At 38.1% G+C, this 72,089-nt stretch overlaps 5 protein-coding genes across 5 annotated transcripts in view; 3 read left to right on the top strand and 2 right to left on the bottom strand.

Annotated features, from left to right (window-relative positions):
* LOC140238641 (monocarboxylate transporter 7-like) overlaps window positions 1-655 on the top strand; it is a 9,319-nt gene extending 8,664 nt beyond the window's left edge. Inside the window, exon 5 of the mRNA XM_072318541.1 lies at window positions 226-655. Coding sequence (XP_072174642.1) covers window positions 226-655 — 430 coding nt within the window. The remainder of the gene's footprint in view (window positions 1-225) is intronic.
* Window positions 656-14,944: 14,289 nt separating this feature from the next.
* On the bottom strand, window positions 14,945-27,637 carry LOC140239005 (allantoinase, mitochondrial-like). The gene is made up of 10 exons (XM_072318902.1): window positions 27,615-27,637; window positions 25,362-25,524; window positions 24,282-24,433; window positions 23,860-23,974; window positions 22,740-22,886; window positions 21,768-21,922; window positions 18,364-18,550; window positions 17,737-17,875; window positions 16,294-16,466; window positions 14,945-15,468 (listed from the first exon to the last, which is right to left on the bottom strand). The coding sequence occupies exons 2-10, from the start codon at window positions 25,500-25,502 to the stop codon at window positions 15,268-15,270; spliced, it is 1,410 nt and encodes a 469-aa protein (XP_072175003.1). The 5' UTR covers window positions 25,503-25,524; window positions 27,615-27,637; the 3' UTR covers window positions 14,945-15,267.
* A 253-nt stretch (window positions 27,638-27,890) lies between these two features.
* On the top strand, window positions 27,891-32,146 carry LOC140239073 (uncharacterized). Its single transcript, XM_072318970.1, has 3 exons — window positions 27,891-27,976; window positions 29,326-29,483; window positions 31,363-32,146. Exons 2-3 carry the CDS (start codon window positions 29,330-29,332, stop codon window positions 31,509-31,511), a joined length of 303 nt encoding a protein of 100 aa, XP_072175071.1. The 5' UTR covers window positions 27,891-27,976; window positions 29,326-29,329; the 3' UTR covers window positions 31,512-32,146.
* Window positions 32,147-45,433: 13,287 nt separating this feature from the next.
* Window positions 45,434-54,896, top strand: LOC140238887 (transcription initiation factor TFIID subunit 10-like). The gene is made up of 5 exons (XM_072318784.1): window positions 45,434-45,460; window positions 47,194-47,354; window positions 51,489-51,553; window positions 52,344-52,455; window positions 53,576-54,896. Exons 1-5 carry the CDS (start codon window positions 45,445-45,447, stop codon window positions 53,663-53,665), a joined length of 444 nt encoding a protein of 147 aa, XP_072174885.1. The 5' UTR covers window positions 45,434-45,444; the 3' UTR covers window positions 53,666-54,896.
* Window positions 54,897-62,056: 7,160 nt separating this feature from the next.
* On the bottom strand, window positions 62,057-70,223 carry LOC140238464 (gamma-aminobutyric acid receptor-associated protein). Its single transcript, XM_072318366.1, has 4 exons — window positions 69,848-70,223; window positions 66,470-66,548; window positions 63,998-64,116; window positions 62,057-63,017 (listed from the first exon to the last, which is right to left on the bottom strand). Exons 1-4 carry the CDS (start codon window positions 69,935-69,937, stop codon window positions 62,952-62,954), a joined length of 354 nt encoding a protein of 117 aa, XP_072174467.1. The 5' UTR covers window positions 69,938-70,223; the 3' UTR covers window positions 62,057-62,951.
* Between the last annotated feature and the right edge of the window lie 1,866 nt (window positions 70,224-72,089).

A 72,089-nucleotide genomic window follows, 5' to 3' on the forward strand; every position in this document is an offset into this window, starting at 1 on the left:
TGAACAAAATGCAGCCATTGGACAAGACATTTTCAAACAACACATCAGCAGACACATGGATGGTTGCCAACCAGGGAAAGCGTATCAGTTTTTATGACATTGCTGAGATATTCGCCTCCGCATATAACAGATCAGCAACCGTCGAGAAGTAAGTGAATGGGTTCAGAGTGTGTGGACTCTGGACATTCAACGACAAAGTCTTCACTGGTGAGGACTTCATCCCAGCTGCACTGACCGCCAACCCCAACCGAACCAAGGGGACAATCTTCAGAGACCACATGGGACCGCAGCGGCCGAGACAGAAGTGCCTCCTAACCGAGAAAACGCGCAACAGCCCTCCACCCCTACTGATGAGCTGAAAACGGACGGTGATGGAGAGCAACCGCCTCCCAATGAAAACCCAATCGGAGTGAACAATCAGCAAGTGGGTGATAGGGCGCCTTCCGGACCATCTTCTCCCCAGACTGTAACAGCAGCGCCAATAATCCATGCTCCCTCGGAAAATCGTGACATCCCATCAACCTCATCCGCTGGCAGTCTGAACCTATCAGGACATGGCAAACCATCCCAAATCGTGCTCTCTCAGTTGTGCAAACCAGTTAACTCACAGGCAAAACGGAAGGGCACACGCAAAACTGAGAGGGCTGAGTTTTAACGTCTACGCCTTACAATAAGACTCTGGAAGACAAGAGCAAGAACACCAAGGTGAAGCGGTAAAGAAAGACCATGGTGCATGGAAAATCAACCAAACAACAAGAATAACGTCTCAATCAGAAAGAGGAAAGCTCCGACGAAGACAAATAATGGCCATGTCTTGTTTGTGGTGAGTCCTTCAACAACAAAGCAGGAGAAAAGTGGATACAATGGACTGCATGTCTGCTGTGGGCCCACGAGGAATGCACTCCCGGCGAAAGGGGATACATCTGTCAAAACCGTGATTCACACGACAGTAAAGACTAGTTGCAGCACCCACCAGTAACACGCACACTCAAAAGACTAAGGTCAATTCAGTGCCAAAGTTTGGACCCAATTCTGTTATCTATACCTCTGTCCGCCACAGTTGCAATGAACTTTCATTCTACGTATGTCGTATTCATTTGCCAGTTTTAGTGTATGTTGTGTTCTTGTTATCAGCTAACAAGTCTTCAAAGAAATGCAGTTAAATTTGGTCATGAAGGAAGCAAACGTGTGTTACGCAAGGGAATATATTCTACAAATTGTCTGATTTACACAGAATTTTATCACAAAGAAGCAATTTAGAAACGTTCTACGATTGAGGTCTTAACGGCCTTTTATTCACGAATTATTCCAATTTTACCTTACATCTTCATTACAATGTATTTGTTTTTTTCTAAATCTATCTACTTTGTGAGAATTTTACTGATTCTTTTATGGTTGTCCCATTTCACCCATCTTTCTCATTCACCCGGGGTGTCCCATGTCTCCCCAAAATTGAGGGTTTCAAATTAAGTACCGTAAAACGGGGTGAACAGGGACGGCGGGGTGAATAGGGACAAAACCGAGAAAAGTTTTTTGAATGTGCATGTTTTATATTTGCTTGAACTTTTTTCTTATTTTTATCACAGGATGGAAGGACCATCCAACAGTGTCCAGAAAGTGGTCCACCTGACGTGAAAAAAATTTTTTAAAGGGTACAGGAAGTCCAAATAACAAGTTTTCAAAAAATCACCAAAAAATCAGGGCGGTCAGAACTTTTCTGCTCCTGTAGCTATTGATTAATGACATTCGCTGAAAATGTGCATGAACTTAGCCTATAAGGTCCTACAACACGCCTTTGAATTTGAAATAATAAGTCCAACAGGAATTGATGACAGCACGTTTTTGTTTTTTGTTTTTCTTCTCTTGGGCAAAAAATCAGTTAGACTGAGGTGAATAGGGACCCCATGGTGTCATTTGATTGGCCCTTTAAACTTTCTGTACGATTAACTATTATAATGTCATAAGTTGCCCTGAAATGTTTATTTCCAGATATTTCCAAAAGTGTGAATTTTTATTCTAAATCCCTTGACAAGAGAGCAATAAGATCTTGGGATATGTGGCTTCACTTTTGTATGCATAGATGAGAGTGAACTTTGCTGTCTTAACCCTAACTAGAGCAGGAATGATCTGGGAACCCCGCCCCCAACCATCCTCTTGGAAATGTTTTTCACTGCCTAAGACAGGCTAGGACTTTTCCACTTGTATTTCAAGACCCTTTTCTCTGTCTTCTGCATGTTTTAATGCCATTAACACACCTGTTTGGGTCAAGCCCATACTTCAGGTGCCAGCTTAAAATTACTGTAAGAACTCCCAAAATATCCCGACTTCATCAGAGTCAAGTTACACTGAATCTAGAGTGTATGAATAACATTGTACATCATGATTTGTCACTTGAAGAAGAAGTGGGTTGATATTTGAGTGCAATTCAATGGATTAGTAAAGTTTTGACTTACTTTTCAATCTTAACCTTTGACCTGATGGGTCACCTTTTTTGTATATCAGCTCATTTTGTTGGGCTGTGGCAATTTTGTTAAAGATTGGTTTAACGATGGAATAGATTGCTCTGAAATGTTTGTTTATCATTTTTAAACTCTCTAGGTGTTTCCTTAATCCAATCTATTGGATGGATTGGAAAAAAATGCCCCCAAGCAGCTTTTTTTAAATCAAAATTTAGAATATCCACTGATGTAACAATACGTTCCACTTGCTGTGTTTATGGTAATTAGTATGTAGTGAAGCTGGGGGGGGGGGGGCTCTTACCCCAGTCTACCCTACGAATGCTGGTACTCACGTTGAACCGACATGACTGAGGAGCAGTGGACGTGTGTAAAAGACGACTTCAGTCAGTACGTAGAGGGGAAATCGTCCATGAAATTTCAAAGAAAGTTAGATTTGAAGAAGTTTTTGGAGACACATGAACTCCAAACTATTGCGACCAAGGTAATGAATGAAACAAGAGAAAAACAGGTAACGCAATCCAACAACATGAAGTCACTTCAAGTCACTGGGTAAAGAAACTGTCTTGTCTATTGGAATTGGAATGAAAGGGAATGATGATCCATATGAGTTTTATGACGTACAGGTACATGAAGAGAGTGACGGAAGCGTAGAAACTGAAGACAATGACAAAGTGACAGGAGCAGGGAGGACTCACATGGATGTTTGACATCAGAGTTGAACAAAGTCAGGTCTGCGATCTGCACCCATCTTGTAAATGTACCGGGTATGTTTGATTTAAAAGAATGACAGGGTTGGGAATGGGGTAGGGATGTTTACATTGACAGTTCCATATTAAGATTTTAATTTCGGCAGGCAAGATCACAGAACAGTATACAAGTATAACTTCAAAATTCAATCTCATTATACATATGCAATATAACAGTTTGTATTTCGGCTTCTATCATTTAGATTGCAATTTACATTTCTTTGATTTCGTGTTTGTGCACTTTTTATTCTATTTTTTTTTTAATCATTCTTGTGTTCATTTTTTATGAATATCAAATACAATGGAAAAGTGATTGCACGCCTTCATCTGCTTAATTATAATTATGTAGACTTTGGCAATCTGCCATGTATTTTGATTCACATAGTTTATCATTGCAAGGGAAGTAGACTATTTTGTAAGCCTAATCTGAATTTAAGTAATGGCCAGGCACTTGGGGGTAAGAATTCCCACCCCTGACATTATCATTATCATTATTTTAACTCAGTGGCATTTTTTTACTGAAAAATTCTGCGAAACTGAGCAAAATGTTTCTCAAATGGAAGCATCAGCCTAGCTGAAAAGGTTACCAATTGTAAGATCTACAGCAATACAGTAGGGGACAACGGGGTGAGTTGAGTATAAGGTCAAGATGAGCCACCGCCCCCCCCCCCCTCCCAGCTCACATATGAAAGAGTAAGACACTATAAAGGAGTGTCATCTGTTGATGACCGATGGCATAGCCCTAACCCCACCATTTTGTTTTTTCAGCTAACCAGAGAAACCCTTGCTGCAGAGGAGAAAATCTGACTTTCAGCCTCAAAAGTGAAAAGCTGTCAAATACGTAGGTGCAGTGGTTTTTACTGCGCATCCCAGCTATTACATGGATATTAAATGATGATTGATAAGTCCAGGTGTTGGTCTTTATCATATCATTAGCTTCAAAAACAAGTGGATGCACAAAATTTGTGTTTTTGTGTTGACTTCTCGTAATGTTAAGACTGGGATGTGTTGAGCAAGACCCTAAGGGGCAAGTTAGGCCGTGGCTAAACTTGCCTTATCAGATCTGGCCTATACGACCTAAACTTGCCCTATTAGGTCTGGCACATCTTCTCAAATACATCATGAAGCAATTTACATCATGTTTTTTTTTTTTTTTAGATAAGAAACTAACAAACAACATTTACAATATGTTGGAAGTAGAAAGAAAAATTAAAAAAAAAATCATGATTTTTTTTTTCTACAGAACTTTGACCCATTGTAGATATATGGGAAATAAGTCACATTTTGATAAATAAAAGTGATTAGGATATTTGTACCATGAGTTTGCACATATGGCAGGGTTTAATGTTACATTTCATTGACCAGCCTTTTTTATTCCTTTTTCTTGTTTTTTTTTATGGGAAACATTCACTTGGACCAAAGTACTCAAGCCAATGACCTAATCTCAGTAATTACATTGAAGCTATTATAATTTTCGTAGGTGGATTATCATTACAAAGCATATAATTATATATATATATATATATATATATATATATATATGTATATACACATATATATATTATAGATTTAGTTTTTCTTGGTTGAAAAAAAAAATCACAAATGCAAAAAAAAAAAAAAAAAAAATAACAAGCGAAATACCATCCCAGGACAAACTCCTCGCGATGTGATGGAAAGAGTGGCTGAAGCTATTGCAGGTGGACAAAGTATGCTGAGTGCAGCTGAGATTGTGCCGTCAATCGAATGACAATTATACAAAATACATTGAAAAGATCTGTAGTTGTTTCCAGTTGTTGAATATATCAAAGGTAGACTTAGAGCCTAGTCTGTAGTAACAGATGGAAAAGAACTTATGTATCTGGACTTGAAGACCATCTGGACTGGAGGAAACAGTAGATGATGTATACACAGGTTTTCAGCTTAAGTGCAGAAGAAGGCATCAAATACTGTGACCAGCATATAAATTTGATAGCTGATTTCAAGGCTCACTGGCAACTGTGAAATTTTTAAAACATTGATTCATAGTTCTTTGAAACAGTCTTAGTCACGCTGTTAACATAGCAAACACCAGTGACTCCTTTCTAGCTTTGGGAAACACATAGAGGAAAAACATTTTGATTCCAATTACATCACTTGAGATTGTAATCAGGAGTAGCTTGTTGAGCTCAATGAAAAAAACATCGAATTACGCCTGTATGGACTGATTCTGACAAAGCTGCTGAGAGGGACAGCGTTCGCTGTGAGAACGTTTGTAATGAAGCTAGAGAGTTGTGCGGAGGTATTTGGATGACAGAAAGTGATGCCACAAAAGGATTGGCAAAATGCAGTCCTAAAACCAAACTAGAAAAGTTAAAAGTTTACCTGAAGGCACAAAAGTTTGTGTTTGGTGAAAAGAATGATAATGGAGTTCTCAACTACTCTGAGAAGGGGAGGGCAAATCATGGGAAGAACTCGAAGATCTCAAAGAACAAGTATTGTCACTAACTGCAGGAAGTAGGGAGCGCGCAAGGTTAGTCGAAAATGAGGATAGGGAAATAGTAGAAGCTATGTGTGCGCCTGAGGAAAAGGTTGAGCCGTACAAAGAAACGAAGAGAAAGAGAGAAAGCGGGATCAGATAGGGCTCGAAAGCCTGCAAAGATAGGTACAGCAGTGCCCTACGCTGATCTTAAACACTGATCCATATGGCTCTTTGAAATAACCTGAATCGTCACACTGTCAACATACCGAACACCAGTGATTCCTTTCTAGCTGTGGGAAACACATAGAGGAGAAACATTTTGATCCCAAATACATCATTTGAGCTCAATTATAAATCTCACCTTGATTGTTTCATGAAATGTGGTGAAAAGCATGAAGTGTGCACATCGAATTACGCCTGTATGGACTGATTCTGACAAAGCTGCAGAGAGGGACAGCGTTCGCTGTGAGAACGTTTATAATGAAGCTAGACAGTTGTGCGGAGGTATTTGGATGACAGAAAGTGATGCCACAAAAGGATTTGCAAAATGCAGTCCTAAAACCACACTAGAAAAGTTAAAAGTTTAGCTGAAGGCACAAAAGTTTGTGTTTGGTGAAAAGAATGATAAGGAGTTCTTAACTACTCAGCGAAGGGGAGGGCAAAAACGTGAGAAGAATTCGAAGAACTCAAAGAACAATGTCACTAATTGCAAAAGGTAGGGGGTGTGCAAGCTTAGCCAAAAATGAGGATAGGGAAATAGTAGAAGCTATGTGTGCGCCTGAGGAAAAGGTTGAGCCGTACAAAGAAACGAAGAGAAAGAGAGAAAGCGGGATCAGATAGGGCTCGAAAGCCTGCAAAGATAGGTACAGCAGTGCCCTACGCTGATCTTAAACACTGATCCATATGGCTCTATGAAATAATCTGAATAGTCACACTGTCAACATACCGAACACCAATGATTCCTTTCTAGCTCTGGGAAACACATAGAGGAGAAACATTTTGATCCCAAATACATCATTTGAGCTCAATTATAAAGCTCATCTTGATTGTTTCATGAAATGTGGTGAAAAGCATGAAGTGTGCACATCGAATTACGCCTGTATGGACTGATTCTGACAAAGCTGCTGAGAGGGACAGCGTTCGCTGTGAGAACGTTTGTAATGAAGCTAGAGACTTGTGCGGTGGTATTTGGATGACAGAAAGTGATGCCACAAAAGGATTTGCAAAATGCAGTCCTAAAACCAAACTAGAAAAGTTAAAAGTTTACTTGAAGGCACAAAAGTTTGTGTTTGGTGAAAAGAATGATAATGGAGTTCTCAACTACTCTGAGAAGGGGAGGGCAAATCATGGGAAGAACTCAAAGATCTCAAAGAACAAGTAATGTCACTATTTGCAAGAAGTAGGGAGTGCGCAAGGTTAGTAAAAAATGAGTATAGGGAAACAGTAGAAGCTATGTGTGCACCTGAGGAAAAGGTTGAGGAATACAAAAACACAATGGACGGAAAAGCGAAGCTAAAACAAATAGGGCTCGTAAGCGTGCAAAGATAGGTAGAGTAGTGCCCTACGCTGATCTTGTAGGTAAAATGATCAAATATTTGATTCAGGAAGGTGGAGAGTAGAATTGGTACACTGCATTGTACGGTCTAAAAAGAAGTCAAGGATGAATGTCGACTGGAGTTAAGACTACTAGGACTGCAATACACATACACATGTTTTGCTCCAAATACATAAGTAGTAAGATCTTTGATGTTAGCTGAAACAGAAACACATGAGGACAATATTCAAAGGTTACTAATTTCCTCAAATCCATTACACTATAAAGTTATCAAATCCATTACACTATGAAGTTTTAATAGTGTTTTTGTCAAGAGATCTCAAAATTTTTTGATATAGCTCAGGTCTCCGCTCCATGCGATTAATAGCTGGTACTTACTCGACCTCCATGTATTTGAAAAGATGATGTACACCACAACCCAGTGAACGTTTGCTTCACTAGTTATGTGCCTGAAGTGATTACAAATTCCACTGATGGAAAAGGGTACAGATGCAGAGGTAATGTGTGATCTCCACCATTACAGCATTGTGAAGGAGCAAATACCTGAAACTACAACAGCAACAAGAGATAATGCGGTCAACCAAATACTCTTGGTCAAAACGGACATGTCAGCTATTAAATGGGAATGATTTTCTCCAAAAATGAAATGGCCTCCTCTCTTGTTTCTGGAAAAAGAAAAAGAAAAGAATTGTCTATTTTTGGACCAAAAAAAAATCCAGTTTTATGTGGAAGGCAATCTAATGAACAAGAGAATACTCATGATTACCGGAGCTCAAATATTGACTATCATGGAGAGCTGCTGCAGGGAACACTTCACATTTTGAAAAGCTGTGGATGTGTCCATGCATTTGAGGGTCACAGGAGCACAGGGTCTTAGTGTGCCTTTTGTGGGCTGCAGCCAACAGACAAACACAATCCAAGGTATGACTTTCCACAACACAGGCTTTCTGATTGTGAGGGTTCCACATGGGACACTTCTTGCTGTAAAGAAGTAGAGGAGTGCCAGGAATGATTGGATCTACCATTCTGTGACATGAAAAAGGTCATCCAACAGCATTAGCATGTTAACTCAACTCAGAAAGCATGGCAGGACACACGGGTATAGTAAATGTTTAATTACATAGGAGTGCGTTCATGTACACATACATGCCTGCACCTATTCTCAGACGTAACGGACCAATAGGTACGAGGTGACAAGGTGCAGAGCTGGAGGGCAAGACGAATGAGAAGTGCTCCAACCCCGGAAGCAAGCAGACCTTAAAATCGATCTGATGCACTAGCCGAACGGCCAGGATTCTTGGAAAATTGAAGTCAGGAAAGTTCTGCCATTAGATTACACTATTGGCTCTGCAAGCAAGAAAAAAAAAAAAACGAAAAAAAAAACATTATTATTATTTAGTAAGAACTTATTTTGCCACTTATTCAGGATTTTTCTTTCATTTAGCATGCATTGCATGTGGACATGCATAGACTCAGACACTAGACAGAAAGCAGTGGCAAAGAGCTGTGGTTCAATGTCTTCCTGAGGATGGAACAACCTACAAAGAATAAAGGTCTCAGGTAAAAAGCATGTCACTGCAGGAGGCAAAAAGGAAGATATCAATGCCTACACAGCCCAAACTATGACAGAAAATGGAAACACCACTTTCCAGACAGAATGGCTGTCGGACTATATGAAAAGGAAAGGCAATGCCTTGTAAAGTGCTGCAGCTGCTGAAGATGATTCTACCTAAATCGGGTTGCCCGAGAGAAGAAATGGGTACATATGAAAGGAAAAATGAGCTACGGTGGGCCTTTCACAGGTCAAATTTTCAGAGGTTATGAAAAGCAAGCCCTCCAAATTGAAGATTGGTTAAGGGACATGAGGTTCCTCCCATGGGTGAAGGGACTGGGTCCTCCTGCAGCGTTATACCAGGAGGTGGTGCTGCACACTGGCAGCAAAGCAAGGGACCTTGTCTGTAGAGGTATTCAAAGAACTCATGGAGGAGTGTGGTGAGCTGGATCTCACCATCTCCCCAATGGAAGCAGTCTATGCTCGGCTGCAAATGCCAAATGAAACCATAACTGACTGTGCCATCACCTTGGAGGCCTGCTTATGAGGCAGCATGCAACGAAACATAGCATGATTCTGTGCAAACGTTTCATGCACAGACTCTGCGACAAGTAAAGAGGGTATTTGGAGGAAATGGGAAAAACTTCAATCTATGGAGAACATATATTCTTCAAACCACTGCCAATATATTTGTCTTTAAATGTATAGACTGGTTGTTTCGCCAAGCTGACTGAACACTGTGTCTTGACACCCAGTATTCATTGCCCACTTGGTCATGGTCAGTCGGCAGTAAGTCATGACGCTCTGCATTCAGGCTACCATGTACTCAACGATGAAAACAACGGGTAGTACATAGCGATCACTTACAGCCATATCATTCAGGTTCAGGAACAACAACAGACCTGGAAAAGACTTGCCAATCCTATCGGCAAAGAGGAAAACCTGGCGGAAGACAATGGTTGAAGGAATGCAGATGCTCCAAGGAATAATGGAAGTGAGCATAATGAAAATGACAGAGTCAGCAAACGAGACAAAATTGAAAACAAACTAGAAATGTCGCTTTGGCGACTGGTATGCCTCCGCCATAATGCATGATTTTCCCAATAGGTCTAGATAGTACATGTGGACAATGTGTGATTACATTTTCACAAAATTGGCAAAATATTGAAATGACAAGTTTGTCACAAATGTGTTGAATGTTCACCTTCCTTGACCTAGGTTTAATTTGATGAATAGGCGAGCATGTATCTAGGGATTTAAGGACTTTAACTCGACTTTGACCCATTCATACATTTAGGCATTGAGTAATTTTCAAGGTACAGGTGTGGAGAAAAAGTGCAATTTCTGAATTGAATAGTAAATTGTTACCATTTTCATCTGGCCCTTGACCCTAAAATTCATAAGATAATTACTTTCAGGTAGAACATGCATAATATGTACTAAGTTTCAAGGTAACTTGAGCCACTTCCGAGATATGGAGGAAAAAGCTAGTTCAGCACTTTCACTTGATTTTTGACCTTTTGACCTTTGAGGCAAAAAAAAAGAAGGAAAAAAAAAACTTTCCAGAGAATTTCGATTAGGTTACACATGTATGCACACACCAAGTGTAAAAAATAACCCTGCTGGCATTGCATGATAGGAGGGAAATAGTAAAATTTTGAAGTGTTGCACTTGACCTTTGACCCCTGACCTTTGACCCCATGAACCCTACATTCTCTAGATAATCACTTCCAGTCAGTATATGTATATACTATGTTCCATGAAGATACCTTGAACAATTTTCCAAGGTATGGAGAAAAAAAAGAAGTTTTAATATTTTTACTTGACCTTTTGACCTTTGACCTTTGACCTCATGACCCAAACTTTCACCAGAGAATCTTAATTGGGTAATACATGTATACACTAAGTTTCAAGAAAATATCTTCAGGCATTCAATAGATATGGTGGAAATGGTAAAATTTTATGTATTTGACCCTGACCTTTTGACCTTTGACCTTTGACATCATGACCCAAAATTTCACCAGAGAAATTTAATTGGGTAATACATGTATACACTAAGTTTCAAGAAAATATCTTCAGGCATTCAATAGATATGGTGGAAATAGTGAAATTTTATGTATTTGACCTTTGACCTTGAGCATGTGCACCCAAAAGTTGATAGGCACAACTTCACCCCCTAATACACATACATGCCAAGTTTCATTAGGATACCTCAACAGGTTTTGATAGTTACCTTGTCCACAAAATTCATTACGGACGGACGGAAGGACGGACGGACGGACGGACGGAAGGACGGACGGACGGACAACCCGAAAACATAATGCCTCCGGCACCACTTCGTGGCGGAGGCATAAAAAGGAGAAACAGAAACATGCAAGATGGAGTCAGACATGTCGAACTAGCTCAGTTTCCCTCCTCTTTTAATAGGTAAGAGGCCATCTAAGCCTGGTATAAGCCCAGCATCAAGTGATGACAGATAAATTTACATTCAATTTCCCATACAATACCATCTCCTAAAATACATAGAACAAAATATTATGCATTGTATATAATCATGTATAATAAAAGATTACTTTCACAGCTTAACTTTGTATGTGACCATTCCATTAATAGAGAAATAACAATGAAAACATACACACACACACACACACACACACACACACACACGATCATCCAATGTACTGGACATTGTGTGAGCTCTTTGCTTGTTTGCTACAATAAACGGAAGAGCCCGCAGGACGAGTGACCAACAAGGATGCTCACTTTGTTCGATATACTAGGGGTAAAGTCATTTTAGGGTAATAGTTATCTGAAATGAAAACATATTTCTAACTTCTTGACATCTCCAAACATGCCATAAGAAAATTCTGACAAATGGCAGAAAAATTGACAATTGATCGATTATCACTGATCACCAATTTTGATAATTTGATTTCAAACAAGATTTTTATTCATTTATTTATTTTTCCTTTTAAGCTTAGCTGTTTTCTACTCCAGGCTCCTTCCTTTTGTAGTGGCAGATCACCTATCCACCATCAAATATCTTAATATAATGTGTGTACCTTATTGATTTCTCATAACATCTCTGACAGGAGTTTTTTATCATCCCGATATCTACTCCAAATTAGTTCAGACTGACACTAAACCATACTTATCAACGCAAAATAAAACACGATGGAGTATAGTTATAATATGTATTGTACATGTATACAATAATTACTGGCTTGTAACAGCATACTTTTTTCTTTTTTTTTTTTCAAAAATTGAATATCTCACCAATATTATCCAATCTCTAGATGATACTTGATATACTGAAGTAGAACATACACTCTGAAAGGTCTTCCAACACTTCACCATCAATATGCTTGTAAGCCCAAATATACCCTGCACATAAATATGATATGTAATATACACATACCTGGTACACCATTAAGTATACCCATTACATTCATAGGAAGTGTGCATTGTAGTGCATTGAAGTTGACTGAAAGATTTAGGCATTTTAAATCACACAGCTCAAGCAAATCTGACATACACACAAAAATTAGGTATTCACTGCACAGCAATGGATGCCTATCATAACAATGTTCCGATAAAACCTTCATTGCTGCACAATTTGTAGCTAATGGGGAACATAATATATAGCATGCACGGCAGAATGGATCAATCATTTTGCCAATGCTTTTTGTGTGTGTGTGATTTATATGCTCTGGTGACATTTCCCTAAAGAAATTCTCTAAACTTTAGTTTATCATTATCATGCCACAAGGCACACGAGTACTGTGAAATGCTCAAACTTTTGGTTCATATTGTCCCACATGGCACAACACGAGTGCCAGAACCTGGATCCCAGCCACAGGGGTAGCATCCACCAGCTTGCAATGACACAGATTGGCATCTTGACTTTGGGTCATGCATCTTTATGCTTCTTTTTGTGAGGATAGATGCGGCAAAAATACTACTGCTCTTCCACTCATAACAACTGTAAAACCAGAACATTTGGTGATCGGAACTGCCAAGCTCTGGAATTCATAAACTGCATTCTTTAAACTAAAAAGTTGTATTTTACTGACAAAAATTGTATTTTCTTCTTTTTTTTTATGTGAACTGATATGAGGACCAATACTTTTTATACTCATGCCATGCAAACAAAAAGGAACATATATTGTGCATCTGGTAGCATCTCACCCAGCCATATGGTTATACAAATCTGATCTGAATACCATTTGGGAAAGAATCACGATACTTAATTTGCAAATTTCTCAAGGAGCCAAGATTCGCCAAAATAAAATGCACATGAAAGTTTTTGTCTACACAGTGCCATGAACGACAAGTGCTGGTTCGCAAATGTTTCACGCCACAAACAGGCTGTGGGCTCAAATTTGCAAGTTTCATGATACAAATATTTCTGGTCCTTAAAGTATTACTTTGCCAGAGGATACGAAATAGACAATAAGTTTTCTGCAGAGTCAGTCTATTATGACAATGCAATATTCTCATGTGTAGTTCACTTTCCTTGGTTTACTTGCATTGTAATGCATATCAAACAGCTGTAAATACTCAAGAACTTGACAATAGATAATGGCACAAAATTAAATGTATATGAGGTATATCGACACATACATGTATGCAAATTCATATTCACATGTCACGTCACAAGTGAACATGTATGTACACAGTAGGTCGGCCTTTGGTAGAAGTGCAACGGCAATATCCCAGTGTCGTCTGACAGAACCAGAGGATCTGCACATGATCATGACTAGGACTATGATTTGTGTCTGTGGTAAAATTTTTGTCACGGTATTTGAGTATGGTTACTGACCTAAAATAGTCTTCATAAAATTATGTTGAAATTTCAATTGCACATTAAATTCCATAATCAAGAATTCTTTGATAATTAATGTATTCTAAATGGCAAAACGTAAATACTGAAACAATTGTCCTATAGTGATCTCTGTCTGCCCCTACCCTGGTGCATTTCTTGCACACCCACATAATAAGCATAAATCCGACACACACACACACACACATGCAAACACATACCGTACATGCAGAATACAGGGCATTCTTGTTACAATGTACACCAATTACAGCTGTAAACCAGAAGTTTTTGTGTGCATTTTAATTTTGCAAATTTCGTGACACCCAAGACTTGCAAAATTAAATTGCATGCAAAAGTTCCTGTCTAAATTAAAATGCATTTGATGCCAGTAGCAATTCGCAAACATTTCATGCTGCGAAAAAGGCTGTCGGATCCAATTCGCGAAAATTCCACACCACCAAAATTTCTTGCTTTACTGTACGGCATATTTTCAATATAATGAGGTAGTATTGAAATGATGAATCCAAAAAATTTAGAGAGTAATTCACAAAACTTACAAGCTATGCTTCTCTTGTGAATTCCTCTTTTCCATATACTGTCAGAAATAAAATTGTATTTATTTACTTGTTTATTTATCGAAATGCAAATTTGGTATTACTATAATTGTTTACAATGATTAGTTACGCCTTGTGGGATTCCTTAAAAATTCCTTAAAATATTCTGTACTCATGAAAGTATTATGTACAATACGTTGTATTACTTCATATGGCAATAAAATTATTTGAATTAAATTGAATGACCAATAGTGAAAAATTCTTTTATAACCATCCCAGTTATTCTTATGCTCCCATTATATCAAAGGTATCTACACAAGCCTCATCAATAAATAAAAGACTATAATTCTAGTCCACCACCGCGAAATGAAGAATACAAAATTTCATTATACAATCAACTTTTTGCATGGTTCATTCCTGCTTGTTAGCAAGTTGGCATGAATCACAAGGGTTGGATCATGTGGCTCACATTTTTACAATAACCCATACAACACACCCAGAAACAACTGGAAGTTGGCACTTTACAAAATACTATCTCATAACTCACTGCCTAGGTGCATATTGTGAGCCCCAAGCAATTCATCAGAACAGGTTTTTTCCCTTCCGTGCCCTTCACACTGTACATTTCGCATAATATCATCACATCATAAATGATGCAGTATTTCGATGACTTAGAGAGTATTTATTTTTTATATTATTCATTTTTTATATTAGCAGCTTAGCTATCTCGTTTAACAGACCTTTTATGCAACTTTAGAATGCACATTTAGTTTACTCTGTGTTTTCTATTTCCTGTACTCTCCGAACTGCTAACGTTAATGCCCCTTTTAAGCTTTATTTTGCCTAACAATGCCTGCGACTCTTAAGTCAGAACTGTATCATATTCATTAAGTCCTCTTTCGAAAAATTCCATTATGCTCATCAGTGTCACCACCATCTTCATCATCACCTTCATTATGATAACCACCTTTGTGTATCATCGTCATGACCATAGCCATCATGCTTTTCTCTATTAGGCTAAAATTACCATTGTGTCTGCACAGCATCAAAGCTTTGCTGACATGATGATTGCGGTGGGTGTAAACGTAAGTTGAATGGGCTGGACTGTCAATGGGCAGGGCTCAGAGGTGGGAGTCGGCCCTGGGCGGGCCCCTCCTTTGGTCTGCGTCACAGAGGAGCAGTGAACCCTTGGGCTGCTCACTGAAGGACCCTGCCTGATACACCACCTGTCCTCGTACGATGGTCGTGTGGACTGCTCCCTGTAGGGTGAACCCACTGTATGGAGTCACCTTGTGGCGGTGGTGAACATTCTCAGGCTGAATCTACAGAGACGACAAAAAAAAAAAAAAAATCACACAAATGACAAAACCAGATTTAGTAACAGAAGGTATTAAAAAAAATACAGTATACAACACTTGATAGGTGGCTGACTGCATAGTCTGTGGTCAAGACATCTTTGATTACTATGAATTTTGCAAACACCTGCAGTAGCTCAGTATCAGGCTCCCTTTGTATGAAGGATCTACAAAAATCTTTTAGCATTGAAATTCATACCTGTGAATGGTTAATATTTAGGGTGGCAGAGGCAAAAGTTTGGAAGCAAAACTATAATACATATTGTACAGTGATATCAAAGTTTGCAAGTATGTAAACACAGGGTATCAAAATTACCAAAATGGATGCTAAAACTTTCTCTAGATGGGAAGAGCCTTTGATATATTCAATAAAATATCAATTTTGGTGGAGGAGTATACCTGTACACTTCTTGTGAAAATGTCTTGTGATTTCAGTCAGTACATTTCATTTTGAACACAATCTTTAAGTGAACAATCTTAGATTACTACATTGATCTTGGACATATATCAACATGTGCTATTTCCAAGAATATGAATAAAAAGAGTGTACAATTTAGCATTACTTTCAGTGGGTTAGCATTTGACTCATCAAGCATATGATCAATTTTCCATACCATTCTGGTAATAAGACCAAAATCATTGTAAAATCTAGCAAGAAGTTTTGACTTTATAGCCACGAGCAGAGCAACTCCATGGTGTAATGATATACACAACAAAACTAACTAAACCATTTGCCCACACCCTCCACACCATTTCACAGTGTAATGAAAGGTGACAATGAGCTAGGCTTACTGTGATCGTAGACTCTGGATCCCAGATAACGATGTCACCGTCCATGCCAACTTTGAGGGCGCCCTTCCGGTGTGACAATCCAGCCAGCAAAGCAGTACGCTCACACATCAAGCTGACCATGTCTTGTAGCCCCATGCCGTTCTTTTTGGCACCCGTCCAGAAGAGAGACAGACCTAGTCAAGATACATGTATAAAAATCTTAATAATGCTCCATTCACTGCAAAGTGCTTTTACAGTGTATCTTGTTGCAAAAAATGATCCTCAGACAATGCGATGCACTTAGGAAATGTAAATGCAGGATATTTGCTTCAAACTTTTTAACCTTTTGACACAAAAAATGTGATTCAACTCAGTCTTATAAAGTAAGGACCTTACTTTATAAGATTGAGTTGAATTGCACCTTAGGTGCAATAACACTTCTATCATGGAGATACAAAGCATCAAATATAAACCCTATGTGAGTTTTGAGAGCCAACTGACTCACACACACAAAAATAAAACAAAACAAAACAAAAAAAAAAATCTCCACAGCGTTGTACACACTGTCAGAAGTCCCTCACACAGAACGGGTTACATATACAGTTAGGTCATGGAAGCAATGCAGCACTAGCGGGAGATCTTACAGGCAGGCAGGTCTGCCAACATTCCCACATACAAATCAGGGAGATTCCATGCAACAATCAGGGAGATACAATGTATCTGTGTGTTACATTCATTTCAGTGGGTGAAAATAATTCCAAAATCAGGGGGATTTTAATATTCTGGTATCAAGTCATGAACAGATTTTGACATTTTCAGGGAGACTCCTGCAGAATCCGGGAGACTATCTGGGCAGGCACCCTCAAAACATAATAATGCCTAAAGACTCCACATCAGCAACGTGCTGGAGGTACAATACAAACAGCTGACATTTTGTATCTTTAAGTCCATAGGGAACAGTTATTGCTGAAAACAATGACACAAGCTGTTTCTCCACCACACATTGATGGCTATGTCGTAGCCCTTATTGCACTCTTTGTACCAATTTGCACATCCTCCTGGTTTGCTTCTTTCATTTATCTGCTCCAACATCCAGACATTATTGGGTAACTGTCAGTGAGCAAGGATAACTTAATCCTATTAATCTGAGATCTCATTAATCCCTATTCTATCACAAAGGCTTTTCTGAGGCATCATTATACTGTGAGAGGGTAAGGCTATCTCATCTGATTTCAAGAGTTTAATTTTGTTTGTGATTTTATTTGGTTTGTTTGTAATGGTGTGTATTTACTCATCTCTGTTATTTTTTTTTTTTCTTTTTCTTTTTTCTGGTGGGGAGATTAACTGCATGCAACCAAGACAGCTTGGCAAGTTAGAACTGGGAGCATGAGTATGTGGAGGGAAAAATTGATGGCAAAAATCTCTGAGTGAAAAAGAGGGCCACTAGACAGACACAAGCCTCACCGAACTGCAAGGACGATATGCCACCCCAGGCCTTCATAAAGTCCCCTTCCTCGAGCACCTTGAGTTCCGGGGTGCATGGCGAGTGGTCCGATACCACCATGTCGATATCTCCGTCTTTCAGCGCCTGCCACAGCACTTCCTGGAGGTGGGGGAAAAAACATGTTGGAAAAGGGAAACAACTTCCAGGGTAACTGAATCATGTGTTGTTAGAGGTGACAGCCATCTCTTCCCACACAGCTGGAAGTGGAATTGAACAAATCTGTTTGTTGAAGGCTGCAATCATAGTTCATACATGAGCCATGGTTATGTAAAACATTCATACGGAACTACAAAAATCTGGTTTTATCTCAGAAATAACATAGCTCCAGCATTGCATAACAATTAATGCCAGGAAATTCATGGAATATTTGAATTTCTCACAATAAAATAGATATACTTTAAAACCACACTTTGCTCATGCATGACCACCTAAAAAACAACAACAACAAAACAAACAAATCAAGCACAATAGCTAGGGCTATATTTCTATTTTGGGGTGAATTAGTATCATTTTTGTTTTTGTTGTTGAGGTAGCAACATAGCTGGACATCATTATCCCTTTCCCATACTGTGGGACTTGTCAGTTACCTGGTTGTTCTTCTGCCTAATCGGCGGGCAACATTTGAAGTGGGTTGCTCCCTGGGGTACATCATCCGAGTTGAGGGAGAGGTAATGGTGACAGGTCTCCACCGTCAGGGGTGCGCCACGGCGACGGGCGTCACGGATGATGGGGAGCGCATCAGCGGAAGACAAGTGGACGATGTGGCAGGGTACTCTGGGTGAATTACATCAAGTGCCACATTTGATTGATGAGTGAATGTACAAGATGATTATGGAGCAAGAGGACCTCATGTGATAAAGATAACATAGATTTGTACATGCATGTACCGGCATGCAGTACACAGTACATGAACAAGGTACACGTACGTGATGATACTGTGCTCCATAGTCATGACTTTTACCACACATGAAATTGTCAAGAAGTCCCAATAAGATTTGCTGAATATGTGGCTATACATTGTAAAGCATGTGGGCATTCCTGTTTTTATGAAATTGTGAAACTTTAAAATTCTGTCTTGACTTTACGAATGCATTTACTTTGCCCTCTCAATTAAAGGCCCCAATTTTTACCATGGTGCATCATCGATTGCACTTTGACAGGCAAGCATTCTTTTCATAATGCTTGCCAAACACTGCTTTTCAGTTGCCCTGGGAAAGGGTGCAAGTGGGTTTTACATTGAAGATGAAATCAAATGCCCCTAAGGGCAATTCCACGGTAACTAGGACACAGGTGCCAAAAATTCAAAATGATATTATTTGTTTCAAACACCATACATTTTCAGACAGTACTTGAGTTGAAGTTTTAAGAATCATTATGTTTTTCAATAAAAGTGGCCATTTTGATTTTCAAAATGGCTGCCAAAATATGCCTATAACTCAATGGTGAAAAGAGTGGATTGTGGCATAACTTACTCTCTGTATATCCACTTTATTAGTACTCTAAACAACAATCTTTTATATGTATGCAGTTACCAGAGAAGTCTTTTACCACACAATAGAGAAAAAAGCTGGTTGCTTTAAAGAATTTGATAAAAACTTTTAATTACTTTGACAATGATGGATGTAACGTCAGTTACCAAAAACAAGGAATTTTTAACTTTATTCATCAAAGAAAGTGAGCTTTATGATGTAACTTGGGATTTCTAATGTATGCCCATATGCCTTCATTTCAATACCAGAAATAAGGATACTTGGCATACTGGAGAGTCAAAATGATCACTACAAAATGTGTAACGTCAGTTACCGAAACGTCATACATGAGTATGTAACGTCAGTTACCATGACAGTAATTATAACTGAGGCAAAATTTTTGACTCTTGGCCATTTCAATACATCTGGGAAGTCAACTTACAACAAAGAGCAGCAATCCCTTTCATAGGGAATGATGTCATTACCATGGTATGTCCATGAATATATTTTTTCCATTTTATTTTATTTCTAAATTTATTTATTCATTCATTTACCATGATTATCTTTTCTTTTTTCTTTTTTTTTTTTTTGGGGGGGGGGGGAAGGGGGCTTGAGCTTTCGATTTTTGATTCAGCACAAGTTTAAGGCTAAATCATCTGGAAGTTTAGTTTGCCACATGCAGTATATGCACTCAAATTAGTACATTCCCAGTCCTATGGGATGATAAAGCTACCAAAGTTTGTAGGCCTAATCAGTGACATGATTGTTTTTTAGAGAAAAGGTGGTTAACGTGCAAACTTGTGCACAGCTTTATACCAACAGCTAAAATCTTCACCAATGTTTGCTTTTGCCAGCATTTTTCTTTTTTTTTTCTGGAAACTTAGTGAAGTTTCTACCTCAAGGCAAATGCACAAACAGATATTTCTTCTCTTGCACTTAAATGTGTGGTGTAGTTAACATGGCGCATCTTGTATTATGGTACGTAAGGCATGTACTCATTACTGTTTGAAACTTAACACTGATGTTGCTCAAAGTGAGAGGGGATTCTAGGGTTTCAAAAAAAATTGTTCATACAGTGTGTATTTGTTGATTACTTTATTCTGTTCATGCAGGGACATTTTGTAATACAATACATGATAATTATGAACAGGAAGATTTTTTTTTAATATTGATCTTAGAATTCTTTCGTTGCAAAGTCTGATTTCTTGGTATCTGGAATGTATTTGCAAGCCGTGATATATCAGTGTAAAGGAAAAGAAAAACAGTTAAATTACTTCAAGCAAGGAATTAACCAATAATGCTCTTTTGACCAAAAAAGCATTTATTTTTCTTCTTCACAGAGAAATATTAAAAGTGCTACACTTTTCATTTAGATTGATGATGGAGACCTTTTTTTTTATAATGGCCAGGGGCTAACAATACCTGAAGGAGAAGGAGTAAAATAAAGAAAAGGAGAAGAAATATATCACAATAGATTTCATACATATTTATGCATATTTATGAGTTGATAAGTGTGTTTTCCCCACGACCTGAAATATATTTTGATTTTTTGATTTTTTTTTTCAAGCAAAAAAATATCCATGTTTTGTGTAAAGGTACTATGGGTGGAGCACTCTAGTTATAGAAAATTTCCTGTTCATTAAATAAAACAAACAAACCAAAAAAAAAACCCTTAGTCATGTCAATTATGCATGTATTTATACTTGGAACTGCTTAATCTATTAATGGCTCTGTGTAATGTGTTGAATTAGAATTCAATCTTAAGACAAATGTCAAGAAATATCCTCTTGTGCATTTACTTTATTTTTGCCCAACTGTGTTATGGCATGGGGGGGGGGGGGGGGTTGCCCCCTAAGGACCCAACCCATTTGTGTCTTTAGATTTTGTTTTAATTTGTTGCTAAGTAGTTGCTTGGGATTGATACTGGTATATTGCAGCAGTATAATAACCTGTTAAAGAAATTAGTTCTCTGTAAACCCCATGGCAAAGTATGTGTAACGTCAGTTACTGACATGTTTACCTTTAAGTTTTCATAGAACGCAAAGAAAATGGACTAATGTTTCATCTCATTTGTGTATTTATGACTGATGAACCAAGGTATGACTCCATATCAAACAAATCATTCTGAATGGTCAGAATTATGAAAAATCACAAAGCTATTCCCAATCATGATTTTGCATATGCAAACCCTATGGCAAATGTAAGCGTAACGTCAGTTACGTAACGTCAGTTACCGTCATGCCTTCACTGAAACTTGCATGGTGCTAAAAGGAGACAACTAAAGTGCACATTATTTTGCACACCTGTTCCTAAGAACCTAAGTGTATTGCCATATTAAACACACAAAGGTTAAAAGTCAGGGACATGAGATATTTCCATTTAAATCTACACCATAAATTCCCATGTCCTTTGCAATTGCAAGCCCCAGGTGCTTTCATTCACACAACTACAAGGTAAACAATTTCATGAAAATCCTTACGCATAACGTCAGTTACCGTGGAATTGCCCCTAAGGGTTCTCACTTATACTGAAGGCACATCTTGGCTACAAGTTCAATGGCATTGTTCTCCATCTCTTTCGGTCTTGACGCTAAGAAATCCTGATAATCAGACGAGGCATCCACCTGCTCAGGTCCACCACTCTGAGACTCACTGGGCAACTCCATTTCAGCATGGAACTTGGGTTACCACAAAGGAGAAAGTAAATAAACAACAACAAAAAAAACCCCATGAATTGACAGCTTTCTGAGAGTTTCCAATGATGTATACAATACATTATGCAAAATACATTACATTGCAACAAGAATATTGAATCTCTTGCATTTGAGGCTGTTCAGCTGGAAAAGAGGAATTAATGCTCTTGCAGACCAGAAATTATCAAAATAGATTCTTTTAACCTACGATACTAGTATTTGGCAAAACATGGCTTTAGCACAGTATTGGAGTGTCGGACAATACAAAATGCAATACATACACAGCAAAGGAACACTGTTGTTTAATAATACAAATCCACTAAGACTATAGCAGGTTTGATGATATATGACACAAGAACTGTATCAAAGTCTATAACATACCTCTTCCTCCCTCTCTCTATCAATGCCAGTCTTTCTATATTCATCAATTTAACTCCTGATCTACCCATCTATCCATCCATTTCTATTCACTACACTTCTATCCATAATCTCTTCATTCATCTTTTTAAAATCTGTCTCTCCATCTACAGTTATCTATCTCTCCATCCATCTATCCATATATTTACTATATCTACTTATCTACATAGTATCTACTGTGAAATGTTCACGTCCATGAAATCTTTGCGAAACTAAAATGCCATAAAAGTTCTTATCTACACCATTTATGCAATGAGTGTCCGAGGTAATCTGTGAAAATTCCATGCTGCAGAAAAGGCCGTTGACTCCGATTTGCGAAAATTTCATGCCGACAATATTTCTGGTTATAACACATTTACATGTCACTTTCTCTTGCATTACTCACCAGGAGAACACTGTTTGTGCCTTGAAGCTGCTCCAAGGCCTGGTGAAGATCCTGCTCAGTGACATGGGGGAACTCGTCCACACCGCTGTGAATCAGGAAGCACTTGAATCCGGCGATACCTGCCCGAATCATGGGGCGCAACTCCAACTGTGGGATGGGGGAGGGAAGAGTGGACATGAGGACACTGATGTGATACAGTCGTTCACATTGCACATCAAAAATCTTGACATAAGCTATTTTTTCTTGACATAAGCTGTATAAGATGTTATTTTCGCATGGGTTTAATTTTCATGAATTTCGTGAATTACAGTTGGGTCCCAAATATAACAACACGCCAAAATAAGGGTCACCATGCGCTAATGTACAAGTGCATTTTCAACAGCGTCGGTGTCAATTCGCTAAAACAACATCTCTCGAAAATGTCTGTGATCTCCTCATTCATGAAAATATCTGTACGCGAAAATAACAGCTTGTACACAGTTGCTTGGGAACTGTGTCACAAGCCACATGAGAATATTGCCAGAAAAATAATGACACTAGAGTGTGATTTTCATTACTTCACAGTAAGTTTGCTATGCCATTTTGCCATGAAAGCACTAGACTCAGGAAAACCACAAATCTTTGCTCAACTACCACTGGATGTCTCATTCCGATCCATCTAAAACAATCAATTTGATCATGGAGTTGAATTTCATTTTTCTTTTCCTAAGGACCATCATCTCAAAACAAAACAAAACAAAACAAAAAAAAAAAAACACAAAGAAAGCCACATCAATGTTGTGTGCAAAACAGAAAGCCACTAACAAGGGCAGAGCGAAAAGGAAATAGCAGTATCAGCATCACTGGTAGTACAGTGGAACCTCGTAACAATGAGGTTGGATAAAACTAATTCCTCTCTTGAATAACAAGGTGCTTTTGCAGGTTCCAACTTTTTTCTATTTCTTTGTCTTTGAACCCTGATAAAGTGAGACACCCGATACATCAAGGTGATTGTCAACTTTTTAGGTCCTCATCATAACAAGGTTCCCTTGTAGCAGATGCAGTGACACCAGCAGCAGCAGTTACGTAGTTGAAATAGCAGTAATCAATACCATTATAATCATCATAATATGGTGTTTACCTGATTCTTTGGCACGACTCCACCCCAGAAAGCTACATCCACGTGGCAGGATGTCTTGGCGTGCGACATCTTCAGATGAAACGCTTCCAGTGTTGTGGTCGGAGGAATGCAGTTCCTGGGTGGAAAAAAAGATATGTTGAATTTTCAATGGATTGCATAGTGATCTCACATAATATAGATCAGCAGGACTGACATGCACATTCACATGCACATTCTTGCCATAGCAATAAAGCAGACTATTTCCATGTTTCCCCATTACATACAGTATTCCTAGACACATGAACTTCAGAGTTCTTCTTAGTTAACAGATTCATCGCCATTAAGTTTCATTGTTGTGTGGGACAGCTAATATTCATCATGCATTTATTGTGTGCATTGTCCTTCTGTTATTTCGACTTGATCACGCACTGACAGATACTCACAGAGGCATGTCCACGATAGTTGTGACCCCGCCCGCTGCTGCTGCCCTGGTGGCTGTCTGGTAGCCCTCCCACTGGGTGCGGCCAGGCTCGTTGACATGGACATGGCTGTCCACCACTCCCGGCATGACCAGTTTCTCGCCAGCATCAAGGTCCTTTCAGATTAGCACCATTTTCATGACAGATGAGGAGAACAGATGATGTTAGAAATTAAACTGACCCAAGGAGGCCTATGCAATCTGATCTTTTCCATTGCTTTTTTTTTCAATCAACAAAGCAGCTCTCTAATATAAACTATAATAATAACATTTGATCCTATTAGGACAACTATCCCATGAACAATTACCCTCCGGACAATTAACCCTGGACAACAAACCCCACACCAATGTCCCTCCAGGACCACTGCCCCTCAAGACAACTACCCCAACAACTAGCAGGGGGGGGGGGGGGGGGGGTCTGGTTCCAGTAGTATAAATGGGTGTGCATCATACATGCTTAGCGGGGAAAAAAATTAAATAAATACTAGTTTTCTAGAATTGAATTTAAATGCTTTTTTACCCTTCTACTAATATAACATAAGTGAATACCTTAAATACAACTATAGCCTACCCATTTGATTCACCAATATTTTCAATATTGGATATTTCAACATTTACGGTATCTGGTGTAATTCCAGGCACTTGAGTAATTATTGCTTTGCAGTTTTAGACACTTGCTACAAAAAAAAAAAAAAAAACAATTTAAAAACCCACACTTGTGCAACACAAGTACAGAGCAGCAGTCCAAACTCACATTTACATTACACACTGTATTTTGTCAATGGTGTTACTCACATGGCATTTCTGTATGATTAATGAAGATTGGGTTTATCTTGTTCAAAATGTAGAATTACTATGACAGTGACAAGAACTGACTGAGGAAACTCCACTTTCCCTACAAATACATTTCAGTTGAGTGTCTAGGCCATAATAAACCTCCCTCAAAAGAAAACTGTTTCTTCCTTCTTTTTACTGCTAATATGGATTCTCTGTGGGAACAATGTCACTTTCACACTGTATACCGGTACTGCATTTTCAGACTCACCGTAAGTGGATCCCATGACACCTGGTCTAAATTTTGCCGATGGATAGCCGCTATTACTCCATTCTTGATCTCCACTACTGCTGGACATTCCTTCCCTCCTGGAAGCAGAACCCTTCGACTCCTGACACGAATACTGGCCATCGTAGTCTAGCGTGATTGCACACTATTGACATGGAAGAAAGTTAAAGGTAGATATCCGAACTGAACTCCAGAAATAGCTCTTAATACCTTGATACTACTAGATACAGGTACCTTAATGCTACTAAAGGTGCAGTTGTAATGAATATCAGACTTTTGTTTGTGTGTGTGTGTTTTCTTTCTTTCTTTCATTTTTAATCTGACCAAAATGTGAAACCTGTGACAGACTTATAGGATGTTTTAAGTGGTCATGGCTGTCTGATTGGGAAATGTAATGACATATTACATACTTGTCTGTTTTGAAATGTGACCTCTTTGCAATTCATAGCAAGATCACATGTGTGTAGTGTTTTAACATGCATTGCTGTTACCTTTTTTCTTTTCTATTTTTTTTTTTTTTTGTGGTTGACTGCTTCTTCTTCTTTGTTGTCAAGGCAAAGACAGAACATAAAGAGTGTACAATGAGACAGTCTGAAATGTCATTGTCATGTCTGTGATATATTCATGTGTATTCAAACAAAACTCAAATGTAGGCTACTGTACATGTACGGTGAGTGAAAGCAGCAATTTATTACTATTTTATTATTGGTAGAACTCATCAGTGAAAGTTTGAGGAAAATTGAACAATAAAAGTACAGGTACGGTACTCTAAGAATATTTAACATTTAACTTGGTGCTGTCATCACTGGATAAGATTAAGATTTAAGAAGACAAAGTACATGTAACAGTTTATGATGCCATGCATGGACAACAACAAAGGAAATATGACAATTCCACAAAATGTAATTTTTCATGAAGATTTCACATTCAGTCAAGTACATTTGTACAAGATTGTATTATTGCATTTTCCCTGCTTTCTAGCAGAGGCAAGTAAAGTGCTCGTACGCTATGGAAAAGTGAAAATATGTGAAGTTCTCTTCGGGTCTCCCCCTCCCTCTTTCTTTCCCTCTATCTTTGCAATGAGGAAAATTGACCATGAGGGAAATTTCATTTATATCATTCATATTTTGTAGTCCTCTGATTTGTTTGTTTGATTGTGTGTGTGTGTGTGTGTGGTGTTGTCGTTTTTTTAAATTTTGATAATGTAGGCTAGTAAAATTTCCCCAAGAATAAACCAATATCGGTACTTAATCATTCGACAATTGTGCACTTTACGGCCATACATTATCGATGCGACATTCATTCCATCATAGGGGCCAACAATATCATCTTCTACCCTACTAAAACCAAAGAATATAGAAGTAGATAGGGCCTACTGTAGTACTGCACTGGTACAGTCTTCACAAAGCAGAGAGGCACAGGCAGTAAAACATCTTTTTATTTGGGGGGGGGGGGGACTAGCTGTCATCCAAATAATAAGATCTGGTGGAGTGTGCAGATTGTCCACGAAAAAACATATGAATATGCAAATACAGGACAAGGTGAAAATGAAATATGTTAAAGGGGGAGAAATTCACTCGGTTCACTCCACATGCAGTAAGAACGTGTTTCTAGTAGTCGCCACCATGCTAAATATAATTATGTAGGCCCTAGGCCTACATCCATAATCCAGATCGATGATTACGGTACCTGCTATGCTACATTGTAACCAATGGTAACAATGTTAGACCTACAGTTTTGTATAGAAATAGAACTCCAATACTTTTTGTAGGGTCTATATCCAGCGGTATGTTGCATTTAGCACTGTACTTCTCTTCCAACCTCCCGGGACCCTGCTTACACTGCATATCACGTGTATAATCGGTCGAGTGATTCTTCGAAACACACTCTCCAGTCCACTCTACTGCTTGCGCCTATTCACCTTCGGTTTTGTTGACACGACTGCTGCTGCTGCTGCTGCTGCTGCTGCTGCAAGCATTGCTAACACCGCGCCGCCGGGGCGCTGTAGGCCCGCGCGACACGACAGAACGTACGTGTTGTGGGATCATTCAGCGAACCTTGAAATAAAAACAATCGCGTCGCTATGATGAATGCACACAATGTTCACTGCAGGCCGTTAAAATGACTTCCTAAAGCCACCATGAGGTGATGTGAAAGTACACTAGTTCGGCTTTTCATTAATGAGTGAGGCGATGTCCTTGTTCAGCGAATGCTAAAATATAATCGACAACTCACCAGAAATACAAGCGTTCAGGCTGAGCTGATCTGTGCTTTGTAAGTGCGGGCTATAGAACGGAAACGGATGCATGCTGCATTTGCATTACTGATACATGCGGCGCATGTACAGCTGATGCTAGCAAAGATCGTAACGGATCGAGAAGTTAGGCCGATAACTGCTGTCTCGACGTCTCTCTCGTCGTGCGAATGTCAACACAAAGTAAGTTCCGGTAGGGCCCTGTCATGGATTTTCAGCCTTTTGAACATGGAGAGAAGTTATTCAGAGATAAGAACTTCAAAGACGCGGAAGTGCAGTACACAGAGTTTGTTGATTCTTCGATCCGGTATTTACAGAACGGACAGTTACCGAATGATGAAATGTGCGTAAAACTTTACCTTTTCATCCTATATGTAGTATATCAGTCCCACATACTCATTTTCTTGTTATCCCATCAACTGGTGCATGGCATCGAGCCACAATTTCACTCCGCCCTTGATTTGTGTAGGTAATTTATTTAGTTTGTCATTAAACCATATCATGACTGATGCTTACACTTGTCTATGTATAATGAAAAGAATTTGTAAGTAGTTTTCTTGTCAATATAATTTCATGATCTTGAGAAAATACATGTTGATATTATAAAGTTAAATTCATAAACCCATCACTGCTTGGCATCATGGTTAAATAAAAGCACTTTGTAATTCAAATCTTTTTTCATTGAAAACACAGTCATGACTAACCCCCGGGCGCTCCTTTATATACACAGTTATACTGCATGGCGTTGGGGCTGGTTGCAGTGAAGTCATGACCAGTTGTTTTGAACAATTCATACCATGTTGGAACTAAGATCTATAAACTTGTACATTGTAGTGCACTTTGTAAATTTGTATTTAATATAGGCTATATATATTTTCAATTCGATAATGACTTTAACATCAGCAAAATAAGCTGTAGTTTATGTCTGACTTTTTATCACTTGTATTAATACTAACCTGCTTTCCAAAGTTTATTATCAGTACATCATGTATTTTTTGCCCAGTCTGGAATACAGTCAGAGCTTTTATCCCCCATGTTTTCTTCATACCATAGCATGAGTAAAATACAAAAAAAAAAAACAAACAAACAAACATAGATGTTATTCTTTTCAGGGATTGATTTTAATACTATAGGCCAATGCATTACTTTTGATTTCCCAGGATAGGAAAAAATAGCCATTGTCTAAGGTTTCTTATAAAAAATTGATTGTTATAAACGGGAAATAAAGAATATATAACTTTCTATCTATTCTCTAGATCAAATTACTGGAATATTCTTCATTTTCTATTTAGTTGGCTCTTCAAAGGTCTGAGGTATGTGAATGCTCGGTGACACATACAACATTTACTCCTGCAACTTTCTTATTTTCTCCAAGGACTTGGGATCAGGGTTAGGGTTTTTAGGTTTAGTTTGATGTGAGGATTAGGATGTGGGTAAGGGTTATGTTTGTTGGTAAAAATTTATGTTTTGGCTTATAGCATGCATTATATTTCATGGGAGCATTATCACAGGAGCAAATGTCATGGTACCGAGTGCTCATACCATTCATATCGATATGCAATCACAAGAATGATTCCATTTGCACCAGCTATATCAGTTAAAGCGAAATGAGTTTTCTGAGATGTGTGGATTCTTTGTCTCACCAATACGTATCTTCCCTGTCCCACCACCCCCCCCCCACCACCTTTACAGATTCATGAAGCTTGCCACAGCATTGAATAACCGGGGCCAGATCAAATATCAGAGGGTAGACTTTGACGAAGCTGTAGATGACTACACCCTTGCCTTACACTACAAAGTAGACTTTGCAGTGGCACTATACAACCGTGGACAAATTCACTACAGACTAGGTGAGCAGACAGTTGATGCAGAGACTCCAACTCTCCCATTTTCGACGGGAGATCTCCCGCCGAAAGCCCATTTTTGCACAATCTCCCGTTCTCCCGTTTGAGATTTGATTTCTCCCGCCCTGGCTCTGTGTCTCCCGGTGGAAAGGATTTCTTACTTATTTCTATCGTATGTTGAAAAAATAAGCCTTAGATAGCACCAGAGAACATCTAGAATCCTAGGAACTTCGCGCTTCGCACACATCAACTTGGAGTCTCCCGTTTGCTAGGGGTTTCGGGCGGGAGAATCTCCAGATCAGAAGGTGGTTGGGGTTGGAGTCTCTGTTGATGTGGTGTTTTATGGTCACCTTAGTTACTGTTGTATGTGGTAATCTTCGTTTTGTGAGTGTCATGGCCAGTTTCAAAGTGAAAAGAGCTTGTTCTTCTACAGATTTCGTACTGACTTGACTGTTAGAGATTTCAGAACAAACCATTTATGATCAATTTATGAAACAAGTAGGCCCTACATGTATTGAATCACCATGCATTAACCCTAAAGGGGTCGGGCTTTTTTGGCTATGCTCAGACCGGGGGGATTCCGAGATTCCCCCCCCCCCCCCCCCCGAGATCTCGGCCATCGGTGGTGCGATCGCGATGAAATTTTGCATGCGTGAGACCCGCGTCATAATCTACAAGATAGTGTCATAAGATTTTTTGAAATAATCAATTTCTAATTTTAATTAATTAATTATGCAAATTAAGCTCAAGGTGATATTTTAGCTTAATTAAAAGCATTGAGAGTCTAATTTTTGATCTGTAAATCTGTTTTAGCATATTCAACAATTGTACATCACAAAAACTTCCAAAACTCATTTCAATTCTTATGTATTTTTGTATTGTTTTCAGAATTTCTTATGTATTTCTTTGTTCTTCAACTTTTGTTTTTTCTTTGTTTTTTCATTGGAAATTGTCACTGACCACTTTTCTACCATACTTAGCACAAAATTAATCAATGAAAGTGATTAATTGTAAAAATAATCAGGTTTTTATTCCTTTCATGACAGAGCACTGTTTTCCATAGGAAATGTACACAAAATCACAAAATTGTGCCCGTTTTGGAGCGACATTCCGTTACAAAAATGGGCGTGGCTTCGCAAAAGTATGCGCGGACGTTGCAAATTTGGTCTCAAAAGTTGCGTGAGACTTGAACGAAGAAAGTCAAGAAGCCTCGCGACGAGGCCTTCTCGCATTACAGAATTATAGCGCGAAACGTCGAGGGGGGGCGGATTCCGCCCCCCCGGCCCTTTTAGGGTTAAAGCAACAAGGTCACTCAGCTCTAAGGATTCCCCAAAGGAATTGTCTGTTTAAATTCCAAATTTAGAGGAATTGGTGCTACAGTGTGACACACACACATACACACACACACACACACACACTTGTATGCACACACTCATTTTGGGGGGATCAAAATATTGAGACGGAGAGCTGCTATTTCTTGACCATTTCTTGGATATGCTGCACAAATTGGGAATGGGGGAGGGGGTTGCAGTTCTAAACTTTTGGGTTGTTAGAGTGGAAAAACTGGAGAAGATTATGACATATGGCTGCTATTATACAAATGTCTGAGAAATGATGAAGGGAATTTCCTCCCAGCATTGTTGAAATCCAGTTTTATGAATCCTTTTTTCTAGGAGTAAAGAATTCAAAATATTCTTTATATGTTATGAATAAAGTTGTTTCTGTGTCTATCCCACCAGCATTTATGATTGTCCATGGAATGATATACAGGTTGTATGCCCTCTGTCATTAGTTTTAAGATGATGTTTTGCAGATGTAGGTATTAAAGAGCCCTGTATGTATTACTCTCTGTGTTGTTGTTGTTGTTTCTTTCTGTTACAAACAGGTCGTTTTCAGCTTGGCATGGCAGACTTCCAGGCAGCTCTGTCCATACAACCAGACTTCCCTGACTGCCAACTAGCCCTCCAGAGCACTCTCACAGACCTCACGGCCCAAGCAATAGGGGACAGAGACCCGGAGGCAACTCCTTCATGACACCAACTCACCAGCTGAATTTCCTCTTATGCATGTATTTCACTTGAACATCATAACTAGTACTTGATCTCACATGCGCTGTACTAGATTATGCACAAGTAACTCAAAAAGTGGACCAAGTGGAGTTACATTTCACATTAGTCGACATCCAAGACTCTTTTTATGACGTCTTTACTTGCCTAACCATTGCTAAACCTCACTGTTTGCATCAAGTAAAGTGATTTTCCGATCCTGAGAACCTGTTGACCTGAAGAAAGACAGTCTGGACAGATTTCTGCCCACTAGCTACACAAAGTTGTAATTCATGAATGCAAAGTTCTAAAGAGGGAAAATGATCAGTTGAGAGCAAATCCTCCAGGCTGACAGGTACTCATGATCACTAAATCACGAGACTTGATGCGAGCATTTTAGGTCTCGCATCTGCTTTGGTGATTAAGAGTAGCATGAAAAGAGTCCTTTACCTAGAACAATTCCACCTTGGCTAATGGCATCAGTGAAATATAATTGCACAGAGGAGAATTATGCCTGTAGAGAGCAGATAGTCTGCAATAGTGTATGACAAAGAAGACAACATTTACAGCTGCTGTTACATTACAGCAAAGGAAGGGTATTTACAGCATTGATGGACCCACTTGTGCAAGTCATGAGATGTCAATGCGACCTTTGATGGGAGGTGATTTGGCTCAGTAGCGCATCTGCCTCCAGATCCAAAGGACCCAGGTCTGATTCCCAAGTTTCACTGTGCAACGTTGTGTGTAAGCATTTCATTCTCTCTAGTAAGGGGCAAAGCTGTCCCTTGGATAGGACATTAAATGGAGTTCCCGTGTGTGAGTTAATATACTAATGATGCACATGAAAGAGTGCGTTAGTGAAGGTGCGGCGCACTCGAGAGTATTGACAATGGTGCAACATGCACGAGGCGCAGCCGAGTGCATGTTGCACCATTTTACTGCCTAAATTGATGTTTAATGTGATATAACAAAAAATCCGCCCATTGAATGAACTCAATGTTATCTATACTATCTCTCACACTTATTCTTTTCAAGAAAATATATAAACATAAGGAGGCAAATCTGAATTACTTTTATCATCAAAGCTCAAATATCAAAAGTCAAAAAGGGAATAGTTATTGTGGGATTGCCCACTTCGATACCGATACTCCTGAACCTGACTCTGCGTCTGAGAACTCTGAATAGAAATTGACAATTCCTCTGACTCTGTTCCATGATCATGACGATTATGTTCTTCACCAGCAACAGTAGTAGATCTAACAGTAGACTGAGTAAATTTACAGCACTGGCATCAGAAAGATCATGTCTTTGAAGTTCTACGCTCTTCTTGGACTGTCCTTTACAAGAACTGCCTTGTACACTCTATTTCAGCTTTACAAGAACTGCCTTGTACACTCTATTGCTTTTCGGAAATGTGCTTTTGTCACAAATGTCAAAATCTTGTTCGTCTAGATAGTGACGCTGTACTGCATACCTGATTGACTGAATACTACGTTTGCTGTACGATGTGCCGTCCTCCTTCCTTGATCTAAATTTCACGGGAAATATCAGTCAATGAAGTCTTGGTAAATTTCACAAAGGCCTCAAATCTTTGCCATCCGAATTTCAGAGACCGCTTCGTGCTCGCCGAATCAGTTCCATTGATTAATTCATCCAATTCCTCGTCATTTAACAGTTCAAATTGCGCCTGCAACGGATCCGAGCTGGAGGCAGCCATTTTTCGTTCGTTTCGCTGGGCTATCGATATCGCGATATCTAACCTCTGGACTTCGCATATTTAGCATTGCAGGCACTGCAATTCAAAGGAGCCGCGCGCACAGACGATCGGCAATTTACCATAGTATTACAGGCAGTGCAATTGTACTGAAGTAAAGGAAGGAGGTGTGTCTCATTTTAGCGCTTCCTATTGGCTACATTCTTGAACCCATTTTATAACCATGACTCACGCCCGTAAATGATCCTACTTTATTCATTCATTGCAAAGAGCAGGGGGTGCTAACCCGGTGAAGTGGTCCTCCTACCAACCCACACAAGAAAAAGGCGAATGATGCCAACCTCTCATGGCTCGCCCCGCCCAGGTGACTAGCAATAGTCAGCAAGCAGTATCAGCCAAGTGTATTGCACATATTGTGCCATACAATTATTGAACAATCAAATGCAACCTATCTCATAATGTTATGAATATTCTGTTTCTTGTACAGTGCACTCCTGTAATAATGGAATTTTGTCACAATGAAGTAAAAATTTAGGTCCCAAAATTTGAATTCATATATTATATTTTTATATGCTCCTGTTTGTCTGTAGTAAATAAAATTTCGATGTATCAAAAGAAAACTGCCAGTCCCATGGACTTCGTCGTTTGGATAACTGAAGTTGCCTGTAGTGTATTACATCATGTTCTGATGTACATTGTAAAAGCAGTTGTGTGAAAATTTCATAAAACAAATTCCGTAATAAACAGTTACTTCTCCTAACGATTTGGAAATTTTATTGAGCAGTGCTTGATAAACAATGAAATGCTGAGAAAAGGGAACTGGAGAATAAAAATATTTTGATATACTAAAGCTTTACAAAGTGTGCAAAAAAAAAAAAGGACTTCACTGTATGTAATTTGATCAAAGTCAACAGATAATTCCAGTGATTATACAGTACAGTGTATCTGTAGAATTTCTGTGGTCATGACATCAAGTGTAAAGAAAATTGTAATTGCTAGTACAGCTGTATGCCATATACACTAACACATATATATGTATATATACAACATCTTATATATAATATGTATCTAACAAATATATTATACATATACATATATATATATATATATATATATAACATATATATACCTATATATGAAGACTTTGTTCGCAAAAAACGATAAGTCCATATTTGCCAAATGGAGATATTCACGATTAAAGGTCAAGAAAAATAAAGAGAATAATAAGAAAATTTTTGCTTCTTTTGACCATAACTTCAAAAATGTACCTCTATATGTAGTGACTAATATATCATTTAAAAGGTATCATTTTGTACTTTATGACAGAGACCGTACTTCAAAATCTTCAGAAATGGACTTATCGGTTTTTGCGAACAAGCTCTTCATAGACACACCCAAATACTGCATCATCTGTGTCTGTGTATGTATATTGTTCATTTTATTCTATGAAGTGAAACCTGTTGACAAAAACCCCAAGCGGGAGACAGAAACATGGTCTTTTAATTTGTGGCAAGGGAGAAATTGAATGTATAGACAGATGGTCACATAAGGTGTGCTTGTGTACCATGTGACCTAGCTGTCACATTTTTGTTAGTCCACGTAACATACATTCACCACTAGGTCTAGATATGGTATAGAACACAGTGTTCTTGAATAGAACATGGATTGATACATTAATATCTTGTTTAAGCAATATCAGGTCATTCAGTTGAAAAAAAAAAAAAATCAATGAACATTTATTACCGATGCGTTCTTGGGATATCCAACTCCTCGCTGTGTGTTCCTGGATGAACAGTGTTCTCTTTGTTTTGGGTCATGTATAATATGTACTATGAATGGGAGTAACAAATTATATATGATGAATATACATGTATAGATGTAATTATAGTATGTATACATATACATAAACATATACATATACATATACATACATATACACGTACGTATTATACATACACTGTATATACTTATCATATACGTGTGAGTGCATGTGCGCGGGCAAATGACATTATACTTCGTTTATCAACATGTATGTCCAGTAGTAAAGAAAAAAAAATATGAAGAGTTTGTTTGCAAAAACCGATAAGTCCATTTTTGAAGATTTTGAAGTATGGTTTCTGTCATAAAGTACAAAATAATACATTTTAAATGATGTATTGGTCACTACTAAAAGGTATATTTTTGAAGTTATGGTCAAAAGAAGCAAAACATTTCTTATTATTCTCTTTACTTTTCTTGACCTTTAATTGCAAATATCTCCATTTGACAAATATGGACTTATCGGTTTTTGCAAACAAACTCTTCATATGTAAGCTGACCTGATATAGAACAGACAACGAGATACATGTGCAAATAAACTGCAATTTTATTACTCGGCACGATGAGAAAGAGAGCATTTTCGAGTACAGCAGTAGAAGAACTTTGAAGGAATGTACAATAGTTTCCATCGCATGTGTTTTGTACCAGGTCAAATTCATGTACGGAATTAATTCCCACTGTTGTTGGAAGTTCATTCATGTTATACTTCGTTTATCAACATGTATGTCCAGTAGTAAAGAAAAAAAAAAATATGTAAGCTGATCTGATATAGAACAAACAACGAGATACATGTGCAAATAAACTGCAATTTTATTACTCGGCACGATGAGAAAGAGAGCATTTTCGAGTACAGCAGTAGAAGAACTTTAAAGGAATGTACAATAGTTTGCATCGCATGTGTTTTGTACCAGGTCAATATACGGAATTAATTCCCACTGTTGTTGGAAGTTCATTGGTTCAATTCACGTTTTACACTTGTATTCTTTTAAAAACTTTGATAGAATATGGTGAATAGTCCAAGCGATAAAACAACTAACCACTGATCTAGGGAGAAAAACTTCAAATGAATGTTTTCGCTCATTAATACCACAATATATTTATTGGGTGCTGTTCGTTATTTCGAAGGTTCGTTAATCCGAAACATGCAAATTCCATATACCTATGAGGTTCGTTAATCCGAAAATGAAAAAGGGTTCGTTCATCCCAACATTGTGGCGTTATTCCTAAGGTTCGTTGATCCGAAATGAAATAGGGTCCGTAACGAACCTTCGGAATAACGAGCTTTGTGTCATTTTCGGATTAACGAACCTTCGGGATTACGAACCTTATTTCGTTTTCGGATTAATGAGCCTTCGGAATAACAAACCTTATCCTATTTTCGGAATAACGAACCTTCGGAATAACGAACTGTAACCCAATTTATTATGCCTCAGGCGATTGTATTATGACCAATGAATCTATTTTGGAATGATGGCTTCTGATTGGTTGAATCTTCGTGAAAAAAAAAAAATAGCTCGCATAATTCGAAACTACATAGATTTCAATGACCATTGAGAGAGACAGGGCACCGTGTAGAGAGTGATTTAGCAAGCTCCGTTAGCGCGAGGCCCACAAGCTAAGTACATGACAATGTACATGTATATCAATGTTTAAATTCTTTGGGTAAAGATTTCACAAACTAATTAGTAACAGATTTGAATTGTAAAACATACATTGACTTTTTTACCATCTGAATGTAGCGCAAATCGTTTTCCCTTGTAGCATGCAACAATAATATAAGGAGAGGTAACCAAGAAACATAATCATAATTGTTGTGTCAACGAAAAATAAAAATGTGGCCAATTCAAGATATAGTGGGGTATACGAATAATGAAAACGATTTAGAGGGCACGCCTTATCGAAATCTAATAGGCCTACCCCTCATGCAATGATCATTGTTGTTCAGAATGTTTATGCATGATTTGGCGTTCCATTACAATCAACAGCCTTGTTTTTCACGCAACGATGATGGTATATAACAGCGTAACTTTACACTCGAGATATTGCTTATCATGTCACGAGCATGTTTTTAAATCACTGCGTTCCTATCCACTGTGGTTCATTGCGTACTAATAGACCTATTTATGGATAAGTATGCATCGTAATCGATATAGGATATTCTTAACCATGAATGCTTCTAGAGTTATTCATGTTAATAACCAAATCAATTAGGTAATGACTAAACATATACAAATTAAAAATCACCACATACAATAGTCTGATTTATTCAGGAAATGAACTACCGGTATGTGGATGTCAAATATACCTGTCATCAATAACAGACACTTTCAGACGGTGATGTAAAATTGTGACGGTGATGTGAAAAACAAGAGGATCGAACACGGTCAGATTCTCTTAATTTGGTTATGTCCTTCGAGTTCATTTTTTTTTTTGCTTTTTTTTTTTTATTTGTGTGTGTGTATGTGTTTTGGGAATGTTGTAGATTGAATGATCATCAAAGAAAACAACAGAAACAGAACAAACGCGAGGTGAAAGATATTGCATGCGCGAGGTGACCGAAATGCAAAATAATGTACGGAAACTCTTTGGAAAATTTCACAGTTCGTGTTCTTCACTTTCTGATATTTGTGAGTAACTGTGTATATTATCTATATTATAATAAGAGCATTACAAAATTGACGCAATTCAATAGTACAATGTTGGAACCACGTTGGAAAATCACTCCCGATGAACGGATTTAATGTGGTCACTATGCCAGGATATTTCGTTTTCCAACATAAAACGCAGGATAAAGAGAATGAAATGAAATTGAATTCAATGAATGAAATTTGCAGAACCTTCCGCAAGAGAGACATGGGTTTTTTTTTTCTTTTCTTTTGTCCTGGAGAACCACTATGTCCTCCCCGCCTCCTGAAAAAAAAAAAACACCCTGAAATGATTATAAAATGAAATAGGGAAATCATCTAGACTGAAAGATCTGCCTTTCTGAAAACAAAAGTGATAACCTTCCAGCACAAAACTTATGAAGGAGATCTATCTATTACTATTTTTGACAATAATAATTACATTATAATGAAAATAGTCAAACCAGTTACTGAAAGTAGAGAATAAGGCTTGCTGTATGTATACGTATACTTTCTCATCTTGTGACTTTGCATGGTGACTGTTGGTCAATTATGTTTCAATAATAGTCATAAAACTTTCCTCCCGATGCTCTGATTTCAATCGGCGATGACAAATACGACAGGTGAGATGATTAGGAGTGGGGTCGTGGATGCATTTCGTCTCGATGAATCATTTCCCCCGACGGCTTGAAGCAGGACATCTTTGGTACTGACACGATGTCGGCTTACGCATGGATGAAGGCGTCATCGTCATCGTACTTCCTCAGCAGAGCCGGGTCGAGTTCCTGGTTGACCTCGTCTGCCGAAGGTTTGGCGGGAACGGAGACACTTCGCTGTCCGCAGCTCAAACACGGGTGCATCTGATCTCTACTCATCTCCTGCCGACGACGGGTCGAAGGCGCCTTCAGTCCGTACAGGGGTCGCCGTGCCCCTCCGGGATGCATCATGCTGTCGTCGAGTTCCATGCTCCTCAGATAGTCGACTCCTATCTCGATGTTGTCGACGTCAACATCAACGTCAGCTTCCCCATAATACACTTCGGCCAGCCTCGCCATGTCTGCCAATGATATGCCGACATCGATTTTTTCCTCATCCCGGGTCATCTGTGAATTTTTCTGCGGCGGGACAACTTTTGGTTGATACACCGGTTCGTGCATGTCGACGTCGTCATCCAAATCAATCTGTTGCATCTGTTGTCCACCTAGGACTGTGTAGTAGTCCTCTTCAGCAGGCGTGATTTCGCGAGCCTCGCCCATCATGTTCTGCTGCGACACTTTCCCGGCTACCGCTGCTGGAATTGACGCAGATTCGGCCTGTCGTCGCACATGAGGGGCTCCGTAAACGTCGGAAACCAGACACAAGACGATCACCGTCGATACAACATAGAACGAATTCATTGTTGCTGCTTTCTGCTCTGTCGACTTCTGCGGAATAGGCCTACAACTTATTTCAGAGGCTCGTTATCGATGATTGCGGAATTGTTTTTATCTACATGCAGTGCCCATCACGAATTTGTTTGCTTACGTTGCGAACAGTAAGAGGTGGTCAAAGATTACCGCAACCGATAGCGAATCACAAACATCTGTATTAGAATATGATCATAGATAGAAAGGAAAGAACTTTGCACTCACAATCTGGCAAGCCTTATTGTTGGAATGGAAGATAATTATTCTAACAATAACAAGTTATCACAACTTATCATTATAATTTATATATGATTACCTGTTTCATTGTTTAAGCCTCATAATCACAGTGATAGATTATCAATATGCTTGTTTTATTAAAGCAAAATGCTTATGCTGACTTATCCAACAGGTTTTGTAGACCTGGACGTTCACCAAATTCACCTTATGCACTCGTGAGTTGATGAACTGACTTGCTGAAAATAATGCAAATTATCATAAAGGCCAAAAAGTGACCCGGCCCCTCAAAAAAAAAAAAAAAAAAAAAAAAAAAAAATGGAAGAAAGAAGACGCAACGCAACGCAAAACTGACAGGGGCCGCGGAACGTTTTTCAGTGTGTGTGTGTGTGTGTGGGGGGGGGGGGGGGGGCTGCTGGACCGGGGGACGGGGGGTGGCAAGGTCAAGACGAACCAAAAGTGTGGGGGGGGGGGAGCTGCAGCCCCCCCCCCCCAGCCCCCCCCCCCCCCCCCCCCCCGCTTCCGCGGCCCCTGACTGATACGTCAGTTTTCCTTACATTTCATGTTGAAAATGGAAATATTCGAAGTCTTGTGTATTAGAGATTGAGGGGTATGTCGTGCAAGACCATGACAACATCAAAGTCTTCAACCTAATTTGCATGATGTAGTCAGTCCGATTATCAGTGTTCCGTGGAAAACAAAAGTAAAGATTTGACTTCCTTACTAACCGCTCCAACTGAGAGCTACTGAGGTCCATTCTCAGTGACACTGATCGTCTGATTATCATTATGATAATAATGTATAGCCTAATGAAAGAGCACTTGACTTTCCTCTTTCGAGAATTCGAGAATACCATTACCCCCTATGTCAGTAACAATTCGATGAAATGAAAAATTAAATTTTGTGGAATTCTCTTTATATTTTCTCTACATTATTGTCCACATAATAACGAGTGTTGTTGCTGTTTCGATTTATGTCTATTGGCGTGTAGTTCATGGATGAACATTTTGCCAATGATATTATTATTACATGAACAAAACAAGACATGAACACAGTACTGTCAAAAAAAAAAAAAATACAACCGGATTTTTGCATTGATAACTTCTTATATGATTAAACTGTCTGCATGCTGTTTCAGGGTCTTGAAATAAAACATTGTAGCGTTGTTTTGCAGAAAACTCCATTCAGTTTTGTTAAGTGGTCACAGTGGAATGTGGATTGTTATAATTAAAGCAGGTCCGTGAGTCTGATTCTTCCCAGTTTAGCACTTCCATGCTCTTGGAACTGCATATTCATGTGTGAACACAATGGACAGAACTTGGAGGGAACCGATTCCTGACATGCTCTACAAAAATCCTATAAAAATTCTCTTTGACCGCTGAAGCAAATCGAATGGGGTTTTCTGTAAAACGTGGGTAATAAGTTTCACACCCTGAAAGTATATTTGGATTGATTATCTATTTTTAAACTTATTGGTGCGGAGGGTGCCGTAGTAATTTTTTTCTGGGACATACTGTACTATGTAGTCTTCTTATCCAGTGACGCCGGTGCCGAAACTAAAAAAAAAAGGGCATTTTTTGGTCGATTGTCCAATTTTCCTCAAACTTTCACTGATATTATGTTCTTCTAGTGATTGCTGCTTTCACTCAAGCCACATTATTCAAGTTATACTTGTATTTGGGTTCTGGTTTTCCGTAAAAACAGATACACAATGTTAAAAATGAAATCCACCTCAAACACTAATAAACTTCAAAAGAAAGAGAAAGATATTCCTTAAAGAATGATGCAAAAATAATGACAAAAATCAGAGAAGAAATAAGGAAGATGCGACATTGATCTCCGCCCTTTTTTAGAACATTATTTCACCAGTCCTTCTGAATATTTTAATGAGCGAGTTGATGGTGTCGTACCCTCACAATTTTTTTTTCTTTTTTTTTGGTGTATGTTATATAAGAAATTCGGCGAAATTATTATTTTTAGCTAATGCAAGTAAAAGCATGTTCCTAGTATACCGAGATAATTATACACTGTTTCTGAGTTAACATTTTTTTTTTTTTTTTTTGGGAGGGGGGTGGTTTTTAAGATAGGTTTTATATTCATGCAGTTGAAATATAAAATGTGACATTTCAAAATGTCATATCTTCCTTTTTCTTGTCCGATTTTTGTCATGTTTGTAAGTTTGGTAGGGAAAATTCTTCTTTTCTGCTTAAGTTTATTTCATTTTAATCAGGGTAGATTTCCACCTTCAAAAAGGTCTTTTGCAGGGCTGCACACTAACCCATTTTTTCTGCCGGTCCGACATGTCTCTGTCGGACCGGTAGATGCCCCATTTTACCATTTTTTACCGGTCCGAACAGAAAACTTACCGGTCAACAACGGCAACCTAAAAAAAAACATTAAATTACTGGCAAACTTATTTTCTTGTTTTTATGGACGTACCCCCCCCCCCCATGTACATTTTACTGATTAATGTCTTTTTAAACTTGAATTATTTATTGCACAAGAAATAAAAATAAATGAGAAAAAAAAATAGAATGTTTGTTCGTGAATTACAGTGTAAAATGATAATGAAAAAAAAAATCAGATTGTATCATGCGTTTGTGACTTTTTCTTAACATCGGCGCACGAACTTGCTGCATAACCGTGATTTAATGAATTATTTTAGCTGTGATATTTTCTGATGCACGAGCTACAAGGGGTTCTTTATTTTTCTTTCGACACTCTCTTCGCATTTGTGCATGCGTTCTGAAAGGTACACGACATGCAGGGCCGAATTCGCAATCCTCTTTGCGCCCATTTCTACCTCAAATATCAGCGGGATTGTGACGATTTCATGAATTACTTCGGCTGTAACATTTTATGATGCACGCGCCAAAAGGGGTGAAAATGTGTCCTTTATTTTTTTGCCGATATAAACTCTTCGAATTTCGTAAGTGCGTTCTTAAAAGATGTACCACACGGCCGAATTCATGATACTTTTTGCGCCTATTTTTACCTCAAATATCAGCGGGATTGTGACGATTTCATGAATTACTTCGGCTGTAATCTTTTATGATTCATGCGCCAAAAGGGGTTGAAAATGTGTCCTTTATTTTTTCCCGATAAACTCTTCGAATTTCGTAAGTGCGTTCTTAAAAGATGTTCCACACCGCCGAATTCATGATACTTTTTGCGCCTATATTTCTACCTCAAATATCAGCGGGATTGTGACGATTTCATGAATTACTTCGGCTGTAATCTTTTATGATTCACGCGCCAAAAGGGGTTGAAAATGTGTCCTTTTATTTTTTCCCGATAAACTCTTCGAATTTCGTAAGTGCGTTCTTAAAAGATGTTCCACACCGCCGAATTCATGATACTTTTTGGGCCTATTTCTACCTCAAACAAATTATCAGCGGAATTGTGGCAATTTCATGAATTACTTCGGGTGTAACTTTTTGTGATCTCATGCACGCACCAGCTAAAATGGTTGAAAATGCGTTCTTTATTTTTCTCCCCACAATCTCTTCGCATTATGTATAATAATACATAAAGATATACGACACGGCCGAATTCACGATCCTTTTTGCGCCTATTTCTACCTCAAATATCAGCGGGATTGCGATGATTAATCGGCTGTATTCTTTCATGATGAACGCGCCAAAAGGGGTTGAAAATGTGTCCTTTATTTTTTCCCGATAAACTCTCCGAATTCGTAAGTGCGTTCTTAAAAGATGTTCCACACCGCCGAATTCATGATACTTTTTGCGCCTATTTCTACCTCAAGTTAATATCAGCGGGATTGTGACGATTTCATGAATTATTTCGGCTGTAATCTTTTATGATTCACGCGCCAAAAGGGGTTGAAAATGTGTCCTTTTATCTTCTCCCGATAAACTCTTCGAATTCGTAAGTGCGTTCTTAAAAGATGTTCCACACCGCCGAATTCATGATACTTTTTGCGCCTATTTCTACCTCAAATATCAGCGGAATTGTGGCGATTTCATGAATTACTTCGGGTGTAATCTTTTGTGATGCACGCACCCAGCTAGAATGGTTGAAAATGCGTTCTTTGTTTTTCTCCCCATAATCTCTTCGCGTTTCGTATACATAAAGGTATACGACACGGCCGAATTCACGATCCTTTTTGCGTCTATTTCTACCTCAGATATCAGCGGGATTGCGATGATTTCATGAATTACTTCGGCTGTAATCTTTTATGATGAACGCGCCAATATGGATTGAAAATGTGTCCTTTATTTTTTTCTCTTCGCATTTCGTAAATGCGTTCTTAAAAGATATACGCCACGACCAAAAATCATAATTCTTTTTGCGCCTATTGTCTCCTCAAACTTCAACGGGATTGCGATGATTTTATGAATTTTTATTCGGCTATAATCTCTATGATGCACGCGCCAAAACGGGTTGAAAATGTGTCCTGTATTTTTCTCCCAATAATCTCTTCACATAATTATCGTATACATGCGTTCTTAAAAGGTAGGCCTATACGACACGGCCGAATTCACGGTCCTTTTAGCGCCTATTTCTACATCAAATATCAGCGGGATTGCGATATTTCATTAATTATTTCGGCTGTAATCTTTTGTGATACACGCGACAGAAGGGTTGAAAATACGTTCTTTATTTTTCTCCCGATAATCTCTTCACATTTGTGAATGCGTTTTCAAAATTATACACTGCACGCAGGGCCGAATTCGAGATTCTTTTGCGCCTATTATTGTTTACTCAAATTTCAACGGGATTGCGATAATTTCATGAATTACTCTTTGGCTGTAATCTATATGATGCAAGCGCCAAAAGGGGTTGAAAATGTGTACATTATTTTTATCCCGCTAATCTCCTACCATTTAGTACATGCGTTTTAAAAGGTATACGACACGGCCGAATTCACGATCCTTTTTGCGTCTATTTCTACCTCAAATATCAGCGGGATTGTGGCGAATTCATGAATTACTTCGGATGTAATCTTTTGTAATGCACGCACCAGAAGGGTAAAAATGTGTCCTTTATTTTTCTCCCGATAATCTCGTTGCATTTGTGCATGCGTTTTTGATAACCGACACGGCATGCAGGACTGGATTCAAGATCTTTTTTGCGCCTATTTATTTCCTCAAATTTCAACGGGTTTGCGTTGATTTCATGAATTGTTATTCGGCTGTAATCTTTTATGATGCACGCACCAAATTAATATGTCCTTATATTCTTTTCTCCTCTATAATCTCTTCGCATTTCGTACTTGTATGAGCTTTTGAAAGGTGTACGACGCGGCCGAATTCATGTTCCTTTTTGGGACGATTTCTACCTGAAATATGTAAGCGGGACTGCGATGATTTCATGATTTTTTTTTTTCTCCCTTGTATTATCTCTTTACATTTTTTAAGGGCCGATTTCGTGATCCTTTTCGCGCCTATCTTCATTATGAGACCATTCTGAACGAATGAAAATATTCATTTACTGTATCGCTGAATATAGAAAATCATGAGTAAAATGACCCAGAAATGCGTGCGCTTCTATCAATGCTTCTTGTCTGGCATGACCGCCGATCGCAAGCAAATGAACAAACAAAACGGGATCGGGGAAACAATCCATGCATTTCAACAGTTACATTGTACCGTACATCCTTTGCATGTACTGTATTGCATAGCATGGCAGTGCGTGAGCAGCGCCAATGCGCAAGCGAGCGCGAATAACTGGTCGACTGCTAGTGCTCAAAACTAATATACAATTGTATGTTTACTTTACAAATTGCACCGGTAGACATATTCGAAAACTTGCGTAAAACGTGTTGAACAATGCGATATCTTGCATTCTGTTTCTCCCTGATCGGGGCTGATCTTTTTCTTTCTACTGACCCCGCCAATGCTTTTTTTTTACTGGTCATGTCGGACCGGTAACTTGTGGATTTCCTGAAAAGTTACCGGTCCGACAGTGACTTTTGCCGGTCTTGACCGTCGGACCGGCGCCAGTGTGCAGCCCTGTCTTTTGTATTATACTAGTAGTACACCAGTAAAACATTTTGGTACAAAGCAGTCTTCTATGGAGGACGTTGGACTGATATGGGCGCAAGAGGGCATCATTAGCATTTCATGTTTAGATTGATCGCTCGTATTGAATTCAGGAACGAAGATGAATGTCAAGGAAGGTGAGTGAAAACGAAATTAAGTATTAGACTTTGATTAGACCCATCCCTTTGACACTAGCATACCAGTAGATCCAGTGCTACATTTCTGTCGATACACTTTTGGAAATCTAGCTAGAACAGTCTACCAATATACTAGTACTTTGCACTGTTACTCCTCTATCTTTGTGTCTAGTGCGTCTATACCAGTGATAACGGTCCCACCCGTCCTGTAATATGTAGGTTCGTGTAGTCGGTGATCCTCTGTGAAAAATACAGCTGATTTTAGCTAGATACTTACGTACCTATGGATACCTATGGAAGATTCTGAACGCAGGCTGAGCCTCTGTATTCAGATCCAGGTTCAGTCTTTAAGATGAGCGTGGCGTCAAACTTAAATTTTATGGGTTCATTTTCCCAGAGTTTATCCAAACCAATTTCAAAGCTGAAGAAGACACTGGGTGCACGTGCATCTATTAAATTTCTAGGTAAACTATTCCATGGTTTCCTGATGCGCATGTAAAATGAATTTCTTCTTGTAGTGGTTTGTGATCGAAAAATATACAATTCTTTTACTATGTCCTCTTGTGCATTTTTTTTATTAAACCCAAGTCAGGCACTACTTCCTGATCACATTTATGAAATAATTTAAAGGCTTCAATCATGTCACCTCTCGCCCTGCGGTATGCTAAAGTGGAAAGTCCAAGGTGCCTCAATCTTTGTTCATAAGATAAAGATCTTATTTCAGTAACTAATTTTGTGGCCCTCCGCTGGACATATTCTAAAATTTCTATATGTTTTTTCAAATGAGGACTCCATACTGCGTGGGCGTATTCTAAATGAGGTCTTACCAAAGCTTTAGAAATAACAATAAAAAATTTTCTTTATTTAAATAAACAAATGTGCGTCTTATTAAATTCATAATTTTACTAGCTTTGTCTATTTGTTCCTGAAAATGTTGTTCAAACTTGAGTTTAGAATCAACTGTGACTCCTAGGTCCTTGCATGAATCCACATGTGAAAGATGATGAACAGTGTTTTCAATATTCATAGTGTAATCATACATATTACCTTGGTTGCCGCCAACCGTGAGAACACAACATTTTTTTGGGATGAAACCTAAGGAGCCACTTGTTCGACCAAGAAATAAGACAATCAAGATCTTTTTGCAGAAACACAGCATCGCTATTGGAAGTAACATGTCTAAACATTTTTGTGTCATCAGCAAACAAATGAATACTACTGGAAGTTACCTGCTCGGGAAGGTCATTAATAAAATACATAACAAACAACATAGGACCAAGGACACTTCCCTGGGGAATACCACTAATGACATCATCCCAATATGAAACAGCACCATTAACACAAACACGCTGCTTCCTTCCGAGAAGAAAAGATTTCAGCCAATCAAGCAAAGGATTAGCAATGCCGAAAGACTCAATTTTTGCTAACAATCGTCGATGCGGTACCTTGTCGAAGGCTTTAATGAAATCTAAATAAATCACATCAACAGAACCACCTCCTTCTAATAAACTTGTCCACTCATCTAATACGTTTAATAATTGTAATGTTGTTGAACGACCCGAGACAAAACCAAATTGTCTTACACTGAGAAGACTGTTTGAACACATATGTTCATAAATCTCATCTTACTTACTTCACTCAAGTTCACCCTTCTTTGCCCATATATATACACCGTAAATATATGCCATGATTTGTTTCACACTCCATAAGTATTCCTGTTTTGTGAAATACAGAAGCAATGGAAGGTGTGTCATCTGAAGTGGGCAAGAATGCTCAGACTATGAACGGATCCGCCGCAGAAGCTGAGAGTGATGCTCTTGCTACTGTTCCAGTCAAGCTGGCTGGAGATGCCCTCGAGGAACTGCTCGGTCAGATGGAGGAATATGCACCCACGGTGAGTTACACTTTACAGATGAACATGTGAAACACAATCTATTTTTCTTGACAACTGTGTCTGTGTCCATAGATCATGAGAAGGTACCAGGCCTGAATTTGTAGCCCGACCAGACGCTGTTAGTACGCTGTCGCTACCTACAGCGACTGGGCTGTGTATAATGAGAAGGTAGCATACACTACAAATTGTACGTCACTAGTCTAGCAGTAGTGTTAGGGTAATTTGCAAAGCGTTGCTTGCCCGGGCCTTCCTCCCATACTTCATGACATTTTTTTTTTTTTTTTTTTCACACTGGATATGTATTTAATGTTGTTTATTATCAACATCTAGACTGTTATAAAATCAATGTTCTAACCATGCTAACTGAAGTCGATTTGAAGAAGGGAGAAAACTTAATGTAGAACTAAGAATATAGACTGCTTCCTAACAATAGGCTTATGTACATGTAACTTGTTTATAGTCTAGAGAGAGCCTGGAGAAGACACAAATAGAGATGAACTGATCAGAATGAGTACGAGGTCTGGTAGTGGTAGGGCTCTGATTTTAATCTGATGCTACTTACACTCAGCAGAACTTCCAGTTGAACCTCTTTTTACTAATATATAAATAATATTTTCATATTTTCAAATATGAACCAATAGAAATGGAAGGAATAGAGGACTCATTTATTTATTTATTTTTTTTTTTTTGAGCAATCTAATTCAGTCAACGAATAGGTGAAGGAGGGCATGACATGATTAGTAGGTGGGGATGATCACAAAAAAAAAAAAAAAAAAAAAATTGGGAGATGTCTGGGTTTAACGAAAGGATCAGGTTTGATTTGTGTGAGGCAGAATGAGTGAACACACCTGAATAGAGAAAGGGTGAAAGTGACAAAACTGATTAAAGGGTGTGTACAGTTCTGGTCGAGGTGAGGATTTAGCTTTTAACGTTTTGCGAGATATTCAGAAACCACTCTATGAGATGTCAAAGAGCATGCAGTTCTGAGGGGCATCAAAAGTTTATTCGATGAAAATCAGTTTTGAAATGGCCGAGATATCCAAAAACAAGGTGAAACAAAGAGATCCTAATAAAGTTGTGGCATGTCGCCTTTTATTATTAGCACTTTTTTTTATATTTTAGCCATTTGAAAACCAATTTTCATCAAATAAACGTTGAATCCTTCTTAACATTAGGGCAATTCCACGCCAAAGTGGACATGACATCTAAAATTTCAAATTCATATTTCCCACGCAATTTTGGTATCAAATGAAAGCTTAAAGTGTGAATTTTATTGATTTGAGTAAAAATGTTTAGTATTATAACATATTCGGGGTCAATTTTTCAATTGTTTAACTAACCTTATTAATTTTCAAAAATGCATAAATTATAATACAAATGTAGCATGGCCTGTATTCAATATTTGAGAAATAAATGTTATGAATTGTTATATTTAGAACTTAGTAATTATGAAAGAAACAGTTCATTTAATATTTTTACGGTTTCCATGATTTGTAACGCTTCAGTGACTTCCTAAAGGTGACCTTGTATTTTGTCCTTCCGTTACCACAAAAAGAGGTCTTTTTAATATTTTATGAAAAATAGTAATATAAAAACCATAAAATTTTCAGTGTAAAGCAAGTTTAGGTAGGCCTATAACTTGGCACCCATCCATCCACGAAACCCCTCCTCTTTGAATAATTATAAATAAATTAAAAATGTCCTTCCGTTACCGAAGCTGGTAACGGAAGGACAAAGGTGTGGTAACTGAAGGACTTAGAGTCTGTTTTTAGCTATTTAATATCCCTAAGATGAGAACACAAATGTGTCAGAACCTACTCTAAGTACCCTTGACTAAATTCAAATAACAAATGAAGCCACACCTCTTTCCTGAATGCAAGTCGACCCAAAATTGGCTCAATTTTGTAATTTTGTGTACAAACCCTATGGGAAATAGTGCTCTTTCATAAAACTCATAAAAATCTGATAATTTTTTTTCTTTCGATCACTTTGATTACTTGACTTTCGCTTAACTATGTTTAAAAAGTGGTCTGCAACAATTTTCTTTGGAAAAAAACCACTTAAACAACAAAAGGGAAAAAACAAAGAAATACAAAAGAAATTCAAGAAACAATAAAAAATAAAAGAATTGAGATTGATTTTGCAATTTTTTATCACTACATTTGTTTAATACCTCAAAATGAAGATCCACACCAAGAAATGTCCATAAATTGCTTCACATTAGTATTCTATGGGCTAAAATGTAATTTATTGAATAAATTTGCATAATCAATTCATATGATTAGGAATTAGCAGTATTTTGAACAATCTAACTATGGTCTCGTGTAGATTACTCTCCAGGGTGATGTGTGCAGATTTTAATCATGATTTATTTACGGGGGATTAAGCAAAAGAAAGAAAAAATATCACATTGGACTACAAGGATTAACATTAAAGTTGGAAATAACATCCTTCACTGTATGCACACGAAGCTCTTTGTCCTTCCGTTACCACACATTTAATGAAAACATTGTGCTGTAATTAAAAAACCAGGTGACATGTTTCAAAGTTGAATACATAAAAGTAAAGCTAAAACTATTCGGATCAAACTGTATACCTGCCACATATGAAAAAAATTATTAACCTTAGAGAGGTTTAATAAAAACTAACCATAACCCATCTTCCCCATACACTTTACACAGACGATCTGCATGTCCTTCCGTTACCGTCCTTCCGTTACCACACACACATGGACATTATGTGGTGTAATTAAAAAATAAATAAACATATTTGAAAGTCAAATATATTCCATTATAGCTAAAACTATGGCAATTAAACTGTATACCAACAAATTAAAATAGCTCCATAAACTTCACAGAGTTTTGATAAAAACTAATTTGCCTGAAAACCCATGTCCATTTTGATGTCCTTCCGTTACCGACCTCATTAATATGCATATTTCATTACTCTTTAGCAGGTATGACAAAAATTTTGGTGGAAATTATAGTCTTTGGCTCTGGTAATACATCTCTGTAGTTTGAAATGCTGTATCCATCAAACTTTTCTTAGAGTACTTTTTTAAACTGTGAAAATTCTGTCTGAATGTCCTTCCGTTACCGTGGAATTGCCCATTACATGCCCTTTCATATTTCATAAGAGGCTTTTCATCATTTCACTTAGGAATGTTCAGAACATGAATCCCCACCTCAACCAGTACTGTACAGTCCCTTTAAGATGGAAGGTATCATGAGCAATGGTGATGGGGATGGGGGTGAAAACTGAATATCATTTACTTACAATGTATCTTAATTAATGCCAAACTGCAAGGCAATGCTGAAAAGGAAACTAATGCAAATTAATGCAAGGTTTAGATTTAAATAATAGCAAAGCTTAAAAAGGAGAGTAGATTCTTGACAAACAAGATAAATGGCAGAGTGAGTGACAGTAAAGTAAGTCTTACAAACAATATGTTATGGTTGTTATGGTATGGAATAAATGCATGTAAGGCTATAAGAATTTGGACGACTTGATTGAAAAGTGCATACTCAAACTTTCTTAGACTGTGTGAATGTAGTACTTCCAGTAGTTGCCTATTTATCTTTTTTTTTCTTTTTTTTTAAGGGGGGAGGGGTGGAGATACTGATATGTATATTGCAGATGATGAGAATCTCTCAAATGTGTCCAAAGTCTAAAAAAGGATCTGATCATGATATGAGAAAATGACGATAATGCCAAAGAAACCTAAGAATTATAAGAAGTATTGTGTTTGTAATGCTGAATGGCATACAGTTGAGTTCCATATTTCTGACAGGTTTGCACAAGCAGTTTAACCCAAATTGGGCTACTCTGCATCAGAGACTGTGCTCAGTCACCCTAGACTTTATGTCAAGTCCATTTTCCACCCATGACTCACAAAGTGCTTCTTGTGTATTGAAGATATTGAATGATAATGTTTGCAATCACCAATAATATGATGTGGGTTGGTTCATTCTTCCCTTTGTAACTGATCATTGGCACTTGAATATTTATCTCATGTATACATGATGAAGCTTCTTTTCTATTAAATTGTGGTGTGTATTCTCTTTGTGCAAAATCCTGGTTAAGTATTCCTTTCCTCTCTTTGTTTTGTTTTGTTTTTGTTTTTTCACTCAACAGATACCAGATGCAGTTACTGGCTACTACTTGAACAGGGCAGGGTTTGAGGCTTCTGACCCAAGAGTGTAAGTGTTGAGTGGACAATCTTGTTAATCATTGGCAGTGTCTAGGTACATAAGACTACACAGTCACTGACTGCTGTCAACTAATGAAAATGAATCTTACATGTGAAAGTCAGAATTAACCCCAAAAAAGGTATACCAAATGATTTTACTGTACATGTCATAGCAAGTCAAACATGGATTCTGACCAAAGGATTAGCCACACTTACAGTGGAATGTTAACAAGATTTTTTAACATCAAGGATTTTTGCTGGGATATGTCGATTGCAGGCATGAAAACATTTGTGCAAGCTTTGTGAAGTATCAATTGATTCTTCTTTTCCTATCAGTTATGAAGGTTAGATTGCACAGCATAAAATCTTTTTTAGGCTCTTTACATTTGATATCTTGAACTGCTTTTAGGAGCTTGTAGGATCTGAAGCACAAGGTAGGTGTAAGCCTCCAGATTGTTTATACATAATGCTATTGAGTTCCAAAGGCTAGAAGTTACAACTGTAGTGTGCTGGACAATGACAGAATGGGTTATTGCACTACCATAGTGTACACCATAAAGTTGGAGGAAAGTTGAATATGTTGATCAAGCTGAAGGGGAGATTATATGCTTTAATAGCACTAACTAATTCCTGTGTTTTCTAGTTGGAATGATCCCATTGTAGTGACATTTGTGAAGCTTTTGGGAGTCAATACTTCTTTATCATACCTGGTATGTTTGATCAATTAGTCATGTGTCTTCCAAGTAGCTCTTTGTTATATATATTTTTTGTTTTGATTTGTTTTCTTCCCTTCTCTACAGTGTGCGGTTGATATCTCTAGCAGCTCAAAAATTCATCTCAGATATTGCCAACGATGCCCTCCAGCACTGCAAGATGAGGGGCTCAGGTCAAAGTTCAAAAAAATCTGTCAAGGTCAGTTGATATTTGCTCTTGTTTTTGTTATGGTAGTAATTCATGGAAACAGTAGCCTAGCAAATAACAAGTTTAGAAATTGAGTGCAGTAAAGGCTCTCAAAATGTACATGGTGTTCAACTTAAGTGAAATGACTTTTTTGGCTATGCTCAGACCGGGGGGGATAGATTCCGCCCCCCCTCCCCCCCCCCCCCCCCCCCCCGAGATCTCGGCCATCGGTGGTGCGATCGCGATGAAATTTTGCATGCGTGAGACCCACGTCATAATCTACAAGATTGTGTCATAAGATTTTTTGAAACAATCAATTTCTAATTTTAATTAATTAATTATGCAAATTAAGCTCAAGATGATATTTTAGCCTAATTAAAAGCATTGAGAGTCTAATTTTTGATCTGTAAATCTCTTTTAGCATAATTATTCAACAATTTTACATCACAAAAACTTCCAAAACTCATTTCAATTCTTATGTATTTTATTGTTTTCAGAATTTCTTATGTATTTCATTGTTTTTAAACTTTTGTTTTTTCTTTGTTTTTTCATTGGAAATTGTCACTGACCACTTTTCTACCATAATTAGCACAACATTAATCAATGAAAGTGATTAATTGTAAAAATAATCGGGTTTTTATGACTTTCATGACAGAGCACTGTTTTCCATAGGAAATGTACACAAAATCACAAAATTGTGCCCGTTTTGGGGTGACATTCCGTTACAAAAATGGGCGTGGCTTCGCAAAAGTATGCGCGGACGTTGCAAAGTTGGTCTCAAAAGTTGCGCGAGACTTGAACGAAGAAAGTCAAGAAGCCTCGCAACAAGGCCTTATCGCGTTACAGATTCATAGCGCAAAACGTTGACGGGGGGCGGATTCCCCCCCCCCCCCCCCCCCCGGGCCTTTTAGGGTTAAAGTGCATTGAAAACTGTCATACATGTAGATTATTGACTCCATAAAAGTGAGAATCATCAGAGCGGAAAGTGGTTCTTGATGCATCTGTTACAACCGGTAGTATTTTTTTTTTTTTTTTTTTTTTTTTTAGATTTTATTTTGCTGACGTACTAGTATTTTTTTGTTTTTTAATTCTTTGATTTTTCTTTGTTCTTTGTTCTTTCCGTCATGCCCAGGACAAACGCTACACACTGACAATGGAGGATCTCAATCCAGCGCTGACAGATCATGGAATAAATGTGAAGAAACCATATTATTTCACATAGCAAGTTAAGCGACCACATATATATGTACCAAACTGTTGACATATGCAGGAACTCCCAAAAAGGGGAGATTTGAGTCACTGCAGTGTGGATTCTTACAAAATGGCACAATTCTGTGCCGGAATGCATGTATATTTAATAACTGCCTGCACCTGGAATCACAAAGTGAGCTCATTAGCATAGAATGCTCCAATGTAAGAGAATTGGAAGAGAAAAACATTAGAGCATGGACGTAAAGATCATGTTGATGCAAGCTGTACATCATCAGAAGTGGATGCGGCATTGAGTTTGGACAGAATGACAGAAAAAGCATATTATGTCTTCTGCATATCAGTCAGTGGCATTTGTTGGAAGTCATGTACTACCTGTGCCGATGGTGTTTTTTAGAGTTGTACATCTTTGTTTTGATCAGCCTCCGATAGATATGTGTGTTAGCCTGCAACTGGTAGGATAGACGGTGTCTCTGTGTCGGCACTCTTCAGTGTATTTTAATATTGTGCAGAGCCTCAGAGATGGACAGATGGAGTGTCACCTGATTATTTCCTGTGACTTCTCCACCAGTTACCCTGCAGAACGCCGCATACTGTTATCCTGCATGTCTTGCAAATAGTTCACTTTCAAACGTGGCATTGCGGTGCGGCGGTGGGGATGGTGTGGCCAATGTTTCTATATTTGTACCGTAAAAGTGATATTTTTCGCGCTCTGCCAAGTAAGATGAATTTTGCATGTTTTTAATCCTGCGGAATCAAGAGATCACATGGTGGGACATATGACAAGCAACAATATTTCACATGATGAAAGTTTCCACTTTTACAGTATATCGTACATGTATTACCTAAAGTATTATATGCAGATATGAAATGAGTGTGAAATTGATGCATACTGTACCTACGGTATTCTGATTTGCACAATCATATTGATTTCTCGTCATGTTTATAACTCGTAAGGAAGTGTCAAAATATTTTCTCTTTTTACCACATCATATTATAACAAATATATTAGTAAGTTTGCACTTTTTGTCCATCATGGTAATTCAAAAAAAAAAAAATGGGCGGAATGAGGATTGGATTGACCATAGAAACACAGAGTGGGACTATTCAAAACTTGATGCAGTAAACCATTTTATAAAATGGGTTCAAGAATGTAGCCAATTGGAAGCGCTGAAATGAGTCACGTGTGCGTGCATTAATTTCTTCAGGTATGCACTAAGAAGAGTCTCTCTTCCACCTCCCTGGCCTGACGTACGTCACAATGTTTAATGCATAATTAGCATTATGCATAAATTAGCATAATTTAGTGTAAATGATAATTTTTGAAAAAATTAGCTTCATGGTACTTTAGATTACATCATAGGCAATGCGTGTGCCAATTTTCGTCGCGATCGCGCGGTCGTCGGCCGAGATCCGGAGGGGGTGCCTGGGAGCCCCCCCCCCCCCCCCCCCCCCCCCCCGGCTCATCATCTACCTGAATAGCCCGGTTAGCCTAGTTAGGGTTAATACACAGCAGAGGGGCTGCAGGAGGCCTCATCACTATAATAGTAAGCAATGCAGCCTCTTTTGATCCTCTGAAGAGGGCAATCTCAAAACGTCATCAAAATTGTGTGCAAACACTTATTGAACCCGTGGTAATAACACACTTATTGGACATTTACTCCATGATCTGTGTCTGTTGGTCCACATAGATAATAAGCCAGTTCACAGTTCCAATCTGAGCATGTGCAGAAAAAGATCATTGCAGACCTTCTCTTGAAATGGATTTGAAACTGAGATATTCAAAACCTAGATAGGGCTTCATGACAAATGTGTTGTTAATGAACCAGGTGCAGATTGGTATTACAGGTGAATATGCATTCTTTTCAGCAAAATTAACAAAAGCCATTCATGCAGCACTAACATGTAAATTAACACTTCCTGCATGGCTGTTTTCAACTGGTCTTCTTGAAGACAATTCATGTTTTGTAAAGTGTGTTGTTGGAGAGGTCATTTTAGACTAGCGCTGACTGTGAACTTGCTTTTATTGCGCTGCCCTTCAGTGTATAGGTTAGAAAGATAAACTATGGGTGGCTTTTGATGCCATGCTGGTGTATGATGTGGTATGCCTTCTGGGGTAATTTGTTGGTGTAGAGGCGTGAGAATGGGGCATCAACTAGCCAGTGAGGTACTCAGTATGTAGTGGAATGGGGCACACTGAACAAGCAGTCGACTGCCAGTCAGCCGATATCAGGTAGTCATCGGGACCAACTGTGTAGGACATCCCACTGGAGGGAAGAACAAGTATAAACCCCCTGTGTGCCACACGGCCGTCAGATGGTAAAACGGTCTATATCGAAAATTGATGTTCTGAGAAAAATGACTTTAAAGTTTAGAGGTTTGAGCTTTTTTAGGAGATGGGTATAACGCATTTTTAGCAATGGGACAAGAAGAAGCATATTAAACACTGATAACTGAAGAATTATGTGCTTATTTGGGGTTTTAATTATGAAATGAATGAGATTTTTGTGCAGATAGACTGTTTAACCACAACACTTGTATACACTCCCGCTACACATCATACACCGTAAGATGGTAAAATGGTCTATCTTCTAGATAGACCACAAACACTATGTAAACTGTTCTAACTCGAAGATAGACCATTTTACCATCTGACAGTGATGATTAAAAAAAATCTCAGTTAAGAAGGTTATATGGTTTATGTAAAAGATAGCTCGTTTTACCTCCAAACGATATTACCGACAATGGGCTAACTCAAAGATAGACTGTTTTACCATCAAATCTGAAGGGAAAATACAAAAAAGTACCAAGATAGCGGAAATTATCTCTAAAACAAGACATGATGGGATTTTCTCGATAGCACCATTGGAAAGAGCACCCTCACATGTACCAGATAGTGAATTTACCTCAAAAAGTCAAATTTTCGAGTTAGACCGTTTTACCATCTGACGGCCGCACAATGTTCTGAGACTGCAACGCAGACATTCTTTGGGAAAACATTCTGTTTTTAATCTCTATGTAACTTTGTATTGACCGATTCGGGTTCGTTGAGGGCAGCAGACATTTTACGGCACAGGGCGCAGCCATAGTGGGTGTATCAGCCGACCCCCCCTTCTCTCCCCCACCCCGGGGCAACATGTTTACACGCACTTGTAACAAAGGTTCGCGCACTAAGCAAGCATTCGCGCACTCAGTAAGAGACGCCTATTGGCTAAAGCAGTTTTTCATTCTGCGCGCGTGCTAATGTAGGGAGAGGGGTGGGGGAGTGCGGAGGGGGGAGGGGTCGGCTGATACACCCACTATGGCTGCGCCCATGCCAAAAAATACACATAGCGCGTCACAGAATCGGTCAATAGATGTTTATTTTGCTGGACATCCAGTGAGCAAAGGTATAGAGAAAATACCAAGTGTTACTTTGATGTAAATTTTATGACAAATGTATGATTTCTATCTAAGATGATATTTATGAAATCTATGAGACGCCATTGACTGAGTTGGGCATGCAAACATGGCGCATAAAGATTTAAATTGAGTAAAATAAGACAACCACAGAATGGAAGAGCTTGCATAAAATTAGGATCAGAAATTAGAACTTTATGTAATGTTAAAGGAAACCTTAGATGAATTCAAGACTTTTGCATTTTAACATCTAGAAATTGGTCATACAGGTAGGCATCCAGTTTTAGGATTTGTAAAGATTGGAATGAGGAATGAAAATGTTTTTAAAATTCATTACAAATCGCAATGAATGAGGATGAGGACATAGCAGCTTTACATAAGAATGCATGTTTGGGTGCTCGAAGAAGCAGAGCAACAGAAGAACGTATGCATAAATTACTAGTACAGTGTATTCGTAGGTGAACTTGCTCATGCAAGTGGTATTGTAATGAATTGCATTGCGACGTTACTGGAATATGTGAGCCCCCATGCCATCATCCTTGTGCGATGTACATGTATTGCCAGGTAAAAGGCAAGGGCTTGCACAATATTACCTTGTGATATCAGCAATTGTTATATCAGGCCTGGGTATGACAAGATTCCACTGTACAGAGAGGTCCATGGGAGAATGAAGTTTTGGCATACGGTATTTTAGCAGTTTTGTTTTGTTTTGTTTTGTTTTGTTTTGGTTTGTATTGTTTTGTTAAGCAGTCACTCAAAAGAGGAGTATGCAGGAAGTTGTCAGAACAGAACTCATATACAGGACTGTACAAGTAGCTATTATGTATGTGGTATTATATATTTGTGCAATTGCAATTGATTATAATCTTGTGATGTACAATTTGTATCCTACCTGCACAAAATAATGTTGATGGCCATCAGCCATTCTAAAAGCAAGATCTCATATAGCCAAAATCAGATTCACATTTATTCTCCTGCAGCCCCTTCCCCTCAGACCAAGATGGTCCAGTCCAAAACCCAGATCAGTTGTATAGGTCTTGATGTTGTTGAATAATGATTATGTATGCCAATCTTTTGATAATACAGTGTATGTCTCAGCAGTATTGAGAGTCTGTGCTGTATTCGTACATTGACACTTTATACTCCTTTGTTTAATATTGTCTTGCTTGAAAGTGCATAACTTGGTATGTGCTTCAAAAGATGCTTGAAAATAAAATAAAACAAAAAAATCAAGACATATATGACAGCAGTCTGTGTTCCCTGGTAATGCTAGGCAGATGTGCGTGTTACTTGAATCATGTTTTGTGTGATTGTTTGTTTTTGGTTGGATATTCTATGTCGTGAGCTGTCCAAACAAATCTCATGTACAAGTGAAGGTACTCTTTCTATCCTAAAGGATTTCTGCCCCACTTATTGTTGGTGGTGCAATGACTGTTTTAGGGAGTTTGTAGTGAGAAAAGTCTACCACATTGAGCCAAAGGATCGCTGAAGTTGCATCATGATGTAGACGAGTAATAAAGGTCTGTGATCAGCTTTGACTTTGAAAACACATGAAGTTCAACACAGGACGGGTGTGTGTGTCTCAGACATAACTTGCACAGGCTGTGCTTGGCCCATGCAATGCATGTCTAACTCCTTTAGGTTTTATCTGAATGCGCCATTGACATTGTATACAGGTAGGTTGCCACTGGAAATAAACAAGTTTGCTGCACTGTATGTCCTGTGCACGCAATTATGCAGTTACTCAAATGTTATATGTAGCTAGGCCTTTCTTCAAAGGCAACTTGTGTTGAAATTTGCTGCAATTAATGACTTCCTTTGCCTTTGCTTGCCAGAGAGAGTACATATACTGTACTACATTTCAAAATTCTAGTGACGTTTATTAATCTTTTATTAAATTCATGAAATTCTTTTGTCAAGATCTTTTTCGTTGCAACTGATTGACAAATTACCCTACATCAACGTAGATAAGCACTGAATTGATCAGTGTTATCTACGTCGATGTAGGGCAATTTGTCAATCAGTGGCAATTATTGATCTTTGTTCTCTAGCATTTTTGCTTGATGGTTTTTAGTTGTGTGTGTGTGTGTGCTTGTTGTGTTTTGTTGTTGTTGTTGCTTTTTAAGCAATGGGGGAAGGATGGTGTGGAAGGGGAATGTGAGATTTGCATGTGTAGTATGGGTTTGCTTCCTCCACCCCATTTCTATACAAGAGTAGCACAAAGGAAATTACCGGTAGTCTCTAGCAAAGATAACATTGTACAGAAAGTCCCCATGTATCACACACACTCACTGCAATTCACCAGAGACAGTTTTACATGATTTGTAACCTTGCATCACAGAATCCCAATGCTCCATAGTTAACTTGATAAACTTGTTTCAAAGAAAATTCAATTGCAGTATTCCAGTCAGTCACACACAGCAAACCAAGTCATGGCTCTTCAGTAACGCACACATTCACAGAAAAGTTGGTGTCAATTAGTCAGCCTCGATTATGTCGAATCTACTTGGACAGAAGAAATTGCTATGACTTCGATGAAATTTTGACTGAGCGATTAAAATCAGTACATGTTTGATATAAAGAGAAGAGGACTTGAAAAGACCTTAAGCACAGAGGTTATTTGACTTTATATGCGAGGTCGACTTAAGCAAGGTTGACTATACAAGTGACTTGTTTACTATGTATACATTTACAACCTTTTCTCTGTACACACTTTTGTTATTGTAAACATACACACACACACACACACACACACACACACACACACGGGTCTATGGTGGGAAACCGAGGACCTGTGAGTAAAGACCGCTGCACACTATACGATCCACGACCAGATCTTAAATAAACAAGCGTTGAAGCGGTGTTTATTCCGAGGATACTGTGATTTATTTCGGATCCAAAGTCTGTCAGTCGTAAGGTCGGGAGTCGTATAGTGTGCGGTGGGCTTTAGAAGGACTCTTGCCAACCGAGGACTCGTTTATTTATTACCATCCAACTGAGGACTTATTACAATAATGCTAATTGACGACCTACAAACATGTACCCCTACATGCAAAAGCAGACCATTTGGAATGGTCTGCGAACCGAGGACGTCCTCGGTTCTCTGCGTGTCCTCGGTTTAAATGTAAAGTTTATGTGTGTGTCCTCGTTTTCCACTATGGGTAAGTGCACACACACACACACACACACACACACACACACACACACGCACAATCTGTGGGATTCTCGGCATCTTGTGGACAAAGGGCCGACTCATCCTCCTTTCCAAAATCTCTCTTGCAAAATACTGGTACTACTTTGAACATGTACCCTTAACAATGACTTTAACACAGAAGAAATCATCAAAACGATAAATCATGGTTGATATTGGGGGTTATATTTCTGTTTTTTGTTTTTTTGTTTTCACACAGCGGTTGACAATGATTAGAGACAATAAATCAACAATGTCAAACTTTCCAATACACCGCTGCAAACTACAAAATGGATACAAAGTCCCAGCTTCAGACACCACTGTATGTGACGGAGTACAGCCTTGGCCTCTACAACATACTTAAACTTCTTTTGGATGAAGATGTTTTCAATCTGTACAGTCCAAGAATATGACATGTACGTGTACAATGCAAGTGTCTAGCTACCTCATTTGCATTGTTATCTACGACATGTACCCCAAGTGCTAGCTTTTCAAGATACTTACCTTTGGCTTTTGCAGTAGCATGTTCAAGCGTAATGGCTTATACAGACACATGATTGAGGCATACATGTAATGCCACATTTGAGAATTCTACCAGCTCTTGCAAATGCAGAATGTAAATCCCATAGCCCTCATCTTATATATACAAAGTTTATGAACAGTGAGTATGCCCCCCAAAGAAAATGATAATAAATACAATAAAAATAATAATGATAATAAAATAAAATAAAAATAATAAATAAACAAATGAAATCAAAAAATGAAATCGACATCTATCAAGTTTTTGGCTGTAACATGTAAAATCCAACCACCCTCCGTATAATAAAATTTCTTTGAAATAATGAAGATTCTACTCAGGACTAACAAAAAAGGCCAAAGGACTTTCATTATCATATTGCAAACCTTGAGGGCAATGGAATACTGCTATGCAAGATTGGAAGGGGGGGGGGGGAGGGATTCCAAAAATCACACAACATTAGCAACAACACCCACAATGCAACATCAGGCTGAAGCTGGTTTTTTTTTTTACATGTATGCTGAAGTAACAATACATTGTGTCATCACATCATTGCGTTAGCTTGCCCATGCGCACATAATATTTCATAACATAAACAGACTTATTTACTATTACAAGCTTAACAAAAGAAAAAAAAATTTTCAAGTACAGTATTAAAAATATACACAGAAACAATACAAGCTCTAAAGCAGGACCAGAACCAACATGGTAAAAATTAACTCTATGTTTCTATTAAAAAAAAATGATAGTAATAATAATAAAAAAAGGTGCACTTCTTGAAATCATTGTTTGTTCAATATGAATGCAAAGGACCAAAACAAGTATACTGTTTGCTGCTTTTGAAACAGAGGGGTTTTGGGGGGACAAAAAAGAAAAAAAAAAACTTTCAAAAGCCGTGGTCAGGTTTGATTCACTGTAACACCAAGATTACATGAGGGAAAGTCATGTTTCTAATCTACTTTATCCCAGGGTTAACTGTCAGTTCACTTGAATCTTTTAATGATTGTTAAATGTTTCTTAGGGGCAACATGTGTGGGTTCACATGCCTACGGGCAATAGTAAATGTATTTACTTTTGCCCTGACCTTCATGTAGTCTCCATTCATTTTATTTTCATTTTGTGTAACGTGTACAGTACAGTGTATCCTTTGTAATGTTCATTCTGGTTTTTGTTTCATGTTTGTGATGTTAATGATATGTATCCTATATTCTTTACCTGGTCGAATAAATAATAATAATAATAATAATAATAATAATAATAATAATAATAATAATAATAATAATAATAATCACTGGGGATGAGTAAATGATTCTGAACACTTTCAAAAGCAGAACATGTAAAACACAAACACAGTAAAGTGCTTCAGATGAAATGACTGCAGGTTTAATGTGATGCACAGAAGTACATATTGTACCTTTCGTGATACGCTTCTTGAAACTGTGCAATATGTTAACTGCCACCCCCCACCCGCAACACCTTTCAATACATGGTATAAAAGGCAAGATCTCAAAACTTCCTCCAAGTTTTCATTCACTCTTATTTTACAGTGACGGGGTACAGCAGTAATGGTTTCACACTGCACGACAGCATATTGTACATGCATGCATGTACTCAAAGGCTGCACCTAAAATTCATCTTGACAGAAAAATCAATGTATCCGCTTATAATACAGACAGTGCACCAACAAACCAGATTACACAAAATTCTACATGCATATAATAATTACAGTGTATACACATATTGCATTATTTACATTAAAATATAGTTGATGAATAACAGTCTGATAAGCTGATATCACTATCTCTAGATGAATGACAAATAAGAGTTTCAAGTAAAAAAAGAAAAAAAGAAAAAGCCTTTATTGCCAGCACAGTGCGAAGGCAAAAAGACAAAAAAAAAAAAGGCTCTTTGCATACTCTCTATGCAGAGCACACAAAGATCTTTATTTATTTATTTATTTATTTATTTATTCATCTATTTTTTCAGTTCATGCTTCTCACTTTCCATTTTGACTTCTTTCATTTCACGGTTGTTTCTCGCTTTTGTTTTTCTTCTTTAAGGTTTACATGTCCTTAAAGCTTTTTTTTTTTGTTTTGTTTTGTTTCGCTTTTAGTCCAGTGTATTATTGATAATATGATTGTGTGTCGACAAAGCACAGAATAAGTGAGAGCAGCAGAGTCTGTGGATTGCACTCTATGCTCCGTATACACTCTCATCACTGTAGGCTATGTACAGGAAGAAATCCTCTTCATGGTGGTCCTGTTCAAAATGAAAGCAATAAAATAGAAGAAAATACAAGTATAGGACTTAAACACACAAACAAATGTAAAATCAGAGGTCATAACAGCACAAGGCAGGATGAAGAAGGGTAAGTGTCTCTTATTTCTTGTGGTGGCTACACAGAAAACATGATTTTATTACAGTGGAATATTTACTCTTTGCTAATCTAAAGAATGACTTGATTTGAAGAACTACAAGATAAAAAATATAATCAAATACACAACACATACATGTATTGTGTACTGCATATTGTTATCTGGGGTGACAAGACCTTGCACCCTATACGCCGTTATTTTCGCAAGGGTTTAATTTTCACGAATTTCGCGAATTGCAGTTGGATCGCAAATCCAACAACATGCAAAATTGTCTCCATGCGTTTTGTTAATAGAGCATTAACGTAAGCATCGGCGTCGATTCGCGAATACAACATCTCGCGAAAATGTCTATGACCTTGTCATTTGCGAAAATATCTGTACGCGAAAATAACGGCGTATACAGTAGGCCTGTACCTCAATAGGCACCTACACTACATGTACAGATATGCTAAAAGCTCTATATATTCAATCATAAACAGCAAAAATAACAATTTGTTTTAAAATGTTAAAATCCTCAATGTAATCCAAAATAATGTTCGTATGTTATTTGACGGCAACGCTGACGTGTAATTTTTCATAGGTAAAAATGTTGCGAAAATTCAAAAACGTTTTTTTGACTCTCAAAAGGATGATATGCTACTTGTCAAATTGTACAGATCATTCAAAGTTGTTAAGAAAAGAAATATTATAAAAGCATTTTTACTCTATAACTGTTGAAGGCAGGTTTAAGCTTCATGAACACGTGGGTGCAATTTACTCTTGACTGAAAAATAATAAATCCATCGATCCACAAGCTTTCAGTTACTGTAAATTGAGGCAGAATCTCTGGTGAGGTGAGTTCACCATTCTCGCCCTAAAACTCACCTGGTACAACTGTCCCATTGTTGCGCTGGTTGGCGGAATGACATTGTTTACGAAGAAAAAGAGGGCATCCTCTGGTCTGAGTTGAATTCTTTTTCTGATAAGGAAGTAGAACTGACCCACTGTACGAAGGAAAGATATATACAGGTAAGAATCGATTAGAAAATAGAGCCAGGTTATAAAAACTGTCTCTATGCATCACAAAACCCATTAAAAAGAAAAAAAGCCCTATATTTTACACTCTGCATACATGTGCATATCCAACAGCTCTAAAAATGTGTGCTAATACAGCTGTACATTTTGTAGGGCCATTTTCATCAAGAGATGACACCTGTCATATTCTGTAATCTGTCTGCCAAGCAAGTCACAGTTACTTCTGGAAGTCAATATGTACAGTACTATGCTATTAAAGTCACTGAATAATCCGATTATCCCTTTGCATAGTGTTTGCTCCAGAGTCTCAAATCCTAAAATGTCAAGCAGAGGAGAGAGACAGTCAGCACAAAGGAGTACATACAGGTGTACGTAGATCATGTTACTGTGTCTTTTAACTTCAAAGTCCTTTTCCTAAAATAGAAACTGAAGACTGGATTTCCCATCATTTTTTTTTTTTTTTTTTTTTTTTTTTTTTTTTTACTTGGATAGCAATATCCAATACTGATGAGTTGAAATATTCACATCATTCTTATTGCTGAAACATAATCTGTCAAATCCTTACAAGTTGTTTTCTTTTTGTGGTGGAAGTTCTCACATGTACCACACAATTATTAAATCTGACCTGTCCAGCATTGGCTGGATTGTACATTTACTACTGAGTGTTTGTCAATCAAACTTACTGCCAAGTTTGCTTAAATGATCACTTTGTCTTATTTTCACTGTGAGTACATTTCATTCACATACCTGTACATGTAGCACTTTGAGGGTGAAGGTAGAACCATCTGAATATACTGCTCTAATGACAACAGCATGCTTGTCAAACTTTTAAACTGCATTTTTTCCAGCATTGTTCACACAAGGACACATGTCAAAAGGAACCAGATTTGTACCTCCTTGCTGCATATTTGCTGACATTGTGTACACATACAGTAGGTACAATTACACATGTACAGCTGTGTGAGTACAGAGTCTGTACATGTACAGTTGTACATGATACAAATACTCTGTCATAATAAACACAGGCAACAAAATGGATTCTCATTCCAGTAGGCCTACATCGATTGTTATAATCTACCTTCCCTCTGAATCCAATATTGCTATCTACAAAAGATTTCATCTGAAGGAAAACGCAAGACAATGCATGATGCACACCAGCAGGCAAACACCATAAGGCATTATACAGTATAACCATTCATGGCAGCAATAATTTGGTAGCATGTACAGATCCAACTTTACTGACGATAAATAACTATCCATTTGTATCTTCATGGTTGTTGTTGTTTTTTTGAAACTTCAAAAGGACTAAAAACTTATCAATGCTGTTTGATATCAATGTTACAGACTAACAAATGTCACAACCTTTTGACCAAAACAGCATTGTATGTGAGCTGCAGAGTACGGGAACTAAAGTTACAAATCATCCACACCAAGTGGTACTTAATGTTTGTATAGTACATTGTATCTGGATGGCAACAACTGGAAGCAGTTTTGAATGCAGCTGTTCTTGGTAAGATCAAAAACAAATAACTTTTTATCCCCCTGCCACCCCCCCCCCCCTTTTTTCCAACTAAAAGAAAGAGTAGGGAAATTAATCACCTCCCTTTAATACAAACTGTTGTTTTAAAACACACAGATCTACAGCTGTACCTCTTGAAAAGAATTACAGGTACCCTCCTCCCTCTTTACAACATACAAATGTACAATATACATGTATGTATTTTTTTTTTTTATTTCATTTTTTTTTATTTAAAGAAACTTGAATTCACTCTCTGACAGTGACACACTTACCCAAGTCATGATTATAAAGTCTGAACACTTAATGCACATCAATGCATTCTATGCACGTTTATCAATCTTGAGTCGCTGAGCAACATTCCACACAAACTTACCATTTTTTATCTCATCCTTGAGAGACATCACAAAGTATTTGTTGTTTGTTTGTTTGTTTGTTTGTTGTTGTTTTTTTTTTGTTTTTTGTTTTTTTTTGCGGGGGGGGGGGGGGGGGAGGGGTTGTCAATGTCAGTATGCAACACCTCCAGGGAGTTACTATTGATACATTATATCAGTACTTTATGGTATACGTTGTATGTAGAGAATCGCTATATCCCATGATGCTGCATGAAAATGGAAAGACAGTGAAAAAGTTTATGGAGCACATTTTAGCACTAAACTGGTAGATTGTGATCCTACTGATAGGACACCCAAGAGCGTACATTGTATTTGGCTTGTACCACTTTTTTTTTTTTTTCCAGCATTTTTAACTGCACAAAACAGTGACTATTTGGACACAATTGCAGAATGATCATATGCAAAACATACCTGTCAGATCTGAGGGAACAAGGTACTTCTTCTTGTCGAGATCTCCAATGCGAGCTTTGGCGGCCTTTTCAACAATGACCTGACAGAATAAAATAAGAGACATATGCACTGTAACACACATTTGCACAAGACCTTCTGGAATACGTGTTATAAGTTTTTATGTGTGGGTACAACTTGTATACCGGTACTGGACATACAATGTATTCTCCCCTCCCTTCAGTTTTAGCTTTTAAATATCAGTTTTCAAGAATTCCGTACACACATGCAGTTTACAATGTTTTGACACGGACAAGGTCTATAAATAATCCATTCACACTGTACAGTCAATCTAGCTTAAAGGGAAAATAAACTCAAGAGCAATGTGGATTGAGTGAAAGCAGCAACATTAGTAGAACACATCAGTGAAAGTTTGAAGAAAATCGGACATCGATGCAAAAGTTATGAATTTTTAAAGTTTGGGTGTTGGAACCGCTGGATGAGAAGACTACTAGAGGTTATGACGTACATTGTTGTATGAGTGGGCAACAATACCAAGATCTACAAATATAAAAAAAAATTCTACAAAAATCAATTTTTCGTGAAAATTACAAATTCCATCAACTTGATATTGACATATGTTAAGGGTAGCAATTATTCCCCCTGCTTTCTGAAAGCGGTTGGTCCATTGCTCTTTCATAATTCTAGAAAAGTGAATTTTGTTGAATTGCCTTTATATTTTCTTTGTATTGTTGTCCACTCATACGTCATATCCTCTAGTAGTCTCCTCATCCCACGGTTCCAACACCACAACTTTACAAATTCATAACTTTTGCATCAATTGTCCGATTTTCCTCAAACTTTCACTGATGTGTTCTACTAATGTTGCTGCTTTCACTCAATCCACATTGCTCTTTGGGTTTACCTTCCCTTTTAAGTCGACCTCACGTACATTGTAAGTCGAATCGCCTATCAAAGTCGAAGGTCTTTTCAAGTCTTCTTCTCTCTATATTGATTTTAATCCCTCATTAGATAAATTTTCTACAAGCCGAAGCTATTTCTTCAGTCCAAATAGATTCAATTTTTGATAGGCAAGGTTGACTGTACTTTTTCAATGTGTGTAATTGCACATCCAAATAAGCAGCAACCTTGGGGATGTTGAGCTCTTCCTATGATGCTACATACAGTGTACCTGGGCAATTCCATGTCAACCAGAGGGTCAATTTTAATTTTTGAAAATGAAATTATCACCACAAATTGTACATCATTTTGATGGGAATTGTTCAAACTGTTCAAAAACATAAATTAGAAATGCACTTAACTAAGGTCAAGGTCACAGGAGTGATTTTATTGAAGCCATTTAACAACTCCTCTGGAACTACTTTTATAATGGACTATTTCATTTGATTTTTTTTTTTGAAGGAAAAGAAAACTTTTCAACTCACTACATCATTAAATATGAAGGTAATGAATCACTTTTTCCATATCCGTAGGGTAGAGAATGTGAAAGTTACAATTTGTTGTCTTCTTTACTTTTATTTTATGCATTACGTTGTATTTCAATGTACGTCCAAAACAAAAACAAAAACACTTTTTTCAATCATACAAAAAAACTTGAATGCCAGTAAACTGCAAAATCTCAACGCAAAGCAAGTTTTTGTTGCTTCTCAACTGTGAAACTTAAGAATTTTGTAATAATCTCTAATTAATGAAAAAATATGTGTTCGGACGTACACTTTTTTATGTAGGCCCTACCCTACGTCCGAAACACTTTTCATGTTGACTTCTTACTGTGCTCTGGAGCCCACTGTAACAATCCTTTTGAGTTTACATGTTTAAGGAATACATTTCTGTACCTAGGAATCCTCTTGTATACAGTTGTACATCGGTTTATGATATTTCAATAAAATTTCAATTATTTATTAAATAAATTAATTCTTTCCATGTAGATCTATGTGTGTACACAAAGAAGTTAGGCTGAACAGAAAGCGTGGTCTGAAGTTGATATAGACCTTATGCATTGACGTCATCACTCGCTTGACAACCTCTCGCGACGCCATCTTAGAGGGCAAGCGAAGTCCTTGACATCGCAGAGGCGTGCAGCTAGTTATGTGCTTTTCCTATGCGCGCTAGCGGCGATCGCCTCACTCGCCGCCAGTCCCCATGCTAGTGGCAGGTTTTTTTTTACCATCAAACAAGTTTGACATGACATGACACATTATGCAGCAATATTTGGGTAATTTTCTCACATTGTGCAATCGAAATACTCACAGTAACTACAGAATTCCTAGGTTATATCGCAGAAATTTGTATCCATAGCGCAACATCGCCGTTCGCTGAATGTATGTCGCCATTTTGAATTTCATTAGCCAATCACATGCGAGGTACGTGTTTTAGTAAAAAACACGTAGAAATCTACCTCACATGTGATTGGCTAACGGATTCGTAGGTTGATGAGCTGTTACTACCGCTGGTAGTTGCCTCTTTTTTCATGAAAATTGTGCCAAAATGTTGGATATATCATTAACCTGGTGAGTGCAATGCATACCTCAAATGTCTATTTTGCTATACAAGCTTGAATTTCCCTATCTAGGGCTGTAGATTACATGCAATAGAAAAGACAGTAAAAGAAACACCGATGTTGTGTGTAAATGCCCATTGCCTCGCGTGTAAAAGCACGCTCTAGCAACGCATCGCTTGCCCTCTGAGGGAGGGCGCCCTTCAGTTAGTAAGACCGTGTGACGTCATATGCATAAGGTCTATTGTGGAATGCATAAAAACCACCAACATCAACAGTAGACTGCAGGGAATGGTAATAAATTTGTGTCTTACTAATACAAGGACAGATATTTATTAAAATTTACTTTCTTACTTACATAATAGAGCAGAGGTGGCTTGTTGTACGAAATTCCCTCTTAAATTTTGGCCATGACCGAGTATTTCACTCAGCTTCTTATCACCCTGCGATCACACTGCAATGCAATACTCACGTAAGGCCTACGATGGTCATAGGGGACCTAGGCCTACTTGTAGTTAGTACGCAATGTCAATGTACCGTTTCCTACCATTTTTGTCAGCTGAGCTGGTACTGTTTACAATCCTAATCCTATGACTTGTTGTCTTGAAGTTCTCATCTGCATCTTCATGCATTTTGATTAAACAGATGTGGACACACAGCCTGCAGCAACTGATTAGGTATTTAGACAACAACAAACATTTTAGGATCTATACATCAATTGTTACGACCTACAGTTTTTGTATGACAACAGCACTATCAATGCACTGCGACGTAAACGTAGGCTACGTGATATCCCATGGACAATCTCCACACTACGCGTAAGCTTTTTCAACAGCACGAAGAACCTAAACAAGTCACTCTCTGTGCGCAAAATTATACATTACCGGCACTCTGTCGGGATATTTCTTCCTGATTTTTTCTCCTTCTTGCCTCCTCTTTTCGAAGGGGTGTTCCTCTTTGTACAACCACTTCATTTTGAGGATTTTTCAAATTAGTGGACTCAGTGTAATTCTCAGAGTCGGATTACTGTGTCTACGCTATCTGCATGCACATCCACTTTGTTGATAAAATGGCGACTGAATTACTCCGCTTATGCCACTGCCCTCTGTTTTTTCACACCGGTGTGAAAATGGGATAACACTATGAATTTACTGCATTCATATCTTTTAGACTTCTAGTGTAGCATTCGCTATGTGCTACTGCACTCTAGCTTTATCAGATTAGGTGGCCTGCCCTAAATTCTAACGGATATTGTCTAATGAGAAAGTTTATTTTTTCTCTACGACACACGCGGAAGAATATTGTTATTGCATGTGATGTAGGCGATTCCCACGATTGCGTCATAGATGTGGACATCCCCGAAATGCACTACACACAGTCGCTACAGCGGCCGGTTGCCAGCTGTGGTCTGTTACTATAAATAGACCAAGCGTAATGTCAAAAGACCACATCACGAGTAGGATCAAAAATTGATGTTTTTGGTGACTTTCACTTCGAAGAATTAGGCACCAAAGAAACATAGCTGTAATCATGAAGGTGGGAACTGCTATAATTTTATAGCTCTCTAGTTTGACAGGACCTTCCTATCCCTTCTCTTATTGTCTGTCCCCTTCACATCCATATTTTCTCTGATTATTCTTACCAGTTTTATTATTGTGACTCCGTTACGTATCACGGAACGGACGATTCTGCATGCATTGTGCCCTTTCTTCTCTCATTTTGACACGATATGCGACCACTAGGCTGAAAAATTACGCTAGGCTATATGTCAATTTAACTTTTGCAGATAAAACAATTTCAACATGACAACTGACGTGATGTGCGAGAAATATAGGCATATCCTTAGACAAATGCGAAGTTGCGCGAATGAGCTATTCAGGCCAAGTATAGGCCTAAATAGCCGACAAATAAGTCCATACCCTATATATAATTATGAAGTACAAAATATCCCACCCCTGCCGGGTTTTGCCGACCAGTAAACGAAACTAGCAACTCACCTTACAATCACTCATCATGCAATATCTGCTTAAATTTAAAGAAAAAAAAAATAACACACCCTATTTAAAATAAATAGTAAGAGAATTGAAGGGGCACAGAAAAAAACCAAATATATAATATGAAAACAATCATTTAGAAATTCAGCAACTTTTCCCGAAACAAGAAATTTATATGACGGAGAACTTCCTCTGCTCAAAAATAACATAAGGTACCCTTCGATTTGTAATTGTCACTGCAGAAACGACGTTTTCTGACCGGCTGCAGATTTAACGTTTAGCTCACATAACACACTCCCCTGACCCTTGCACAGTAAGAGACAGTGCCGGCGATTCAGGAGAAAACGGTGGGAGACATTAGTAATAATAATATCCTTCACCACCATGATAATCACAATGTTATTCACCCACAGGAACACATCTTCAGCTTCCAGGTCATCGACCTCCCAAAGTTCCCTGCCCTATAACAGCAAGGCTTGACACTATAACATTTGATGACCGGACAATGAAATTTGATGTCCATAGGTGTTGGTCCGACATAATGTCGAGCCTACTTATAGTGTAACCCCATTGCCACTAACTTACTCACGCACCTGGGTCGAGAGGGACATTGTTGCCAAAATAATTATGATCGCATTGAGTAGGAAACACACCTTTACAAAAGTAATCGCAAGAAATCACTTTTCTATTTATTTATTTATTTTTTTTTTTGGGGGGGGGGTATTGTCAATTGCGGATAATTAACTTGTAATGCAGGCAACATCAAACGTGTACTAGTATTCTAAAATGAGATTAGGCCCTATATGTGTGATTATATTTTGAATTTTAAAAAATGTATCCTATTAGTTTAGTGATTGGTTGAAAGAGATTCACGGGATTAGTGTCTACAGGTATTTTCAGTTATGTCACGATGTTGGCATTAATTTTGACACTCCTTGGAGTACTATTTACGAAATGACGTCACAAAGCAATTGTGACATCACAAAACAATTCTGAAATTGCGCACAGCTTCGTATCGTACCATCCAAAAAACACATCGGCAAGAATATTTCTTTTTAAAAAATATGACGTCACAAAACAATTCTGACATGGGATTGCGCACTGTTTCATACCGTCCATGCAATGAAACAAT

Source organism: Diadema setosum, chromosome 15 (assembly GCF_964275005.1).
Source record: "Diadema setosum chromosome 15, eeDiaSeto1, whole genome shotgun sequence".
Lineage (NCBI taxonomy): Eukaryota > Metazoa > Echinodermata > Echinoidea > Diadematoida > Diadematidae > Diadema > Diadema setosum.

Coding starts and splice junctions, on each gene's coding strand:
- LOC140239073 (XM_072318970.1), top strand. CDS start 29,330: ATGAAGCTTGCCACAGCATTGAATAACCGGGGCCAGATCAAATATCAG. Junction 29,484..31,362: donor ACAAATTCACTACAGACTAG/GTGAGCAGACAG, acceptor TGTTACAAACAG/GTCGTTTTCAGCTTGGCATG.
- LOC140238464 (XM_072318366.1), bottom strand. CDS start 69,937: ATGAAGTGGTTGTACAAAGAGGAACACCCCTTCGAAAAGAGGAGGCAA. Junction 66,549..69,847: donor AATATCCCGACAGAGTGCCG/GTAATGTATAAT, acceptor TTATTCTGTCAG/GTCATTGTTGAAAAGGCCGC. Junction 63,018..63,997: donor CAATGGGACAGTTGTACCAG/GTGAGTTTTAGG, acceptor CATTTTGAACAG/GACCACCATGAAGAGGATTT.
- LOC140238887 (XM_072318784.1), top strand. Junction 51,554..52,343: donor GAGGCTTCTGACCCAAGAGT/GTAAGTGTTGAG, acceptor CCTTCTCTACAG/TGTGCGGTTGATATCTCTAG. Junction 52,456..53,575: donor GTTCAAAAAAATCTGTCAAG/GTCAGTTGATAT, acceptor CGTCATGCCCAG/GACAAACGCTACACACTGAC.
- LOC140239005 (XM_072318902.1), bottom strand. CDS start 25,502: ATGGCCAGTATTCGTGTCAGGAGTCGAAGGGTTCTGCTTCCAGGAGGG. Junction 23,975..24,281: donor ACTATCGTGGACATGCCTCT/GTGAGTATCTGT, acceptor TTTTCCACCCAG/GAACTGCATTCCTCCGACCA. Junction 21,923..22,739: donor GCACAAACAGTGTTCTCCTG/GTGAGTAATGCA, acceptor TGGTAACCCAAG/TTCCATGCTGAAATGGAGTT.